The 72,089-nt window shown below is 41.6% G+C and overlaps 2 protein-coding genes and 1 long non-coding RNA gene across 3 annotated transcripts; 1 reads left to right on the forward strand and 2 right to left on the reverse strand.

Annotated features, from left to right (window-relative positions):
- Nucleotides 1–21,875: 21,875 nt before the first annotated feature.
- Nucleotides 21,876–29,943, reverse strand: gata5 (GATA binding protein 5). The gene is made up of 7 exons (XM_030056012.1): nucleotides 29,726–29,943; nucleotides 28,384–29,095; nucleotides 25,457–25,626; nucleotides 24,050–24,178; nucleotides 23,645–23,729; nucleotides 22,815–22,945; nucleotides 21,876–22,559 (listed from the first exon to the last, which is right to left on the reverse strand). The coding sequence occupies exons 2-7, from the start codon at nucleotides 28,901–28,903 to the stop codon at nucleotides 22,440–22,442; spliced, it is 1,155 nt and encodes a 384-aa protein (XP_029911872.1). The 5' UTR covers nucleotides 28,904–29,095; nucleotides 29,726–29,943; the 3' UTR covers nucleotides 21,876–22,439.
- A 2,726-nt stretch (nucleotides 29,944–32,669) lies between these two features.
- Nucleotides 32,670–35,790, reverse strand: LOC115361434 (protein SSUH2 homolog; the record flags this gene model as incomplete). Its single annotated transcript, XM_030054803.1, has 8 exons — nucleotides 32,670–32,816; nucleotides 32,931–33,038; nucleotides 33,128–33,233; nucleotides 33,550–33,642; nucleotides 33,764–33,855; nucleotides 33,944–34,003; nucleotides 35,502–35,559; nucleotides 35,759–35,790. Coding segments are annotated over 8 exons (696 nt in total), but the record flags the coding sequence as incomplete, so codon positions are not given.
- Nucleotides 35,791–62,081: 26,291 nt separating this feature from the next.
- Nucleotides 62,082–66,580, forward strand: LOC115362549 (uncharacterized). The gene is made up of 3 exons (XR_003928498.1): nucleotides 62,082–62,206; nucleotides 65,702–65,707; nucleotides 66,570–66,580. It is a non-coding gene; the product is annotated as an uncharacterized LOC115362549 (long non-coding RNA).
- Nucleotides 66,581–72,089: the final 5,509 nt, after the last annotated feature.

Here is a 72,089-nt window from a genome sequence, read left to right on the forward strand (position 1 = left end):
GAACTTAGGGTTAGAATGATGCCCATAATTTTGTGGGACAGGTGGATAACAGGAAAGGAGAAAAAAAATAATTTTCCTCTCACCTCTGCATTCTCTCCACCCTGTCCTCCTGTCTCCCACCACCTCTCCACCCACCTTCCCAGCCCTCCCTGTCCCTGTTTGAGGAGCCAGGCTGGCTGACACGGAGGGAGCCAGCCCTCCATGTAGGGAGGTAGATGGGGGGGTGGATGGGGGTTACAGAAGTGGGAGGAGGAGGTGGAGGAGGGAGATAAGTCGACTTCACAGCCCGTGACATAAATCACATCAAGACATGACAGTAGGACACTGACCAGGACCACTGATAAAACTCCGCAGGGAGGGAGGGGGAGAAAGAGAGAGAGAGAAAGAAAGAGTGTGAGCAAAGCAAAAGAAAGAAGAAAGAGGAGGAGGAGAGGCCCCGTTGGGTTATTATTACCACCACACTCTCCCAATCTCCAGCGATCAGCAGTCACTAATGAGCAGGTCCACAGTGAAACCTCCTTGAGCTGTGAGTGGGTGGCATTGTTTAATACAGCTGTCTGTATTGTAACAAGGAGGCTGACTCTATTATTGTGAAAGGCAAAAAAAAAAAAAAAAACAAAACCTCATGAGCTCATATTTTGGGAAGATATATCATCTGTGAGATGATTATGTGGCTTGGGGAAATGGGTGTTGATTCATACAAATGCTGTGCGTAATTGGGTTAGGATAACCGAGGCTGCTTCTGCAAAAATATTTTGACAATAATTCATGTGACATTAATCATTTGGTCTTTCATTTTAGCACACTCAATTCTATGAAGGGGTTGTTGTCAGATTTCAATAACACTCTGTTCAAATGTCCTCAAGCACATGTGGATTAAATGGTATTTGCATGTAATTCGTAGCAGTAGTTTTAACCTGCTACAAGCACCACATAAGTGGGGGTTAACCACACAGAACAGTGTAATAAGTGTTTAAGTAAGTGTAAGTATAGACAAGCTCAGGAAAATGTTAAGTAAACTTGGTCTATCATTGTGTGACAGACAGCTTATTTAACCAAGTCTTTGCTCTGTCTACCCTGCAAGCAAGTTAAACCTGTTAAACTCCAAAATTAAATTTCCCTTAAGTTCCTTCAAAGTTAGAAAATACTTTTTTTCAATATTGTACAAGAATTTCACATACATATTCTGTATCTGCAGGTTGCAATGCTTCATTGAAGCTACATCATGTTTATATTGAGTGAAACATTCAAACCTAAATGCCATTGTTTTATGGCTGCACTATGACATCAAATAGAAAATATCTAGATGTCTTGTGCATCATTTTATACACATTTCTCTGTGATTCAGCTGGACATATTAGGTGTCATTGGGAACCTTGAGATCGTCACTACAATTTAAAACACAGTTCTGTAGGTTTCAACACAGCTCAGCCATGCAGCAATGACAAACCCGCCGATGGGAGCAGAGTAGAAGAGGTTAAACAATGCTAAGAATTCTTTCCAAATTCAGTTTGTCCCAGGTCTGTTCAGGCACCCGTCAGCCTGGCAAAGCTCTCTCCGTCCTCTTAAGCCTGTGTGGGTTTTCCTGCAGCTCCTGTCCTCTCACTCACGAGCGCAGTGAAAGAATGGCGATTCGTAAACTGTTTGACGGCTCTGCATTTCTGATGCGGGGCTTAAATGAACTGTTTACCCGAAGGGCTAATTCGCTACAAAAACGAAACGTCGCTTTGTATACCAAAATACCCTCCGTCTTCACAGCAGGCCTCTACATCACCGTGACAGCCACTAAAAGCCAAGCAAAGCACGACGATGATAAATTAACAGTAGATCACACTGAGGCTTTCTAACTAATACATGCTGGCCACAATTTCATTGTTTTTTTTTGTTTTTTTCTAATCCATAGGCCTATTCAATGAAAGGCAGCCATGAGAAATCCCTGCTTGCAGATAGCTGCTAGAGTCCAGTCAATGAGTCATCAAGCCTGTATCAAAGAGTCAATAAAACAATGTGAGTTTGCCCTGTGTGCTTTTTATATTCTCATAGTCTTGCCGGAAAAGCAGTCATAAAAGTCGTAATTGTGATGACTAAAATAGCTACCCTGGAAATTCAGCTGAAATTTTATTGTTGTCATGCAGTGGGAGCTGATAGATCATTTGGGTATGGATCTGTTGCATGTGAAAGCACGCAGGCACACACACTCCAGCGCATCAATTTGTTCTGACATTTTTCTTGAATAAAGCTGCATTTTCTTGATTCTAGAGGATCGATCTGTCTTATTTTGCCTTGTTTCCGCATAAATATAAAATAAAAAGCTGCACTGGAAACACATGGGATTATCTCAACCCATTTGCTGATTTTGTTTCACTTGCTTTAAGAAAAAACGAGATTTCAACTCTGATATGAGACTAAGCGGCTTGTTAAGAAGTACCTGTACATTTCTCAAACTTTTGAGGGTGGTGGGGTGGCGGTGGTGTGGGGCCAGTTTATGTAAGCCCACAGTCCCCTTGTAGGCCTTATCAGAGAGCTGTGATGTAAGGCTGAGCTTGGTCCCCGAGTGGTAAAACCCTCACAGTGGGACATGAAAGCAAATAGAAACAAATGCGTTGCCCTGGCCAGACTCACAGTCTTTACTGCTGGAGATAGCGGCCGGCTGGAACAGCAAACCCATGCAAGCCGGTTGTGCTCTCCTGCTGCTTTCAGCAAGCTTGAACCTGGAAGCGCTGGCTGGTACAGTCCTGCACACACAGCGGACACACACCCTGGGTGATGTATGGAGTGAGGAGAGAGTGTTAATTCAAGGAGCAGTTATAGGTGTGTGTGTGTGTGTGTGTGTGTGTGTGTGAGAGAGAGAGAGAGAGAGAGAGAGAGAGAGACAGAGAGGGAGAAGGAATCAGAGAATGCGTGTGTGGTTGTCTTTGTCTATCTGTGTGAATGTGTATGTGTGTGTGGGTGCAAGCTTGATGGCATGCTTGTGAGTGTGTGTCTGTGTGTGTGTGTGTGATTGTGTGATGTATTCGGGTCTGGGTCCCTCTGAGCAGTGGGGCCTGCTGCCTGTCAGGGTGAGTGGCCTTATCTTCCCCAAACATTTACTTAACCCTTTGTCTTACAGGGCCCAGGACAATGAGACAGGCATGAGGAATCCCAGCGTGCACACACACACACACACACACACTTACACACACGCGTGGATGGACAGGCTGCTTGTTTTTTGATACCCGACCTCTCTGATTACACAGGCTGCCTCCTCCCTGCCCTGCACACGTACTGACCATACTTCACCCCGTATAGAGATTAATACCAATCAATCATCCCTCATGTCTAAATCTGTCTCTCATACACACTCACACATACTGTATCTTACACTATTATGAGCCCTTGATCCATAACCACTCACATACTACACTCTTACTGCCCTACATACGTGCAGAGCCACACACTCAGCCTTGCACATACATTTCTAACGTACATCATTTTCAGATGTATCTTCCCCACTCCTTCTGCATACGCTCATATGGGTCATGAGGATAGCTTCCATGCTTAATTTCCAAATCAAGCTTACATTTAAAAAAAAATTCAATTATTTTTTTGAAGAACTTCTGCTATACTTGACGCAGTGTGCTGCCAAAAATATCTATCCTGACAAGGTATGCGATTTGAGTCTTAAACTGTCATTTATCTTAAAACAAATGAGATATCCTGCCATTTGGGTGAGATAACTTCATTGTTTTCAATTAAAAAAATAACCTGTTTGATTGGTTTCCTTGTATCAGGGGACATTTTTTGGCAGCAAGTAGATTTATCACTCCTGTGGCAAAACTTTTAAGCTGTTAGAACGCAACAAATATTTTGTATAAGCTTTTGTACTGATCTCATATTTTTACAATATCATGTTTTCTCATAGCTGTAGTTGAATGCACGGAATCTCATTCTTCCCTCTTTTGTAAGTCTCATTTTTTTTTTCGATGTTGAACGAAAAAGCTGTTGCTGACACAGTATGTGATTAGAGGACACCATTGCAAATAAGTGGACCGTTCGTTTGCTTGCCCCGTCTCTTGTTCTGCCCGAGCTGGCCAGAAGTATTTATTTCTTCTTTGCATTTGAGCCACCCCTCCAGTCTGCCATAAACACACAGTTATCTACGGTGCATCCAGCTGATGTATGGGGAAGACGACAGCAATCAGCCTTTGTGTGTGTGTCAGATGAGAGGTGCAGGGGGTGTGCGTAAAAGTAGGTGTGTCTGTGTGAGTGTGTGAGTGTGTGTGTGTGTGTGCTGTATCTGTCTGCATGTGTGCATCCTTGGGTGAAACGTCTGTGGTAAAGACTGAAATATATAGAAAATATATGAAAGTGTTTACACATACACATGTATATGCACATGCAGCATGTGTGTGGGTTTCAGCGTGTGTGCATGTGTGTGTGGGTGTGTGTGTATGTAGCTTCTGTCAAGCGTGGCAGCTTGCTGATGAGGAAGGAGATTCTGATCTCAGAGCAAAGTCAAAGTTGTGTTAATTCCTTTCTGTTCATTTTACAGTGCTTCACCCAGCGACCCAATCACTGAGCAGCTCCTCATCCCTGCAGCCCTGATGTGTGTGTGTGCGTGTGTGTGTGTGTGCTCATCCCTCGCTGGCAGGCCTGAGGTATTGCAGCGGAACAGAGTAAAGCACTTCTCTGAACTCTTGATCCCAAATGGAAGATGAGTGCACTGAGAGAAGGAGAGAAAGAAAAACTGGAGGGGAAAAAAAGAGAAAAAACTGACATAAAATACTTCCCGCTCTGCGCTCACTCCTCCATCTAATCAAACAAATCATGATTAAAAATAGTTCACCAAAGAGGAGGATTTGCGGCGTATCTATAAATCTAATTTTTCTCCTACCCCCCTCTTTTTCTTTCTTTCTTTCTGTCTGTCTTTCTGTCTGTCTTTCTTTCTTTCTTTCTTTCTTTCTTTCTTTCTTTCTTTCTTTCTTTCATTATGCATTTCTTTCTCTGTCCTCTTCGGCATCTCAGTTCAGTTCAGTGCTTTTATTTAGTGTTTATAAGTGAAAAAAAGCCATGTACTTTACATATGCACATTTTGAGAAACCAACAAATGACAGCATATAGATTCAAACCATATTAAGACGATAAAACCTCTCTCTCTCTCTTTCTCTCTCTCCCTGGGTAAGCCGACAGCTCCGCCTGGCTAAACCCGCTGCAGCCAGCCTGTCTTTGGTCTTTGCATTCTTCCCCTGTGAAAATCAATGAAACAAATAGGGTGCATTTTGGTGCAGGACACAGAGGGGAGGCTGCACTGCGGGTTATCCAGAGTGCACATTCAGAAGCTCAGACAGGAACAGACGACCAGAGGAGAGATGGATGAAGCTTGAACCAAAGAGAGGAGAGAGGGAGAGAGCGAGAGAGAGAGAGACGGGGAAAGAGAGGGCGAAAGAGAGAGATGAAGGTAAAAAGGGGACCAGAGAGAGTCCAGGCGATGAACTTTGAAAGAGCAAGGAAGAAGCTTACATAGAGTCCAGAGGACAAAGGAATGTGCAGAGGAGTGTTAAGAAAGTGGGGGGAAAAAGAGAAATGAGGAAAAAGATGGGAAAGGAAATAAACTGACCAAACAGAAGAGCCGCAACCGCAGACAGACAGTTAGATCGACCCAGAAACATGCACTGTATAGTCAGCAGAACAGAGGATGAGGCCATTAAAAAGACATATGTACACAATAGAGAATCATATTGTCTGCGATGAGCACAGGCCCACATTGATGGCAGGCGGTAAAGAGACAGAAAGAGCGAGGGAGGGTGGGGATAAATGTAAACAGATAATGGAGGGGAATGAAAGAGAGAGGAGTCCACATGCGGAGCTTTTTACGACGGCCGTGATGAGCATTATTTAGTGCCGCGCTTAGGTGCAGGGGCGGAGGCGGCGCGGATGACTTCACCCACTGGAGCTTCATCAGGAGATCAAACGCAACGCCTGTCAGGGCCACTGGCAGCGCACCGCGTGCAGCTGAGCCCAGACGACGTGTCTTCAAAGACAAAGTGAGGCAGAGGACGCGGGAGGCGATGCCGTCTCAGCTCTGCGAAGGCACGAGCGAGTGTTTACGCAAGAGAGACAAGCCCAGTGCGTCAGTCCTCTCTTCTCCTGTCCAGAATAATTATCACATGGTTTTTCACAGATCCTTGTATCCCCTCTCCAAACTGCCAGGAGCTGTCAGGTGTTTAAAGCCACATTAAGCAACACTGTCCAATTTTTGCACTAAAATAACCTGCTGAGATGTAAGAGCCATTCCGCCATGCAGTTCATAGCCGGCCTGTTGTTGTTTCCCGGTTTCAGCTCTTTAAATTTCTGTATCAACCCGAATAATCTCCTCCTCCCCCTCCTCAACTTCATTCAAAACAATTGAAACGGCATATTCTGCACAAAAAAAAAAAAAAAAAAAAAAAAAAATGTAGACACTGTTTTCATGACATGAACATGTTTCAGATTGACCTTTACATGCTTGCGCGCTGGGATTCCAAGCAAAAAATAATGGCTGACACAGAATTATAATTCTAATTTTATGATTGGTGAAATGGTTGTTGAAATGACAAGCCAAGAGAGGGGAGGATTAAGTGTTAACTTCTGGCATACTGTCAAAGAGACGGTTGCAAGTTGCCAAGACTTCTTAAGGCCAGCAAAACTTTCTTTTTACATCAACATTCTCACACTTCATTCCCATACTAGCAAAAGTTTTTTTTTTTTTTTTTTTTTCCCTGAAATCATTCATGTATTTATTTTGGAGATTTAGCCGGACTCCATTAGCTGGTTCCATTTTGTTTGCAAAGTGCAAACAACTGAGCTGGTGATTCTGCAAGCAAGTCAGTGCAGTCATTAGGTGGTTTTCACAGAATTATCAGGTTCTGTGAATCATTGTGAGAACAATACAACGATGCATTGATATAAAAAAGAAAATACTTAATTCTACATTTTAAAAGGACCAGGAATATCTATACATTGACTCAAATAACTGAGTTGAGTACTGTGTCCACTACTGCTGTAATGCAGGGGGACCATCAGGAACGGCCCTGATCCGTTTAAGAAACACAAGTGTAGTTCCTGTGTGGGGAAAAAAAAAGTTGGCCTGTCTGAGATCAGGCAGTAGTCCATCTCTGATGAGTCACTGACCTCCAGGCCAAACAGGAGGTGATAGTGTGTGTGTGTGTGTGTGTGTGTGTGTGTGTGTGTGTGTGTTTGTTAAAAATACCAGCAGACCCTTGGAGCCTCCGTGCCGGCCGTCTCTGACGCCACCCTGACATCGACTCCGAGGTGGCGCTCTGGGAACTGTGGCAACGCCCACTCTGGAGGGCTGTACCTGGCACACATCACTCTGCACCTCACACATACACACACACAGACACACACACACACACACACACACACACACACTTTTTCGTACTCCCTCCCTCTCCCTCACACATTCTCTCCCACACCCTCTCTCCCTTCCTCTCACATCTTCTGCTCCTACCTCCTCGCCTCCTCACTCGTCTATCCCTGATTTTTTATCCAACCGTCTTTCTCTCCTTCATCCTGTTTTCTCCATGCACTCCATCCCTGCCATTCCTTCATCCAAGTGGTGGGAGTCCAGCATCTATTAGTGACACAGGATTTTCCAAACAGCTCCTCTTGGACGGTCAGCAACAAGAAAGTGCAGGAAGTGTGAACAAAGTGGGGCTACATCTCGACTTTTCCATGAGATTTACATCACATTTTAGTTATTTAGCAGAATACCTAACGGCATGCCATAAAGAGTACAACTGTGGAGTAACCTCTCTATCTGTATCAGTTCACCACTCCTCCTCTCCCTCCATCTCATTCCCATAATCTGTCCATACAACCTATAATGAATTCTAGCATTACAGTGTTATTAATTCTGACCCTTTCTCCACTGGTTTGAATGCAGTTTGGATGTGGATCTATGAGTTACCCAGCAAAAAAAAACAAAAAACAAAAAAGAAGGGTAACAATCACTTGACCAAATACTGACCAAAGTGTCACCCTCTGGATGGTGCTACCTTGAGAGACTTCATGTAATTAAAGTAATTTTACAGTAATTTTTACTAGTAACCATAGATACCAAGAAATGTTACAGCGAGAAGGTGTAAATAATTGGATTTGATCCCTATATTTTCAAGGCAAAAGATTTTCATAAATTATAAAAATTCTCCAAACTTAAAGATTACCTCTAAACAGCCTGGTCACAGGACAAAATTTGGGCATTTTACGTTTCTGCAAATCAATATATTAAAATGTCATGTTTGAAGGTTTTGTAAAGTAATAGAAAACAAGCTAAAAAAAAAAAAACACATTAGGAGGTAGCTGTGGAGGTGGTTTCCCTCTGCAGACTGAGGTTCGAGTCTCGCATCACGGCCATGTTCATTATTAGCCATTATTAGCAGATGTTAGCTCACATTTTGTAATGTTAACCATGAGCTTTTCCTAATATTAACCATAACAATGAACATTTTCCTAACATTAACCATGACCTTTTCCAAACCTTAACAAACTAGTCACGTGACATTGACACAGACTTCACCACATTAAGTCTAAATGTTGATCTATAGTTCAACATAGTTTTGGTTCAGAAACATTGACATTTCAACAAATTTATTGCTTTGTAGAAATGTAAAATAGCAACATTTCACTCTGCTGACTGAGTTGCTCTAAGACAAATGAATTCAAATGGGTACAGGAGCTGCAGAAAAATGGAATATGGTTTTGATTTTTTCATGGGTAATACTGCAAACTTGGGTTTTTATCCTCCACCATGGTTAGATTAATGTGTCAAAGGGCAGCATAGGTCTTTTGTGGTTTTAGCTTGTATTTTAGCAGCTGGGAAGCTATAACATGTGGTAACACCCCTGTTGTAATTTTACAAATGTCCCACTGGATCTGTTAATGGTGCGTCCAGTGCCCAGTTATAACCAGACCTCTCCCATAAGTATTACTATCAAGTGCAGAGTCATATGTTTGCCCTGTAAACTGTATTGTCACAGTATAGTGTCCCTCAGCTGGTCATACGAAATGTTTCCGTATTTTTACATTTTGGAGTCCCAAAGTTTGATATGCTTTTGTCGTGATCACTATTAGTTTTACAACCAAGGATTGCAGATATAATCACAGCAAAAAAAGCTTGCAGCCCTGTTGCAAAACAAGATGAAGGTGGTGACAAGCTTGGAGGTATGAGTGATGTAATGTAAAAGTCACCTATAGTGGCAAAATAAAACATTAGGCAAGATGCATAGCCATCTGTAGCTGCCAACGACATTTAATATGAATTGTTACCAAGTCATAAGATCAAGTTGTGAAAAAGTTCTACTTTTTTGTGTTGAATGTTATGTGGCCAGGTCTCTCAAATGTTTGGTGGGTTCATAGAAGTGGCACTTTCTTAATTACTGTTCCCTCAACTTGTTCTCTCTGTGACCTTTCGTAGCAGAGAGCATTGTTACCCTGTGTGAGGAGGGAGTCAGCAAACATGTTCTACTCTGACCCTACAACAGAAGGTAAACGAACCACACACACACACACACACACAGACAAAGAATGCATTACCTGAGTTATTTTGCCACTGCAGTCTGAGTGACAAAGAAGTTTTTTCCGATAAAGATATTGATTACAGATATGTTCTCATGTGAACTCTACATCACTGCTGCTGTGCCTGCGTCTGCAGCGTCTGAAACCCAGTCGCTGTGAGGAGTTACCACATAATTACACTGAACAAACATAAATGGTGTGCAAGGGTCATTTGATTTTACATCACATTTTAGGCATTGAAGTGATGGCCCTATTCAGAGTGACTTTGAGTGATTAATGACTTTCTTACGAATATTTGGAAATCGAACCAATTAGCTACCTGCATTAAAGTTTTCTAGCAGCCATGCCTGTCTGTTTGGCTGACTGAAAAAATAATTTCCTTGGTTTCAAGTTAGATGTGGTTTGGTTTGACCTCATTCCTATTAAATAAACTAGAATAGAATAGAATTGAATAGAATATGTCCCGTCTCTTCATGTTCCTCATCAGCTCTGCCTCATATTCTCCTGTGTATCTATTGTATCTTATTTATCTCTATTTCCAATCTCTATATCTATCTCGGTCCAGCTCTCCTTTTCTTCTGTCTCTCTACATCTTCTAATTTCACCAGGTATAATCCTCAATCCTTCCATTTTCTCAATCCTCCTCCCCCCTTCAATGCTCTCTGTTCATAGATCTCCCCTCCTCTCATCAACTCTGCTCTTCACTCATTCCATTCCATCCCTCCTCCTCCCCTCTGCAATTCTCCCCGCCCCCCTCCAGCCTTCGTCCCTCATTTGAGGGTGATGGAGAGAAGAGAGAGAACGGGGGGAGGGAGATGAGGAAGGGAGGTGGGTGTTGGAAGGGAGGGAGGGGAGGGCCTGTGGGGGTTGAGTAAGCCTGGACTTGACCCCTGCTTTCTGGGCTCCGAGTAGTCTCCTCTCCACCCTGGGCCAATGACGGATGGAGAGACAGCTAGGCACACACACACACACACACACACACACACACACACACACCGTTACACATTCACAGGCACACACAAGCGGGGAGAGAGTGACCTCCTTTTACTCCGCTACACTCCCACATGTAAAATACAGATAGCACCCATCAGTGTATTAACTCTGAAATACACACACACACACACACACACACACACACACACACACACACACACACACACACACACACACACAGAGTTTAGGTCTTGGAAATGGGAGACATGAAATCATGTGATGGATGTCCATTTGGGCGCCTGCTAACAAATCCATCTGTCTTAACATCACTGTGCATCCACGTGTGTGCATGCACAGTGCGTTGCCTGCCTGTGACTAACTCCTGATGCAACAACAGGGCTGGGAAGTAAAACACAATACAAGTCACATAACTGCGTACAAAAATAAAGTATGCACATTCAACCCTCATTACATTTTGAGGAACAGTAAATCTGGGGATAACAATACTTCCTTATTCTAATTTAACAACCATTTTTAACAAGACAGACTATTTTTAAATCCTTTCATGATTTTCTCCTTGTGCAGAGTCCAACAGATGGTCCACACAAACCCTTCAGCGCATGGAAGTGCTGTTAATATTTTGAATTCAAAGCAGACAATTGAAGGAACATGGCTTACTTACAAAAAAAGAAACATCTTAAGGTAAGTGTCACTGACTGTTGCTAGCTGGCATTAGGTTGGGTTCATAAAACTCACTTAGAATATTCACACTCTATAAGTGAACTAGCTACTTCAAAGTCTTAACACAAATAATGTCTGTAGCTTATTCAACAGGGGGAGACTGTTTCTTCACACTATTGTTGTGTATTGGTCTAATGACATTTTTCTGTGCCACCTCCTTGCATCGTGTATATAAAAAAGCTACAAAAGGCTTTAAACAAATGTTTTAAAGACAGACAATACCTCATGTAAAAATGATCAAAGCAAATGATCAGATAATCATCGGAAGTTATTTATACTAAAGGGGCAGTTCACAGAACTTGAGTGTTTTTTCCACACATCTTCCTTTTTAACTCTGGCCATGTATGCACAGAGTAATTAAATTAACTACTCACATGCAAACCAGTAACATCAAGGAAGAAGCTATACTGTTAATGCAAAACTTTAAAGATGACTGATGGACAGACTAATTTTCTGGACTATCAGACACTGAAAATCCAAGGGATGACAAGTTAAAGTGAAAACACATTTCCAACATGGTCCTAACATGTTAAAAGACAAGGAAATATAAAGAAGCACAATGGATTCACGTAATACATAAAATAATAATAATAATAATCAACAATAGAATCCTGAAATCCGTAAACACAACACCACAGTTTAAGAAATAAAAAACAACTCTCATATCAAAAAGAGACAGCTAAAATCATAAATGCCATTGCAGATTTCATCATAAATTACATTATTCAATAAAAAAGTCATAACCTGACCTCTGTAAGCCTGTCTCATATTTAAAACCTGGATGACTGGATGGAAGATGTTTTCTAAATAATGAATATAAAGTTTATTTTTTCAGCATTATAATAGATTAGGTTATTAATTAAGTATGAAGTCCAACTTTGTTCAGCAGTTTTGTGTCCTTGTTCTCGTATGCATGTATCTGTGATTCTGTGTGTGTGTGTGTAGATTCATCTTTAGATATATATAGGTTTTTTTTTTCATGGCTGTGACTAATGCGCAATACATCACACCTATCGCACTTTCCCCAGCCAAGCTACACGTCGGCTCGCCGTTTCAACAGCCATCAGCCCTGCGTAGGAGGCCACCTCAAACAGACAGAAAGGACAGCGAGGGCACAATAAAGAGAACACCAGTCATTCTTCTGCAGTTCACTTTCACCTTAGAAATCTGGACGAGAACCCAAAGTGTCAAACATGAATCTAGCTCACAGGCGCCCTCGCTGCGAATCCCACACAGCTGCCCGTGCCAGCGGACAATAAATATTACTCCAGTGTATATAGTGTACACACACACAGTGAGACTCACAGCGATCCTGAGCGGGCGATGGCTGGTGGTTTGTGTTATTTCTGTGCCTAGGGGCTGCTTTGTGCTATGAAGTGCTGCAGAGCTGCGGAGCTATAGGTGTGAGCCAGATGCCTCTGAAGGATGATAAATCAACTGCGTGGGATTGAGTGCGCTGCGGCATGCTTATGATGGGAATGAGTGTGTGTGTATGCATGTGTTTGTATGCATAGGAGAGTTTGCTTTGAGAATAATAACGTGAGAGACCGTGCATGTGTGTATGATTGTTTTTGGGAAAGGCACTGTGTGAATGTATGTATGTCATTGTAAAAATGGAGGAAGGTTTCCCGATTGATTTTCCCTCAAGGCAGAACCTCCGCTCCCCCACCCCCATACTTCTCCCTTCCTGTAACCTTTTTCTCTCAAGGAAACAATCAAACTCACGGTCACGGAAGTCATCGTTCTCGGGTGTCTCCGTGCAATCCATCACGCCGTTGTTTTCTGTCTTATTTTAGGCCCGGCTCAGCCTGTCCTGTTGTTGTGTTTGGTGTTTTTCAAACCTAAAAATGGAAGAAAAAGCCTGCGAATAGCCCCAGTCTGGGGTAACGGCTAATAATATCAGCAGATTGTGTGATTCATATTCTTTGCACAGGGAAAACAAATATAGGGTGAGCTGTGTAAGTCCGCCCGTGCAGTTATGTTTAAGAATTTCTTTCATTCTCTTTCCCTCGCCATACAAATATTCTAAGGGCAAGGCCATCAGACAACATAACACATTTACCAGCATGTATGCTTTCTGCTGCTGGATCCATGCACTATTGCTGTGCAGGGTGAGTACTGTTGACTCTAGATAAGACTTTGAATGAGGCACGTATAGTTGGAGTGGATGACAACAGCATTGGTTCACTGCCCCTCGAACAACCTGTCGCCCCCGTATTAACTTGTCTAGGCTGGGCTTTTGAGTTTGGGCTGGACTAGGTGGGTACTCTCAGGTTAGTGTTTTTTGCCTGTTTTCATATTGGACTTTACCATTTTATACATGATGATCCATTTAACTTAAGCTGCAGAGTAAGATCTCTGACCAGACATGCGGTGACCACTGACAACAAAATAAAGCCATGTATAGCCATGTTTTTATATTTTAGTGCATACCTATCCTTGCACAGCTCTAAACCTTTTTCAAATGGGATTTCCAAACAGCATTCGAGTTTTGGACATGGGACGTCTGTAATTTCATGCACCCATTTGGATGGTGATCTTCCATCTCAGATCGTGATGGAAGTGGCCACCTGAAGCGGCCAAAAATTGTTTAAATATCTCTATAGCAGCAGAGCGTTAGAGAAGTATACAGCAATATGTACAGATGTTTCAGTGAAAGGTGTGTTAAATGCAATGAAAATAAATAAAACAAATAGGGCTGATGACATTCGATAGCGGTCAAAACTTTTGTGTAAACATCAGTCTGTTAAATTGCATTTGATGGGTTTTATTGTTAATCACTAAGGTTGTCTGTTAAAATCTGGGCACTGTTGGGTTTAAATCATTTGGGAAAAGGGGAAGTAGCTGTGGATACTTACAAAAAATACATAGCTGATTGGATCAACCATCTGTTTATCATTAGTGTACTGGACCAACCAGACAAATGATGGGGAAAGTGAGCAAACTCATCAGTAAGCATATCCTTGGATGGTAAGCCAGTTGTGTTTGTCCTTCAGAGTCAAAGATGGTAATTAGGTTGTTGCTCTTTTACACTAAGACACTAAGACACTAACTTTTATAAAAGTAACTATGGTTTCAATTTTTAAATTCAGTGCACCATTGCTATAATCATTGCATGAACCATGCATATTCTCAAAGGACACTGGTTAGCCTGGCTGTTAGGAGGCCAGATATTTCTGCAAGTCAATTTAAAACAATCTCATGAGAACAGCTGGCCAATGCGAAGTTAGTGATTACCTGAAAACCAAAAAAAAAAAAAAAAAAAAAAAAAAAAAAAAAAAAAAAGGTGGTTCAACACTACAAAGACAGTGGATCTGGGAGTAAAAGAGAAAGCCAAGAGGTCACCAACTGAGAGAAGTAAATATAATTATAGCTACTATTTCTTTGTGTGTTTGAAAATTTTACTTCACTGGCTTGTATGGAGATTTGGTCTGGGCACGACAGTCTAATGACATTTGAATACTGAGATACTGCAGCTTTAAAATCCAAACCACAGTTAGTTCACCTTGTCTTGGCCATTCAAGTGTCTTTTTATTATTATTATATCCTTGAAGAGAAATTCTCTTTAATCTTGCAGGTGAATTCAATGAGATTTGAACACCGGTCCTTTGGTTGAAGAATGATTGCAGCCATATTACAGTCAAAAGGATTCAAAAGAGAAGTGAATATTCTCATCATATTATTCTTTGTCAGAAATGACCGGCCAGGTGAGTGAGGTTACTGAACTGAGAATAAGGTTAATGAGAAGGAGGGAAAGATTAGGAGGTGAGAAATGAGGAGCGTGGCACGGGGGAGGGGGCTCCTTAGAGAGGAGCAGAACAATGGTGAGAGATCAGACACCTCCGTGACCCCAGAGCAGGGGCCAGATATGACCACATGACGGCAGACAACTCCAAAAACATCTCTGTTATCTATGTTCAAATGAAACTGTTGGCTGTATGAATCCATCTTGGAGTGAATAAAATCCAATATGTGACAATCAATTAATGTTCAACAGATTAGTTTAGCACCTGCTGCAAGGCCACAGTGACGCCTGTGTGTGTGTGTGTGTGTGTGTGTGTGTGTGTGCTCCCTATGCAGTGATACCACCCTCAGGCCAGATGTACTTTGGTTTATGGAGCCCTTGTTGTATTGTGACCTTTGCCCTGCTCGTTCCTTGACCTTTAGACTGGTGAGGTCGTGTTCTTGAAGGTGCGGTGTGTTTTTCTGCAGCTCTGTACGACACACATGCACATGTACGTCGACACACACACACACACACATATACACACTTTGATCTGTGCTGTTAAAGATTTTACTTTAGTTAAGAAATCAATGAAAGGTTAAAGTGAAAAACGGAATAAACCCTTTCCCACAATGTCCTGTTCAAGGTCATAAATATTTGGCTTGATCATACTGATGATGCAACATTAGTAGCTCATTTGTGGAGTTGCAAGCTTAATACCTTCTCACCACACAGACAGATGCATGTGGTGCGACTGCAGGCGTCTATTCTGTTCTTTAAGGTAAATCACAATAGAATGGGCGTCCTGGGGTGAAATAACCACATACCTACAAACACTCTGCTCCCCTTTTGCCCCCCTCTGCTCCGACCCCCCACCTCATTATCAGCAGAAACTATAGCTGCTTTCACAAAACTGTGTTTGCAGATGGCTCTAAAGTGGTAACAATTTTCCTATAACAGCAATGCCGAATGGAAGAACAAATCACTATTGGACCCTGATGAAAAATCTGTGGAATATTCCTCTGGGGACCTAGAGGGTATCTACTCAATAATGACTTTTTTGCACTGCATAGTGTTTTCTCTCACAGTTGCAAAACCATTTTTTGTGTTTCCACGGCACAATCTGTCTTTGAGGGGACGCTCCCCTTCTCACACACAGCAGCACACACACCTTTGTAGAAGATGATGTTTTTTACACAGACCCACTGATTAATCTACATGACTACAGGAAATACTATATTAAGGGTCAGTATAATGTATGGAACCTTATGACACCCATTACTGTTTGCCTTTCTGAGTACAAAATCTGATTAGTGTTAAGACAAAATAGACATTGTTGTCAGACTTTTGGGAAGTTGCTAGTCCTGTCAGCAGCTTAGCTAGGCTGCATAATGCTCCATAAACAAATCTGTGACATTTGTAGCTAAGCAGCAACAGTGGGTGGCTGTGCATGCCAGGACCCTTACTGGAATAGTAATCCTTAATTGGAAAGCTATACCAAGTTAAAAATAGTCACCAGAGATGATCTGATTAAATCCAGAAGTATTCTGTTTTTTTTTTTTTTTTTTTTTTTTTTGGTTGGTGCCAGTGTTTAAAAGTTTATATAATAATTTTTGCTCTGCCATATTTCTGGCCTTATTCAAGTAAACCAGTAACAGCCTACTGGACTATATGTGATGTAATGGCATGGCTGCTATAGGAATGATTCTCCAAAACTATTTTCAAAGCAAATGGTGAAGGACAATACCAAACAGCACCCTTGTTTATGACGTTTATAATCAGTGATTGCAAATGCTGTGGATTGAGATGAATTACTAAATAAAAATATTGTTGCAGCCTGGATCACTGTATTTAAAGAGGCTACATGAATCAGATATAGCTATCATATCAATATGAAATGTAGGATGTTGATGATTATTTGACCTACATTTAGCCAGTTAGCGACAAATTCACTGTTCTCATCATAAACAAGATTGTCCAACATATTGTAAATTTCCCTAAAATGACAGTCATTAATAGGTAACTGTGCAGTACAAAACATTCCTGTTATGCAAACAATGGACTTAACACTCTCAAAAAACATGGTATGTAGGCCTAAACATGGGGAAGTGTGATGCACTGGAAGCACATTTATCATAAGAATATTTAAAAAATGAGCTCCTCTACATATAAAACACAAAGCAATTTTTGTGCATATGTGTTCATTTATATCTACCTAGACATGCATAATTCATATGTAATTCAGTCTTTCTTGCTTTGGGTAAGTACATGTTTCCTTTATTAATCTCCTTTCCGAATTTTCTTGACATATGGACTCTGCATATTTTAAAGTTTTGCTGTGTGTAGCTTCTTTCTAAATGTATTATAGGATTACCATGGTTTCTTTTCGTAAGTGAAATTATTTTTAGAGCTGTATGAAATTGGCTGACAGGGCTCCTGTGATCGTTTGCGGTTCAAGTTGAGGCTGAAATTTATTCTTTGTTTTGCTACAGGCATTATCTCTGTTGTCCTGAGGAAACAGTGGACCGGAGCCCGGGATCCCTCTTAGGGCCCAGAGACGCCACAACACACAGCCGGTGGGTGATTAGAGCCGTGCAGAGCAACACATCCCATGAGGAGAACGTCAGGCCTTGGCGAGGCGAAGGGAAAAATCTCTTTTCACATATACAGTGTACACAAGTGCGCATAAATACACACACACAAACACACACACTCATACAAGCACACTTTTTGTTCCTGTCACACAGAGAAATGAATAGGGCCTTAGGGGGAATCACTGAGCAGACAACTGGCGGAAGTTTTGATTTAAAAGCTGAATATTACTTGAATAAATGTCTGTGCTACCCTCCCTGCCACCACCGTCCCACACACTCTCTCACTCTCTGTCTGACACACACACATGCACGCGCACACACACACACACACACACACACACACACACACACACACACACAGACAAAAGGCTCTAACCCTAGAAGAACCACGGTGCATTTAAAGACAATATCCTGTTTTGAAGTGTGGATGGAGGGAATAATTGAATGGGGCAGTCAAGGAGCAGGACCCTGGGAAAGACTGTCTGCAGCCGTAGACAAAGGAGAAAAAGCCATTCCTCACTTTTGGTCAAGCTCAGTCCCTCTGTATTATCGCTGGACTGTAGCCCTTTCCTCCTTGTACCAGCTAACACACACACATACACACACACATTGAGCTGTCTTGGTGCCGTCCAGGAAGACAGAGCGCTGTAGAGAACATGAGGGAAGGGGAAAATGCCGGACCCTTAGTTGAATCACACGTGTACACACACACACACACACACACACACACACACACACACACACACACACAACAAGACAGAGACCCCTCTTTTGAAGGATGGGTTATAAGGTATGCAGAGCCCTGACACACCAAACTTAAAAATTACTAAAGAAACACAACAATCATCATGGCCTTGACACTGCTGTGACCCCAGCCTTGATGCTCTTGGGTCTAAATCAAGTGCAAGGTTTCTGTCGTCAGCGATGTCTGTCATACGAAATAAATGCTTTAGCCTACTTAACCTAACAATAGTAAATTACATGTCCGTGGCAGGAATAGCAAGACGGGCTTCTGCAAGACAAAATGCAGCCACAAGAAGGAAAATACACTGAAAAAGGGAAGAGGTTTAAACGCTTGGCCGTGCACTTCCTCCTCGTTATATAGTTCCCCGTGTTTTATTATGCTATTTGCAACAAGTTTTCTTTGGCAAAGTTGTACATTGGAGTCATTGTTTTTTTCCCTCCTCTTGCTAAAAAAAGGTGAAAGCAACACAAGGCCTAAAAGAGGGGAGGGAAGCCTGTGGCAGCTGCTCAAAGTCTGAGTTGGGATCTAAAGTCGGGCCACAGACAGATTAGAATCAGTCCCCGAATTACTCTGGAAAAAGTTGTGTTTTTTTTTTTTTTTTTTTTTTTTTTTTTTTTTTTGACTGGACAGCTGATGGAGCTTTCATTGCACCTCTGTTTATGTTATGCTGCTACAGCCTTTCCAAATCCCCATGTATATATACATATATACAGAATATTCTCACCATATACAGTATATTTATACTAAATTAATGTGCACAGTAGCTTGCAATTTTTTTTATTAGTTACAGTAAAAAAACAAACAAAAAAAACAGAAATTTGTTCGTTTGTGAGAGAAAAGTTAAGGAAGAAACAAGCTGGTGTGTGAGATAACATCAGGAGTCCTCAAGGTCCGCCCTCCTCCCCACCCCCCGCTCCACCACCCGTCACACTCCAGAGGTTTTACTGTGACGCGGTCATTATGAAGACACTCAATTCACAGGCAATTGAATGTAAACGCGGCCGTAAGGGCTCCTCATTGAGCCCGTGTCTCTGTGTGGATGAGCTGTCTATTTAGCACTTAGAGCGACCGGCCCTCACTTTGAAGGAGGGAGGCTGTCTGTTAGAGCACTGTGTGTGTGTGTGTGTGTGTTTGTGTGTGTGTGTGTCTTGGGGGGTGACTTTGAGGCTACAAATATTGGCTTCATTTGTTTTCCATGGGTTCCTCAGTCAAGTGCTGTTTCAATATCCAGGTATTACTGCCAGCACCATCCGTCTTAAGAACACCTCCCCAGTTAAGCATTTACAACTGGTGTATAAACAGGTAACAAATGCCTTATAACACACGTTAATATAGCAGTGAGGATAATGTTAATAGTCATAGCGTAAATTCACAATTCTGTAGAGCATTATTTTGCATGCTCACCAAAATTTTGAACTGCACTGTTTAAAACATGTTAATAAATGCAAACTACAATATGTACTTACCATGATGTTATAGTGTGTTCAAAGGCATTTGTTAACTGTTTATACACTATTTACAAATGCTTCATTGGAAGAATTAATATAAAATGTGACCAAATTATTTTATTAATCTCTCAGTCTCAGGTTTTATGAAAAGAAGAATTTTTTTTTTCTTTTTTTTTTTTTTTTTTCCCGGTCGGTAAGATAATTGCACTTATTTCCATTGGATGTTCAGAGTTATGTGTTAAATACTAGAATAATACTAGAATAAAGCAGATCACTCCACCAGTTTTAAATATTGAAGAAACAGGTTCAAATTTTTTTCCACCAGCTTTTTATATTAGACTGAACGATGTGCTGAAATGGCCTTTTTATTCTTTTTCTTTTTCTTTTTTTTTTTTTTTTTTTTTTACAGTACATTCTCATTACAAAATACAGCCCATAGTTACAACTAGTGATCCCATCCTGGCCTCATCCTCCCATTCATTAAGACGACTCACTTTTCTTTGCTCACTGCCTGACCAAATAAAAGTACGCATCCCCGAATCTCGCTGCAACAGCCCTCTCCCAGCAACAGATAAGACAGCACCAACGTGGCCAGCGGTCATAAAGCGAGGCAGTGTTGGTGCTGCGGTGCCTGGATGTCGCCATGCAGGCAGTAAAGCAGCAGCCTTGTTGCTGACAGGCCTGTATTTTCTTCCATGGTGCAGTCCACCCTGAACCGGCTGCCATAAAGCAGAGTTGGAACACAACCTTTAGTCGACACCATCAGCAACCAGCAGGAGCACACACCCTCTCTCTGCACGCACGTGCATGCGCGCGCACACACACACACACATACACACACACACACACACATATACACACACACATATACACACACACACACACACACACATACTCCAACATGCATGCATTCATATGTGCATGTGGAAGATAAACATATATGCAAATGACATGTCTGCAAACACCCTGATGTGTTAAAGAAAATATCTAGGGAGTGTACTGTTGAAAAAATATGTTGACATAACACACCCGAGAGAAAATCTAACGCATCAGTGAGGGGAACTAAATCTAAAAACACAAATATGATAGCGCATGTTACATGATATGGTTATCACCTAATTGTTTTTACTGTAAACAGCACACAAGAACATGCAAAGTGGTGGAAATAACCTAATACTCCACCTTTCAGAACCCGGTGGTCCACACTTATGGTAAAGAAATACAATATTAAATACATGGAATCACCATGTTTATACTGACATTACCTTGGCAGAAGCCAAATGTATTTATATATTATTTTATTTTATTTTATTTAAATGAATGCTCCAAAATCAAAGAAATAAGTTATGAATCAGTTTATTAGCCTGAACAGATTCCAAAGAGCATTAAAAAAAGAAGTAAATTCAGAGACTGGGTTTATTGACTCAGTTCTCTAAAGCATTATAACAATAAATCCCCTTACATATTGACAAAATATAGGCAATAAAATTAGATTAATATATTTAACATAAACCCATGCTCTTTTTTGTTTGTTTTGTAAGTCATTGCACTTTGATTTGTATCAAAAGTTAAAACAGTAAAATTACAATAAACTTTTGATATGTAGCCATGACCTCTAAATCAAAAAGGCTGGTCCTAATTGAATAAACAGCCAGAGATGCAGTTTGAATCCACTGTGTCTCATAAATCTTAAACATGTTTGGTAATTTATAGGAAACAAATCAGTCATTTAGTCGATGCATCATAGCTTAGAGGCCACACTGCACACCGGCCACTCTAAAAGGGGAACCATGAGCAGCGGGTTATAACTGGCTGGCTTTAGTGTTCACGATGACTTCTAACTGTCCTTATCTCAACATAAATAATGTATCTATAAAAGTTAATCATCTACACGATGGTAATGAGACATGTTCAGCAGTCATAAAACAGGTATTTTCTGTCCATCCTCTCGTTTTCTCTGTGATAACAACAACATGTTGAAACTGTGCCTCATTCATGTTTTTGAAAACACCACAGAAAACGACGAGGGCGTTATCACCAGTCACAACAATAAAAACTTAAGGAAGTTAACAAGAATCTCAATTATCAAAAGCAGTTATTATCATTTCTATATATTCCACTTGATTGCCTTCACATCGGTATCTTGGCTAGTGTTTCTTCAAAATGAAGAGACTTAAAGTAATAGGTAGTTCTAGTCACAAGTCTATAATTTGTCATCCAGCCGAGCTGAGTTCGTGGCGTGTTGGATCTGAGCTCGGCGGAGCCAGGCGTCAGTGTTAAGTCCTGGTTCAGGTTTCGCTCATGTAGGTGTGCTGCAGTTAACAGGACGATTTAGAGCCATACATTTGTAAAACTGCAGTTCAGGTACCCTGTGTCCTTGTTTGGTCCAGGTGAGCTGTGTTCCAACTAAGCCTGTAAATAAGCCCAACCTGATGAGAGGATTATATCAACCAGATGAGATGGTCCCCGAGTCAGATGAAACCAGGAAGAAATCTAGACATCATTTAAGTCGCCCTTTTTTCACACTTGCTTCACTGCTGTCGCCCCACAACTGGAGGAAACCCCGCAGTAGTCATGTGACCCACTTAAAAGGACGGAGAGACTTCGATAATGGCTTCCACGACAAAGCCAAATCAAGACATGTGTTCCCGGCATGGTGATTGTACTGTGCTGTATTGGTAGAAGCGTTCAGAGTCTCCTCATGCTTGAGACAGAGCACACCAGGAGTTGTGTGGGGCGATGGAGCTCGGGGTAAAGGGATAATCCTCAAATTTAATGTCCACATGTCCTGATCCTGTGCTGTCCAACTGAGAGGACGTCTGCAGAGAGGAAAGGGATAATATTAGAAACGTACATAAAACTGAATATTTATGACATCATGCAGCCACACATAAATACTATGAAACTAATGAACTTTTTCCATGCTGATATTTTGGAGACACATTGAGTGGTGAAGTTCAGGCCAGCATTTTTTTTTTTTTTTTATCTCAATGGATATTCAGTATTTTGGAATAAAACTATTGAAATGAATGATTGCTGCTGGTAGGAGTGCTGAAAACAGGAGGGGGTTTTACCTGAGAGACAGATGTGACAGTCTGTCCAGCGTAGGGTGAAGGGGCCATGTTGGGTTCACTCTTTATGGTGGAGGCATGTTCTGATACTGAGAGGGAGGACGGGGAGCTGGTGTCAGAGGCCGTGGATCCTCCTGAAGGATGGATAGATAGAGGGATTTCCAGTGAATTAGTGACGGGAACAAAAAGCGGTGATGAATGCTGGGAGCAAAAATAGCATAGCACTAGGATATTAGTTTGTTGCACACATTTTTGTGTCTCCTAGCCTGTTGACCTGCGAAGAATTCAGATTTAGCTTTTCAGAACCAGAAATGGTGCGCTGTGTGAAACTGCCAAAGATCAACTCAGGTGAGGACTCCAAACAACAGAAATATGCCAATAAATAAGCATGTGATGTGATAGCTGAACATACATGGTTCTCATCACAGACACATTTACTCATAGATTAGTCTGCTTTTTTTTTCAGTGGAGTCCAAAGCATCCTGACTTCGATCAAACTGCTGCAAATTTGCATTGTGCATCTTTTAAAGAACGTGTTGTTTAAATTTTGAGGTGACACAGTCTAAGGAAAATAGTGTATGGTGGATATGGTGGATTAAAGAAACCCCACTTTTACACCTTTATCACTGAAATAAGGCCTGTGCGGATCATGTGAACTTATTATTATAGGGGCCATAATTGGCTATAAATTTGTTCTAGCCCATGTAGCTCCAATTATGTTAATGCCGCCATGATAAGGAATATGACTTATCTAACCACGTGTCTATTTCCTTCATTTACCACATGCATCACTTTGTCCTCTCTAGTCTCCATCTCTCCTCATCCTTTCCTACCTGTGGAGGTTTTATTCTTGGGCATCTTGGGCTTGCGTTTCCTGGTCTGAATACTCTCTTTCTTCATGGCCAGAGGTCTGGGCACCTGAAGGGAGGAGAGAAACACATATTAGCTCAGCACACCTCCCGCTCCTTGGTACAACAGTGGCCAAGAGTGTCATGACAACCCACACAACCTCCCCTCCCACATCACCACTCCGATAACAATGACCACAATGCCCTTGCAGAGGTTTTACACTGTGCAAATAATGAGCTGCTCCTATGCTGGCAGAGATTGGCAAGAGGAGCGGCTTTACATGCAGGCAACAGAGGGAAAGACGAGGCAAGATGTGGCTGGAGAGAGATTAAGACTGAAATGTTGTGGTGATTTTAAAACGGCCCTATGGTAAGGCGGCTATAACTTACCCCGTGCAGCTTCATGTAAAGGCCACAGGCGTTACAGACAGGTTCTCCTTCAGCGTTGCGCCTCCACAGCGTGGTGGTGCTGGTGTGGCAGTTAGTGCAGCACAGACCGGCCCGGCGGGATGTGGTCTGCTGCAGGTAGAGAAGGAAGGAGAGAAGACGTTTACATGTGAAAATCACACCACTCAGTTTCTTTTTTAGGCTGGAACCCTACATGAGAAATTAAGTAATACCCATAAATTTTCAGGCTGGCTAAGGAAAAGACAAAAAGACACTTCATTTTGGATGCTTGGATCACAGTTTAACAAACCAGAAGTTGAACTGTGACCAGGATGCCCGTGTGTGGTACTGTATTATGCATAAATTGCAATGACTCACAGTTGAGCAATTTATAAAGAAACACATGATAGAATTACTTTCTCCCACACTATGTTGAAATGTAAGCAGTGCTGATGGCCTGCTGGTGCGACTATCAGCTTGGTGTTGGACAGCAAGTGAGACTTCAGAGCAAAAGCAGCACACAGTAGTTAGTCACGTTGCTCTAGAGAGCCTTGTCTAAAAACAGCCCGTCCAAGGGCAAGGTCGCCGAAGGACAAATAACAACAGAGAAAAGAGAGAACGGCCCAGTTGTGGAGAGAGACTGTTGGGCAACTCACAGCCACAGCTGCTTTGGAGAGGCAAGTTCCTGGGAAATATACAGCCATGAAGCCTTGAACACCCCCCCCCCTCCAGTTTCCATTCTCTAAACTCTCCCTGACCACTAATAGGGCATGCTTTATCTACTGTGACCTCAGTGGTAGTGTAATTGACTATAGGCATCCTTAGAGCAACTTGTAAACAAATCAAACAAGATCATTTTCTGATTGGCTCACATATGCATGATAAATAATATTGCATAGTTTTTGATATTACTTTATTACTTATAAACTGACTTTACATTCATACCCCTACAGCCAGCTCACCCCACTGTAAGAGTGTATGGTGAGGTACATGGAAATTTGGCTACATGTATTAAGTGATGTGGTGGTAAATAAAAAAGATGGGTAAACTACTAAAACTGATTTCCCATGGGTCATATTAGCAATAACAATTTCATTTTTTAAATATAATTTTATTATTATTATTTTTTAACCTCACATAACTAACATCTATTCGATGCCTCTTGCTGTGATGTGCAGGCCCACTGTAAAGTTTCATCAGTCACATGGTTTTGTGTCGGCCCTAAAAAGGGAGGCTGAACTCTATTCTGCAAATAAAAACGGTGGGTAAACTGAGGTCAGGCTCCACTAGATCCCAGATCCTATTTCAGAAAAGTGACTAATTTACTGGAAATTTCATATCAAAATCACTGAGACAGTCAGGCTACTACTCCCCGATTCCCCATAATCCACACGGCTATTTCTGTCTTACCAGGCGTTTCTGAGGCTTAATGAGCGGCCTGTTGATGCCGTTCATCTTGTGGTAGAGGCCGCAGGCGTTACACAGATAGTGGCCGGTCCCGTCCCTCCGCCACAGCGGCGTGGAGATGGAGCCGCAGTTGACGCACTCCCGGCCCTCGGTGGACATCTCCTCCATCAGGTCTGAGTACCGGAGAGGACACACAAACGTGACATTTAATCCATGTTGCATATCACTGAGCGTTTTAATTACCACCTCCCCTCACGATCTTATAGTGAAAACAGTTGCATATAATATATTTTTTCAGTCTCTATTACTTCATCACTATTCTGTAGTTTCTTAATAAGATTTTAAAATGTTTATTAGTGTGTGGTGCTCAAAATTAAGTTTCTGGTATTGTTATTGTAGGCTGTGGTGTCACTATAAATCGGTTAATTAAAAAAATATATATTGGGAGTTGGAGCTTTAGTGAATTAAACAAACTTTGTGTATTACAGTTTTATATGATCTCTTTGTTTTTTTATTGTTAAGATATTTTTGTAATCTTCCAACAACTGTTATATTTTTTGCATTGTTAGTAGGCTATTTTAAAATATGTGAGATAACTAGTTTTCTTAAGGGGGATTGGGGATAGAGTTTGCTCATGTAAAAATTAGGAATAACAAAACAGTGCAACATTTTCTTTTAAAGTTTGTCTACAAGGGGAGTTTTTTTTTTTTTTTTTTTTTTTTTTTTGCCCTGGTTACGGTCTGCTGCATGATGAATAGCCATGAAGAGGAATTTAAAACCCTCTTCCCTCTGATGAAGCGAGATCAAAACCCCGAATGAATCAGTCGGAGACAGAGTGATGGAGGAATCTGTTGCAGGGGGAGGGAGGGGGGTATCGGGGCGCTTATCAGCCTGAAGGATCCAGGGGTCCCCTCCATCCATCACAGCTCTGACACACGACGGACTCCTGGCATTAATTGCTCAAATTCCTAATCCCTCAATTGAGGCACGAAGAGAGACCTGCAAAAGACCCGGCCGTTCTCCAGAAAGCAGCCTCATAGTCCACTGCAGAATAATTACACTGCGAAGAAGTTGTCTCGCTCTATTTTAAATTTATTAATTTATGATGCTTATTTGCAGACGAGTATAATGGATTAAACGAGTGGAATCTGGTAGGTTTTGTTTTGGAATAAACTATTAACTCAAACAGAACCTGACAGTGTGTTTATAATCTCCTGCTCATGTTTAAATTAACCCTTGCGGAGAACACCTGCAGTTATCCTTCAGTACATTTTTAGAAGGGCAGCCTACTATGCAAGTCAGCAACATTATAAGTTTTATAGCATGTTATACAGCATTTTTTTTTTTTATTGGAATATTGCAGTGACATAGCAGACAAATGTTGGCTGCTCTTAGGCAAGACTGCAATAAATGTACTTGAATAGGCTACCACTGACAAACTGCTGATCTATTATAGGAATATATATCCTAATAATGATAACGTAAAAGATTTAATTAAGTACCATAAGGTAGCCTACAATAAGGCTACTATAATTGTATTAAGCACATTATACATGCTGTTAAGTCTCTATATTATAATAGTGATTTCTTGTTAGGAAAGAGGTTGGTTCATCAGCAAGACGAACAATAGACTAGAGGACAAAATTGGATTTTACATAATTAATTTGTCAGGGTTTCTGTGAAGTGTGAAGCAGCTCGACCATCGGCCAAATAAACAAACACAACTGGCTGAACAAGAGCCACGACAAAATACTTGAACAATCCAATCTGCGTCTGACTGAAATATTTAACACGCTTTTTTTTTTTTTTTTTTTTAAGTCGACTTCAAAAGGTGTGATTCTTAGGTAATTAATGAATAAACCCACAGGTAGAGACGTTTCAAGTAGTTATAGACCCTGTCTTTGTGCCTGATGAGGGTGATAACTGTTGTGACAATGGCCCATCTCAGAGTGTTTTTTTTTTTTTTTTCTTTTTTATCCCAGTGTGTATTGAACTCTATCATCAAAACACTGGACTGTTGCTGGGGATTAAATTAGCATTTTAATTGATTGTTTTTAGCGACCCTCTCCTCTGAAGAATGTGTATTGTCTAAATCCGATGTGGGATTGTTTAGAGACTTGATTGAATCTGGCACAATGCAGGTTACAGGTTGCGGACCATTGTTGGGCCTCTCAATCACCAGCTGCAATAAATAACTGGAGAAAATAACAACGCAATAAAATGTAAAGTCAAAGCCCCATATAATCCGGCCCAATGCTTGCCAAACGAAAGGTTAAAGTACCTATTGTTTAAATATTAAAGGAGCCTGGAAAGAGCAAAAAATGCTGAATGAACAAACTATCTTAGGACACTTCATTTGTTTGTCGTTTTTTCTTAGGCAATAATGATAACAATATGTCATATTTTTAGGCCTGATATTCGGAGTTGTGCAGCCTTTTGCATATCAGTATTTATGCATATTTGTTCATCTTTTGATTGTGGAAAATTTAATAACGAGGCGGTCACAATTATTAAATTAATGGCAAAAAACGATTTTTTAGGGGTTGCTATTCAGGGAAGACCAGAAATAATAGTCACTTATAACGCAAAAGAGTCCAGACATCATAACATCAAAGAGTAAAAATTAAGCAACAATCACCATAATTCTTCTTTCAAGTGGTGTCTTCAAATCACACCAGGGAGGGTTAGATTATTCAGAGCTTGTATTCTCGCTTAGATTATAGTTTGGCGATCTGCGGTTAATAATTTACCATCCTTGACAAATAATAATTATAAGAACATAATTATCATGTCAGTCATCAGGAATTGCTACACTTCTTCCCCCTGATTGCTGATATAAGTTTGGTGGTCTGGTGATAATGGATACCGGGACTTTGCCATATTCATATTCAGGGTCTTTTGACTTTACTTGCCTTGAGGCACAAACATACCCAGACTGGATCTTCTTCCAGACAGGCCTCCTTGCCGTCCCTGCAGACTGATCACCCCGCTCTCGAAGTGTCCGGGGGTCCAGGAGGAGGTGGCCATCTCGGGGCTCATGTAAGCGTAGGGGCTGGAATAGGACCCTCCGACAGAGCGCACCAGTGCACCTCCATACTGGTCGGCCCGGGCGCCGTTACCGAGAACCAGCGGGCTCTGGTAGGTCGTATCCCGGCCAGTATTGGTGCTGACAGGCGGGCTGTGCGAGTAGGAGAATCCGGGAGGAGGGTGCGGACTGCTGGGCGTGAATGAGGAGCCATCCGTGCCGGTCTGGGGCCAGCCGTGGTGCCCGCCGAGGCCGTGGGACTGGTGGGGGGTGTCACATGTCTGCAGGTAGGGCAGGGTGGGCAGCATGGCCGGGACTCTGGTGGTGGGGACGTAGACCGGAGAGCTGGCCGAGGGGTGGATGTAATTCCCGGTGTCATGCGCATAAGGTGACTGGTTGGAGGACAACGCCAGGCTTTGATACATTTTGCGGATTCTGATTTAGGCTTATGTGCTGCTCAGAAAATAGTAAATAAAGGTTGGATGTTTTCTGAAGGTGATCCCAGTCCTGTGGCGCGATGCTGTCCACGCGTAAAGGCACTTCCACGCTCTCCCGAGGAAATTCTGTGAACCTTTTTCAAAAGGTGATTGTATAAAAACCTTCTGGAGTCTCCTGGCCTGTGAAACAAATAACACCATTGAAAAATTAGGGACGTAATTATGCATATGTGGAAGTAGAGAAAAGGATCTGCTCATAACGCAATTGTCACCTTCCAAATCTGGCATTCACATTAGCAGCCTCAGTGACAATTATGTTACCATGTTATTGCCATATTTTTGAGTATTGCAAATCGTTACAAACAGTTACAGCTTTAAATCGTTTATGTACATTTCTGTAAGTTAAATAGCCTGCACGTTGGCTTGTGGTCAAGCAAAATGGAAGAGCCACACAGCTAAGACAAAGCTCAACAATCAATCAGCATCATAAATCATATTTCACCTGTTTCATTCTGACTGACATTAAATGGATTAAAATGACACTAATGATCGGTGATATCTGTCCAGATAGAGCCAACTATCAGCGACCCCAGATATCCTGCAGCGACAAACAGCCCGCAGCACGTCTCATTAAATCATAACTAAAACAGGAACCAAATCAAACAACAGAATAGATAGCAAGCTCCGTTCCATATCTGCCATGCATATATTTTCTATCAATAGCAGCTCAAATCACATAAAACGTTGATAATAGCCCTCGCAGCGCATAGGAGGAATACAATTCCAAGGGCCCTCAGTGTATTATCTCACCAGATAAGGACAGTCGGGTGATAAAATGTCCGGTCCTTAGCCGTACAAACTCAATAGAAGAGCGCAGTGGGCAAACTTGGTCACTCTAGACGCATACAGTCCGACGAAGGAACACAGCGGAGCCTCTCCAAATATCTGTTTAATGCGTAAAAGTTGTGCGCAATGGTCGGGATAAAATGAAACCAAGCGTCGTTTTTTGGTCCGGGACAATTGCAGCCGCTCTCTTCCTGCCGGTATATCTGGAGATAGTTACTGTCGCTGATAATTGCTGATATGACTGTGCTCCTATTCGCTCCCCTACTGGAAAATTTGTACGGGAGAAAAACACGTGACACAGCCCGCTGCTCCGAGGTAGGTATGGAGGGAGGGAAGGAGGGCCCCTGGGTGCTGGAGAGGGGAGGAGAGGGGCCCAAGGGTGGGGGTAGGGGTGAGGGGGGGTTGGAGGCACATGAGATCCAGCTTGAATGGCACCTGTAACGCACCTTTTGCTGTTTTGTCGGGCAGAGCGCATACTCCACAGTGGTGTGAACGGATTTAAAACCAGGAATGTAGTGGAGGGTAAAACCACTAAACTTAAGTTTACCCAGGGAGTTTATGCATGGAATATAGCTGTTCAGGGCCGACAAAAATATTTCCCCCCTTTATTCTTTTTTTCTATACATAAAAGTGTAGCAATTTTCTAGTACCAGTGATAAATTATAGGAAGATACAGGGATTTTTTTTAGGAGGTGGCATAAAGCTTTTTGAAAATATGTTTTTTTCCCCTAATATAGGCCCAGTGGTTATTTCTCTAAGAATAATCATCTTTTAATCTAGCCTACCCCAACACTGGATTTAAAAAAAAATCCACCAAAATTGGAAATTAATAATTACAGGTCACACGTCTGTCTGCTTTCCTCCTTTTCACTTGTCAAAAAACTCAAATCCAAATTCTCGAATCGGGCCTGAATAACATATCATGCATAAAACAAACAGACTCAACTCCTCTGTTTGATATTGGTTCAGTCAACAGTGCTTGAAAGCCGAGTTTCAGTCGTTAACTCACATTCAAAAAAGCATGCGTCGCCGTAAAGTGATCTATCCTCGAAAGAGAAAGTTATGCAGCGTTTTTTATGGTAAGATAAATCCCAGTGGGTTCTCTGTAAAAGCAGCACAGCGATAAGAAATACGACCAATGACTTTGGTGATACAACAATAATTACAGCGGGATTGTTGTCGTATTCCGCGAGCTGGTGGAAATGATTTGGTGTCCAGGAGAGATATGAAGATATGATTATAATGCTGCATAGCGGCAACAGCGCTCCGGATACACACTGACTCAGAAATAAAATAAAATAAAATAAAATAAAATAAAATAAAGCTATTTCTTTGTACAGCAGGCCATGGGAAAAATAAAAAGTCGGCTTAAGGCCTAGGCCTATAATTCTAAACTGATGATAAAAATGAAAAGCTTTGGACATATTTGTGAAATCACTTTTTTATTTATTTTTAAAATTTGTAAGAGGGTTAACAGGCTAACAAGAGTGCGATTAACAGATGTAGATAGAAAAAAAAGTCACAATGAGGCTTAGGCCATAGAAATACTGTCTTTTATCATTTCTACAATTTGCAACATAATGCCATACATGTCAGACTGTGATGGTAATTTTCGATAAGGGAACCAGAGTAAACGAGATACAATGCAAACTAATTTGCTTAATTATTTTACGATGACAAAGATGATAAACGCCTGGTTAAAAAACACAGAACACGCTCCTACACGATTTGCCGCTTGGAAATTTGTATTCGATTAAACTGCATTTAGCTTCCAACATGAGACATTTCATTCTGGAGTTAAATATTTCCTTTTCTCTCCCTTTCCCCTCGCCGATCGTCTCTCAATGCTGTTTCCAGACTAATAACATTAAAAAGCGACACTGTAAAACGCCCTTTGTCTCATCACAGAGTGGAGGCTGCGGTGATTAATTCCTCTGTTGGGTTTTCTACATCCGTCCATGTTGATCAAGGATGAGCGGAGCCGCCCGTCTGTCTGCTTCCCTTTGCCCTTTAATGGACAACCACTTAATGCCTGTTTGTGAAAAGACTCCCCAAATGTATAACGATTAAAGACATACGATACGAAATTTCAAGAGGAATGTATTCGTTTTAGTGAAAGCGCCGAGCTATCATATAAAGTCGGTATGATTTTAATGGAATTAAACAATTGTGTAAATAATTGCAGGCTGGGGCCCATATTTTTTTGAACAGTCCCGCAGTCAACACTATCATCGCCTATCATCATTAGAAAAAGGTCAATTATTTACCACTTAAATATTTGCAAATATTGAATGTGCAGAAAAAAATGTATGCTGGAGGAAATTACAGGCTTTACTGAGATATTTTACTTAAAAGGCTTTCAGAGTTATAAGAGGATGCGTTTTTGTTTTGTTTTTTTTCAAATACACACAGGTAGGTCTACATATTTGTCACTACACCGCAACCCCTAATATGAACAATTGCTTGACCGCTGCAGTTGAGATAAATCAGTCTCCTTATCTGTGAACAATTCTAATCATAATTGCAGCATCACCTGCAGATTTATAGCCTCTTATACATCCCAAAACAGATTAGACCTGCAACTAGATCTTATTTCAGTGATAGAGTGTATAATATCATTAACCTTTTTATTTTATCTGACAGGTTTTACATATCATCTGGAAAATAAAACAATGTTATATTGTCTTGGAAAGCTTTTCAAATTGTTTTGCAGGTAGTAAGATTGGTAGATCAATTGATCTTAATTGTTTCACTGAGAAAAGCATTCCCACACCATAGGGTATGACGTCACATATGTCACAGCTGCCAATCACATACCAAAACTGATTTTAATCTAAGAAAACTAAGTGCAAGCTCTTTTATAATGGTGTAATGGTACAAATCCTGTGCAGCAGGATGAGACTTGCAGTTACATCACAGAGCAGCAGCTGCAGCAGGCAGCAGGATAATCAACAGCATCGACTTTGAAGTCTCTCCCATACACAAAGAACACACGACTTTCACCTCCATTAGTATAGGTCACCTTGGTTATAGGAAGTAACTCTATGGTTTGACGCTGCAGAGAGAGACAGAGGGAGAGGGAGAGAGTCACCAAGGGCAATAAATTCCATTATGTGTCCTGAACACTGGGCTTCATGAGAAATAGAGTTTTTGCAAAATCTTCCTCTACCTGTTGTAAAATACGTGACATTTTAGCATATTTGGCTTGGTGCTTCCTCACCAGCCGCTCTGAAGTACACACCACTGTAGGGTCTGGAAAACTCGTAACTGGGTGAACCTGCATCACACATCAAAGAGGTTAACATCAGATCAGTTGATTAAGAAAAAAGCCGTTCTCAGAGAAGCTTGTTTTCTGTTTGCTTTTACCATGTTGCCAGACTCTGTGAACAGCACCTTCCAAGGCACTTTGTCCAGTTTGGCCCTCTTTAAACCCCTGGACTGTTCAATGGTGTGTTCTTCTTTGTTATTAGTCCTGCACAGGTATGCATAAGAAATATATTATGGACAGATGTTTAAAGTGATGTACACTGTGCACTATGTCACGGTCTCTGTAGGATTTGTGGCTATATTTTAATTCATTGCTTGTGGATATGTTTCTACACCATTGTCACATTTATGAAAACTGCCAAATAATGTGACTCCAATTCTGATTCTGCTACAAGATGAAGAAATTATATTTGATTATCAGACCACATAATAAAGGGGCGTGACCAAAAAAAAAAAAAAAAAAAAAAAACGGAAAAGCTATTATAGCTCTGACACTTTTGACAAAACAAAACACTACTCACCATTGGACGGTGAGGCTGATAGAGACCACAACCTTTCCCTGGCCCAAGCAGACATCACACTTGGTCCAGCCTAAGCCAGAGCATTTCCAACAGCTGTTATACCACAAAAAAGAGGGCACATTATAATGAATACGCCAGAAAGACATATAAACTGCCCAAATGTTACAGATTACAGAAATGCCCCCACCGCCCACCTCCCAAAATACAAACTTACATTGGTGAGCCAACTCTGTGACACTTAGCGCAGAAATAAGTTCCTTCATAGCTGGCAAGAGCACCAACCTGACCACAGTTGAGACATTTTTTCTGAAAGAGATATGGTAATAGGAAAAAAAATGAGGCAGGCCAAGTTGGCTGTGGGTCTCCTGTGTCAAAACCCTTGACGGTCACTTACTCCACCAGAGCTGGCGCAGTGATGGCAGTGAAGTCTCCCCTTGTCACAGCGAATGCAGTCCTGTTGATGAGATGAAAGTCCATCATGAGCAGTGAGATGCTGAGTTTCAGCTTTGAGAGCCCCATTCCCCAGCATCAGAATAACACACTTTGATATCAGTTGTTTGGAGTGAAGGGGTGCTGCTCCAGACTTTGTTCCCATGATGAACATTTTTTTAATGCCGCACTCAGAGAGGGCCGCACAGCCGAGCTACATGCGACTGTTGAGCACCAAACTGAACATCATACATTTAACAAACATTCAGCACAAATTCCCTGCTTAAAAATCATATTAGAGACAAAACTTTCAGGAATCCAGAGCAATATAGGTTTACATCTTAAGGTGATATATTGGCCTCCCTGTGGCTGCCTACCAGAAACTAGCCTTGGTAAATATGGAGCGCATGCATATTCCACATGTATGTTTTACAGACTATGAGTTTATATTAATATATCATGGATATTAGTCTTGAGGAGCCTTGGCAGCCTTGAGGAGATATTGTGTTTGGCCCTGTGTGTCTGTCTGTGGCTAATCTTGAAAACCACTGGGCCAGTCAGCGTAACATTTTGTGTACACAGTTATGATTGTATGATGAAGAACCTCTCGTAGTTGCGGCGATTAAAAAAACCTCTGCAAAATGTTTGTTGTTTGTTTGCCTCATCGACTATCTCTCTTCATTCACTGTTTAGCTCGCTCGACCACTGCTGCTGTTTATTTCTCTCTCTCTTTGCATAGCCTACACAGTTGCTCGACAGCGGCCCCTCTCTTCATTTACTGTCCAGCTGAATCATTTTTTTAAAAATCCTATCATGGCCGTGTTTGTGCAGACCGCAAGTGAAAATATGGGGACATGTGTTGCATTTTTTGAGCGGGTTTACACACTGACGATAATGAAAGTCACCAGGACACAGAGCAGACACACGGGAAAACAACACTTTAAAATGTGTCAGAGCGAGAGATTAAAATAGGTTAAACAGCTGGATGACTCATGATTGTAAAAAATGATGCGTTAAACCGCCCTTGCTGTTTGGTACATCAGCGGACTACACTATGTACATCCCTCCTCTAGTTGCAGATGTTGTTCCTATGTGTTGATATAATATTAGGCTGACTTTATATAGGCCTGTTCTATGGCAATATTCTGGACAGAGTTAAAAATGGCTATGGTGGAAATAAAGCCAATGTAATACCTTCGCTGATGGTTTGTTTCCCATCATGAAAAAACGGTGGGGACATTAACTGCAATATCCCAGGGTGCAGGTGGTGCTTGGCCACTGGTGTCACATTTCTCACCTGACATAAACTCATAATATGGTCATACTGAACATGTAAATAGATGCACTGACTGATTGCAAGCAAGGGTGTTTAAGTACTATTAAAAGAGCATAAGTATTTCAAGACAGTAAAAACATCCTGACAGTAATGGAGCACCTGACCTGACCATCACCTTCTCTCCAGCAGTTTGGAGCCAGCAGCTTATCTGCTTTACTCAGAAACAAGCGTGCAAAAGGATTTTTACCGTGGTATGGTCTTTGATTCCATTTGGAAGATCTTGTCTCTGTGAAGGTTTCCAGGCACTGGAGAGGGAAAAACATGAACTGAGCAAAGACTCAGAGTTCTGTTAGAAAATTAGAAATCTGTAACTCTTAATAAAACGGTGCCTTTTAAAGTACGTATGACTTTGGTTGACAAATATCAATTGTATTCCAGATGGAATTTTCAATAGTTTTGAGATCCTGAATGCTGATGTTTTTATTGCTTCAGTTTCTGTCTTACCCTGTATGTATCGAAGGCCTCCATGCTGGTGATCACGCCTTCTTTTGCAGGCTTTGAACTAAAGCAGCATTTACCTTCTGCATACTTGATGAAGGCCTGTCGAGCCTCGTCTCTGTTGAGAGGTGGTAAACTGCAAAATAACAACACAAGTTGCACGTGCTTTAACAACTGAAATTACATGCTCAGAATAGAAGATGTGCCATTTTAAATGTGTATTTGTCACTCTTGTATTACTTTTCTACAATAGTAACGGTAATGACAAGACATACTGTGGATGCTGTAAACTAGAATCATGTCCCAGAAAATTCTGGCATCGTGTTTCTCTTATTGAATGGTATTTTGGTATTTTTAGCTAAATAACTGAAGATGTACTGTGCTTTTTTGCACAGTAATGAAAAGTAACGCCTCAGAAGTCATGTCACAATTTTTCTCTAATTTGTTGGTGTTTTCAAGTCTCTGAGATTACAAAAATAATAATAAAGAGGATTATCTATTGGAGAAATTTTCCTAATTCCTTGAAATATTGAATTTGGTTAAAATATGACATTTGAATGTTTATAGCATATGAAAAAAAAATCACCAAAGCCAAATGCCATCACTGTAGTTTTAAAAAATAAATTGATGTTGATGGCTAAGTGATTAGCCACCCACGATGGCCTGTCACAGAATTACTTGTTGAAATGAATCTCTCTCCGTTTAGACCTTTTGTTGTCGTCCTTGAACAAAGACAACAGATCAGCCAAATAAATTAACGTGTTAGATAGCTAACCAGGTTTGGGGGTTTGAGGGTTACATTTAACATTGCATTAGTAGGAATGTGGCAGTAGAATTCAGCAGATCTAGTCTGATTTGAGAGAGATACATTAAAAACATCTGTATTTCTGACTCCAGCTTAAATCACAGACTGTGACAGGAATGAGTGTGTCAAAACCCCATGCATTTTCCCTATTGAAAAAAAAAAAAAAAAAAAAAAAAAGTGACTCATTTGGGAATCCATATTTGGCCAAAGGTTCATAATCAACATTACATTAGCCTTCTGAGGATTTCAGGATGAGGAAGCAGGTTAGACTGCCTGGGAAGGCGGTGGAGTACACCTACAGCAGGTTTAGTGATGGTTTAGTTAAACTAACAAAAGATCAGGTCATTTAATTATCAATCAGTCATTCATCACTAGATCAGTAGATAAATCATTATGCACATTTGTTATTTTATTTAGCACTGGGCATCCTCTGCTGTCAGTATTCAGGCTGTGAACCGTACCTTCACAGTGTGTTGCCGTTCCTTCGTAGCCGGGTATGATGTCATAACCTGGACGGGTGCTGAAAAAGACACAGCAATGACACATCTTGGTTTGACTACTTTAGCTGCAAACCTAATTCATGTTAGGTGACATTTTTGAGAGGTTAACGAAATAATTCTGAAAGTAGCTACATGGAGCTCATTTGTTCATAGATGTTTCCCTGTTCACACAATGCTATTAATCATGTTGCACTACTGCCATTGTGCTGGTATAAATGGAGTTTTGCTTGTGGCAAAGAAGAACTCCGGGCTGTTTTCTGTATGATGCACTTACTCAATTTGCAGTTACAAAATGAGACAAGAAGAAGATGGACTGCTCTGAAAGCCACTCAGATCTGGGCAAATATGCAAATATGGTAAATATGAATTAAATATGCAAATATGGTAAACATTTGAAGATTTAATGATACAAGGACATTCAACACCATTTTTAATTGTGAAAAAGGTAACAGAGTTCAATATGAGCATAAGTGCAGATGCCATACATCCAATTATGGAGCCACACATGTGAGCCACTGTAGTTCAGGCAATAAACTACAGCTGCACCGCTACAAACACATGTGACATACCTCACTCGCCACTCATCATCCACCAAACTTACACTGCCAATGTGATGGTGTATTTAAGCTGCAAAATTTCCCATGTCTCCCTCTGACTTGTCAGTGCCACTGCTGCCCCTCCACTGTCCAAGCACCCATGTGTAGCCCCTAGCTAAGGGGGGTAACATACCTACTCATATTTACTCCCCACTCCTGTTATATCTATATGTAAACACATCTGTGGGGAGTGATGAGCTCAGAGCCAAGATGCCACACTATATTCTGGTGCTGTAAGAAAACATTTCGAACGTGAGTTGCCTTTGACTCAAAGCTGAAATGGATACTAAAAGTAAATTGTCAGGATTTAGTGTATGCTCAATGTACAGCTCATGATCAATTCAGTTAAAGTCTTGCAAGTGCAATAATAATTGTAGTTTTCAATTTCATTTAACAAAAGACTGGTAATGTAAAGTTATCCAAATTATTTTATCTGCTAGTACAGTGGAAATTTGACTGATGCCTTTTGAAAAAACTCTCACTCTCTGGCTATGAACACAATTGAACAGATTGAGAAGTCCAGTCCAATTCCTGGTGTAAATGATGTCACTTGTAACCAGGTTTAAATGAATGCTCTGATTGGTCAACAGAGTGCCGAGTATGCAATATCAGACTTGACCGAGTTGAAACTGAGCAGGATGTTTAACGTAACAACAGCCTGCTGTCTTACATGTTCCTGGTCAATAGCCTGCTCTTCTCTGCTCTGCTTATTCTACTGGCATTGTTCAATTCTGTCACCATCACCATAATGACCATTAATGACCACCATAACCTGGCACTATCACCTGAGAGAGCACCAGTATCTCCATCAGCTTAAAGACCCCATTTCAATTTTGACAAAAAAAAAAACAAAAAAAAACAAACAAAAACATGCGATTATCAGAAAAGGACAAGAGATGACAATACTATTTCCAAAAAACAAAAAACCCATAAACAAAACAAAACAAAACAAAAAAAAACCCTGTTGCAACCAATGATTAATATATACATTCTAGTATACATCTGTAAATGTCATTACATACAAAGGTATTTCAAATATGGAAAAGTTTATGCTTAATTAAATACACCACTCACTTGTAATGAGTTAAAACAATGTACAATTTCAGGTGACATACTTACCTTTTTTGTGATGGCCGGGCCATTGTCACCAAGAAAAACCAAGTAAAGGAGGATGGTCGAGAACAGTAAAACTGTGAGAAGTGTAAAATGAAAGTGTATTTCCTCGCTGATGTTGATGGGAACCAACATGTAGGAAACCACTCCTCTCCAACTAGATCAACTACATTCCTTTTCCTATATCTTAATGTCCTAAATACCAACATGGTTAAAAACAAATAAACATTACCACTTGTTAGTGCACTGTTGTTAAAAAGAATATAATTCAGTGAGATAGTATAGAATACGTCTAGATTGGATTTCCCACATTACACGAAACCAATAAGGAGAGCAATGATCAAAGGAGTGTCCATATAATGTAGGGATGCACAATCCTGTTATATTAATGATTGCATCAATCATATAGGGTACATCTATAGGGTAAGTATCCATTAGACATATTATTGTACATTGTACATATTTAGAGTAAGAATTCATTACATTTATTATAATTTCTGCCAATTCATCTGCTGAAATACTCTGCTTCGCCTGAGTTCATATGGAATACTTTGAATGAAATCATTTGGTTGTGTCTATTTTTTTTTTTTTTTTTTTTTTTTTACATATATATATGAATAATGTTTACCTTGCATTGCACTGTCTGCCGTAACCCCAATCTTTCACCCTTGAGAAAAAGGTGGTTTAGCACATGAAGTAATTCTCGTCTCTCAGTACGGGAGTCAGATAGCAACCTTATGAATGAGGTGATCGGTGAAGGCCCGCTCCACCACAGCCTCATTTAAACAGTACATCACTGCGCTCCACACGGCTCTGTGTCGGGGGGCCCGTGGCACAATCACAGCTTCCCCCGGTCAGTCTGTGGTTATGTCAATAAAAACTGGGATCCTCAAATGCGGCGCATTCCCGTTGCAGGCCACATATCTGCTGTTTATGTCAGTTTTTGGTCATGTTTCTCTGGGCTAACTGATAGGCCAATCCACCAGGGAAGCATTGTCTCTGGACAGAAATGCCTTTTGACTTTGATCACCCCCTAATGCGACGCCACTGTCCTTTACGACTGCATTCTTTCGACTTGCATGGAATTTCGGACTCTATCTTCATTTTGCATACACATGCCTGCAAGATAAGTTAGGAATTTCCCGAAGGTATTTATTGTCTATGACAGGACAGATGAAAGTTTGCGTGTGTGTACGTGTGTGTGTGTGTTTTTGTGTATGTGTGTGTGTGCGTGTGTGTGTTTGTGTGTTTGTACATGAGCACATGGTCTTGTTGCAGAAGGTTTTCTCTAATTTCTTGTCAGCAGTGCAAATTGTGTTATGATCACTTCAGATAAGATCTTCCCAGTCTTCATTCATCACAGAGAAAACACGGCGTTATCAACTCAAACCAAGCCAACCCCGAAACCATAATGACCAGTTAGCGAAGACGTGTTCAGATAGATCTGACAGGGCCGATACTGGTGGAGAAGACAGCTAACAGAGTAGCTGACACACAGACATGAGTAAAGCCCAGATACCACGTATCACAGGGCTGATTTCCCCTGCTTAACTCAGTACTAGTTATCAGGGACAATCTGAGCTCCATTTCTTAGCTGCATGGCAGACAACTGTGCTCCCATATGTGGGAAATGGTTTCAAATCCTGTTTGTCTTTTGTGGCTGGATGTGTGTGATGTTTGGAGCTTCCTGGCTTCTCTGGTCTTGACGGCGGCAGAATGCGATGTATGGTAGCAGTCGGCCTGCTGAGGGGGGTGTGGTGGTGGTGGTGGTGGGGATCGGGTTGGGAGGGATCTGGAGACAAGATGGGAAGTCAGGCCACAGGGAGCAGAGCCTGAACTGCTTCCGCACTGAAAATAATGAGACAGTATGACTGTAGCGTCTTCAAAGTGGGACACATCACATCGAGCAGCGTTCCTCTGAATGCGCCTGATGTCATCACATGAGCAGTGTCGACAGTGTTGATTATGAAAGGAAAAACAAATCAAAATGTAACACCAGCAATGGAGGGAATATGAGAAGAAAAAAAAAATGACTGTCTTATTTTGGTGTTTCAATTTGTTTACTAAAATTCCTCATTAATTGAATTTTTTAAAGGAGGGCCAACTGAAATGAGAACTCAACTGAAAAAAATGTGGAATAAGCCCATCATTTATCAGGGAATTTATTGTTATTTCACATTACTCATCAGCTGAATCTATAGGGCCCTCACTTAAATTTAGCCTTTTTATGTATAGTTCATCTTTAAAGGTGCATCATGCAAATTTGAGGTTGATTGAAGTGAGGATCATTTAGATCTGAGGGACAATAGATGTGGAATAAGCACGTGACCAGTGCATTGAGCCAAAGACTCAACCATCAGATTTTGTGCTTGTTCCACCTTTTTTGTCGGTGGAATTGAAACTTTCCTCACTGCAGTCAACCCATAACGTTTTCACATAGTGCACCATTAAAAACACTGGTGACTAAATCCTCAAAAACATTACAGTTTTCTCATAAACTATTTTTTTATATATGTTTTTTTTTTTTTTTTTTTTAAGTAGTTTGAGAATGTGCGTGTTGTCACATGCTAATTTCAAATAGTTTCTATCTCTTCATATTGGAGCAAAATTGTTCTGTGATACTGTTATTTGGACACCCAAAGGCCTTCCCAGACCTCCCTGCAGACACCCAACCCGTCCTGCATGTCTCTCTTGACTTTTACCTCTAAGGATCTCAGGCCATCCTTCAAAAATATGAACTTTCTCTTACAACTCTTCCTCAACAGACAAATAGACCCATGCCAGTGCACACAGAAGGAACAGATACTAGGGCAAGACAGGATTTAGAGGGCTCGCACACGCCCCCCGGGGCTCTGGTTGCTGGGGAATGTGAAGTAGGAGTCAGCCTAATCTCCAGCACCCATGAGAGACTGGCTCCTGTCTGCCTGGCTGCCACTTCCCTATCTGTGTGTTTCATTTCATGCTGTCACCCTCTATCTGTGCTGCTGGTCCTTTTTGCTACTGCTGGGTTGAGGCTGAGGGACCGCTGGGGTCCCACAGAGCGGGGCGTCACCACAATACTCATACATCTGTATACACTTGTGGACATGGATACTGATGTGCATCTTGGCAAACACACACACCAGCAGTGTAAGTGAATGTAATGGAGCAAATTCCTGGCAAAAACAATAAAGGTCATTCAGAGAAGTATCTGTGTGAGTCCTGCTTTTGGCTCCATACTGAGATGGACGTACCTCATGGTGTGGGGATGAAATTCACTTGACTGTGTGTGTGTGTGTGTGTGTGTGTGTGTGTGTATTTTACATTAAAAAAAAAATTGTGCTTTCATAAAGTAAAAACTGTGCAGTACTTCTGGGCTTGTGTAAAGGTCTTTAATCGCAATAACCTGCCATTTTCACCTCTCTGGCCTGAAAGAAACATAGCAAACTTATTCTGTTCCTAAATATGCACACAGAGAAGCAGAAAAAAACAAAATCTACAAGAGCTATACTTTTGTAGATTTCCAGCCAAATCACATGTTTTTATAGCTGGCTAAGCAATACTAAATATCAGTTGCGTAATTTCTTAATTCCACGATGTTAACCACGTTGTCTTTTATATAATTATCTGCTGCCACTATCAAGAAACTGTATAGTGTCAAAATTAATAATGTTCTTATGCAACTGAGCATCCAGGAAAGTCAGTGTCAAAACCTGGATGGATCTATTCATACTGGTAACAGAAATATTACATTGAACATTAACTTTCAAAAGTTTTTGCAAGTGTGCAATTGTGCCACATCATTTCATTGACTTGAGGACTAAATGAGAGGTCATTAATTTCTCCTGAAGTGCAGATTTCCATATCTTAGATGTGTTGTTTCCAATAATGGATTACTATACGGAGCTATGGGATATGGGTAAAGCTGACCAACGCTATTGTGGCCCTGCCAGCCAATATGAAGACAGACAGGAAAAGGAAGTAAAGATAAACTCTCCACCTTTCAGAGCTCTGCCCTCCACAGTTATGTATCTACTCAGCAGCAGGAGAAACTGGACCATAGCCTTTTATGCTGACCAGAAGGGCAAGCCACCTACATGCTGCATGCTTGATGAGATGCTGTATGATTTTCATTAGGCCCTTTTGATGTGCAATGCCCGGAACGCTTGTAGTCGTAACTTTTATAGGCCAATGATGTGGTGAACGCGGTCTGCCCCTGCTGCTGCTGCTTGCTTTCTCCATTTCATATTTCTCTCCAGTTCACATTGCTTGTGGAGGTGTTTCGCTACATACGAGAGTCATTTCAATCTCCTTGTTTTCCTCGTGAAGAGGAAGCTTCGCCAAGTGAGGAAAAGATTGTTTTAGGTTGTGTTTGTTGGACATCCAGGTTTTACTTGGGTTTAACCATTTGTCAAGGATATAATGATTTACTAGCCCTTGCTTTGTTATGCTATGTTGTATGTTTTCAGTATCATTAGTGATGAGCGACTATTTGCAGGGGTGTAGCAGACAGATGAGGGGTAGGGGGCATACCCCCCCTCACTTCAGGACACCGTCCTCTCTGTCCCCCACACTTTATTCCACCCACAAATCATTAGACTTTGTCCAGTTACTGAAGTGTTCACCCACTGTCCTGCCTCACCCCTTTTGGATTTATGTATTTATTTTTTTTGTTTATTTGTTTGTTTGTTTGTTTTCATGCTTGTGAGAGGCATCTGAACAAAGTCATACAAATGGCTTTATACATCGTTTTCTGGTCATTTGTTTTGCTAATTTTATGATTTTGTTTTGTTTTTTTCTTTTTTTGCATTTTATTATATTTTAAAATTTCAGTGGTAGTTTTCTTGCTATTTGTTTTCATTTTTTGGTTAATTTTGTGTGAATTTGATGGTGATTTTTTGTAACTAAATGTTAAATATGTCATGATTTGAGACAAATAAAGTGAGTGTATACACACACACACACACACACACACACACACACGCACATACAATAAAAGTGACAGAAACCTATGAGTCATTTTCATGTAAAAAACAAACAAACAAACAACAACAACAACAACAACAACAACAACAACAACCTGAGTATCAAACATTTGATTGTATCAGATTTTTTTTTTTTTTTTTTTTTGGCCAAAAATGACCACAGCTTGTAAATATAGTTTGGACCTGTATGTGGGCAAACTCTAGTGAGTTGGAAAAGAAAACAAGAAAATGTTCACATGCTTTTCAACGTTTACTGTACATCACCGATGTGATATTACTTAATTCCAGAGCTGCCTGTCTGTTCATGTCCATCGTCCTCTGCTCACACCCTGTGCTGTGAATACCTTGTAATATTGAATCACTGTTCCTTATCATTTTCCCACTTAATCTCCTGCAGATTGGGCTCTTTTTTTCCCCCCAAACAAAGATGAGGAGTTAAATAGGGTGTGAAACATCCTCCCCCACAGTCCCATAAAAGGCCAATTTACACAGATCATTTACCCACAGCTCCATCGCGCAACACGGAGCCTCGCAACCAGCTGTCACACTAGCTGGTGGCAAACATACAACACTGGCAGCGGGAGGGGATCATGCATGTGTGTGGCTGTGTGTGTGCGTGTGTGTGTGTGTGTGTGTGTGTGTGTGTGTGTGTGTATGAGGGTGAGAGAGAGAGATAGAGAGAGAGAGCCAAGGGTAAGTCTCAGTGTTTTATTGCATATGTGTTTGTTTTGGGGGTTATGCTGCTATTTGTATTCATGCTGATGTTTATGTTCATGGCTCACTGTGAGGAAGGACAGCGAGCATGCGACTGCAGGGTGACTGGTGCATCTCCAGTGTTGCTCATCGATGGAGGGATTGATCCAAGCAGGTTGCCTTCGGTCTTGCTGGTCACTGAGGTGGAAAGCCCAGGTCAAACAGCACAAAAACAAACCCACAGGCACTGAGGTAAAGACACAGGGGATGGTGATAATGTGTGTGTGTGTGTGTGTGTGTGTGTGTGTGTGTGTGTGTGTGTTTAGGAGCAGGACTATTGACTAACGTTTATGTACCAACAAGCATGTGATCGCTCATATGACTATGCTGTCATAACACCTGTTTGGTTGCAAATGACACTGAACCAAATTTCTCGGTTTGAAAATATTTACAAAAAAGACTTGTGCACTGCAGATGCTCTCAGACTAACACAAGAGCAGATGAATCAAAAGTTATTTTCAAAAATACTTTGAATAAACAGGTAATAATAAAGTTAGATTTTAAAACAGGCATGGGGGAGACACCGTAAGATATTTGTGAAATAGAAATAAAATTCAGCTATTCTCCTCTTCTATTTGCTACTATTTTGAATTTCAAAACACATAAAATGTCAAATAACCTTTAATTCAACCAATTAAAATCTTGAAAAGATGCACTAAATACACAATATACAACAAATAACTTGATTATTGAGTATTGATTTTAATCTCCAACAAACAGAGGTCTTTTAAAACACATTTGAGAGGTGATTTAGTTAAGAGTATGATATTGGTTTTTAATCACTGAGGGTGTAAACAGACTGTGATGATGGGATGTGACCTGCAGGAAGAACAGATGAACTGCTGCATCTGGAGCAGCCCTGTTGGATGGACTTTGCATCAAAGTCCACCAGGCCACCATTCACAATGGTTTAGGCAGCAAAACAAGCATTACCTCATTTCTACTCATGCAGACTATCAGTATGTATAATACACACAGACACTTTGCCAGAGGAGAATAATGTAATTAGAGATTTATCCTTGAAAAAACTCAGTCGTCATAAGTTCATCTGTATGAACATCAGTGCACAGTATCACTGTCAAATTAATTGTGATACCTTGGTATAGTTAGCAAATGTGCAATGTGCATTGTAGGAGAAAAAAAAAAACTAATGAGCCTGGGAATGAGGGGTAATATTGCAAGAAAAAAAACTCAGAATTTCTGAAATTGAATTTGTAAATTTACAAGAAAAAACTTGGATATTCTCTGAGATTAATGTGATAAATTTATAGGAAAAAAATCACAAATTTCTGAGAAAAAAACTGAAAATTCCAATATTATAAACTCACAAATTTCTGAGAAAAAACTCTAACATTCTCAGATTAAATTTGTAAATTTATGAGAAAAAAAATCATAACAATTCTGGCTTCTGGTCTAAAATTATGAGTATTTCCTTGTTACTAAATCCCATTGCGAAGTTTAATCTGATGAGGTCATCAGCTGCAGACTCTGCAGTGCAAAAAAAAATATGAAAAACTATTTGCCTGAGTCCTTACATTGAGTATTTTCTCATAAATTTACGACTTTAATTTAAAACTTTTTTTCTCAGAGTATTACCCCACTCCCCCGGTGCCATATTTTTTTCCCCCCCTGCAGTGACCTTAATATGACGTCGTACAAATGACACCATAGCTGCAGGTTGGTAGACTGTAAGTCATGCTCGCGGCATCTCAAAATAAGACTACGTTTCCCATAAACCCCTCTGTATCTTGTTGCAAAGAGGTCTGCGTTGAAAGAACAGCAATCTCTTCCTGCTTTGTGCTGTAAAGCAACACAACAAATGCAAAGTCTGACCAAGTGGCACACAGTGTAAATAAAATACAGATTAGAGGCTGCCAAACTCCTTGGCAATGGTCTTATTTGTTTATGCTAATTATAGAAATGTCTCTAAATTAATGTGGTAATAATGTATTGATGCTAAAATGCTACATTCAGGACCTGTAAAAAAAAACAAACAAAAAAAAAAACAGTTGCAACTATTTGGCAGAGTCAAAATTTTGCTGTCACAAAGCAGCATTTTTTAATAGCATCACAAATATGTCCAGCCGCCTCAGTGGAAGCAAAGCAGCTGCTTTGTTGAGGCACCATGGAACAACAGCCCACCTGGCCTGGAGTAGCATGCAGACAAACAGAGAGGCAGGCCCGGCGGTATCAGACCAGCTCTTATCTTGAGTAAATGCCGCTCAACACATTTGTCTGTCTCCCTGCCTGCTGGAGAGCTGTTGGAATGCCCAGGTAAGCACTTTACCTCGCTCACCTCGCTATACATCCTCCATACATACATCCTCATTTCGTCTGCTCCACTCCCACCTTCCTCTTATATTGCACTCCCTCCTCTTTCCATTCTCCCTTATCCAGTGTCTTTTTGACGGGTGCTGCTGAATAATGAGTTTAAAACATACAAGTCATGTCACTCAGTTAACTAGTGGCTCTATGATTCCACTAACTTTTCTAATGGCTAAATAAGAACAAATGTTTCAGATACACCAGGATGTCTGTGACGGCTATGTCTGTATTCCCACCATATCTCTCTGCATAATATACTCCTTTTCTTTCTCTCCTACTTCCCTCTTTTGCTTATACTTCAGTGGCTCTCTCTCTCTCTGCCTCCATCCACACCTGCATTGTTCCTTGTCTACTCCCTCCTTTCTCTTGCACAACACCCCACCTCTTGTCCACTGCAGACAAGGGTAAATTTGTGGTAAGCAAGTCCACCCGGTGCATGGAGACACAGAAAAAAAAAAAAAAAAAAGGCTGGGTATGTGCACATGCAGAAATACATATGCATATGCATTCATGCACAGATGCTCAGACATGCACGGACACAAAAACACAAAAATGCACCCCCGAAGCTGATAGTAGACTGGGAAACACTTGCAAAAGCCCGACTGACCTTGACAACCTCATACCAAACGAGCACACTCAGCCAAAGTATCACATACACGCATACACACACACACACACACACACACACACACCATTTGGCTCCCTGCAAAAATTTCCCTTGACTGTTTGAACATGGTCTAGCCAAGCAAAGACCAGCCCTACAAACACCAGCTCTCCGATAAAAGCAAAGTGCATTTGGGGAAAGGAAATTTGATACAAGAAACAGCTGAGTTGAACCATGTAATGCTGCAAAATGAGCCCTAAATCAAATGTGCTTATGAGGTTCTTACAATATTGCTGTGCTAGTGCCCCACATATCAGGATCACAGGGCCTCTCTCAGTGGTTTTATAAAGTAACAACAAAAAGCCTACATGCAGATGTTCCAAAGGAGCAAACTGCAAAATAAGTAAAACTTAAAACTGTATGCAAATGTTGCAAAGACCAAAGTGTATTTCCACTACACAACTGCACATGAGTCGATTGGAAGAGAAAGTATATAGTTATAACGATGTGTTTGCCAAGCATTTAATGAAATGGTTGAGCACTGGGTGTTGGGAATTTTGTCCTGTCTGTAAAGCCAGCCTCTAATCATTAGCTGAGGTTATGCAAGAGCTATCACCTGCATCAGCTTTACCTGGGTAATTATGCTGACCGTTGGCTTCTCTTATCGCAGGCACACACTAACACAGGCACACACACACACAAAAACACACATGCAGACAAAAAGCAACAATGCAGTCCAAACACAAATTCTTCAAACCTGTGTAGTGCTTTCATGCCCTGGACACACACATTACCTAGGGCAATATATAAAATCAGCTGCCTGGAGTCAGTGTAAAACTACAATAACATTAGTTCTTGTTCTTAGATTAAAATGAGTTCTTTAATGATTTTTTTTTCAACTAGTCCTTATTGGTTACAAACTTAAAGACAATGGTTTTCTTGCACACTGTGTGGGTGGTGCCTTATGGAAAATCATCAGAAGGGGGCAGTATAGACATTCTCATCAGTGGCTGGGACAGAGCGGTCGCTGCACTGCGTCTGAGGCAGACAGACTGCAGTCCAGTCACAGCAGTTTCTCTGGACTCAGTGTTCACATCCAGCACTATCGTATATTTACTAATACTACAGGCCAGTGGTCAATTTGCTCACATTTACAGGCTGTTTGGGAGATTAGGTGTTGTTGCCTCTCAAATTCCCCTGCAGAATATATTGTTTCGAGAGACAGTAGCATACCAAAAGAAGATATTGATGATTTTAAAAATAAAGCACTCACAGAGTGCAGAGGCTGGCCTGAAAGTTCAATTCTCTCCCAGTTTCTATTAAAGTCAAATTTTATATGATTTGATCTGTAATGTGGAAATGAACAAACAAGAGGTTACAATGGTTCATCAGAAATGGACAGAGTTTTGGAAGGAAATACTTAAACTATGTAACTGCAGGATGACATTTTTTCTTTTTTTTAATTTACAGTAGTTTCCATTTCTGAGATTCTTCCAAAATATATGAGAAAAACATCTTTGTCTGCTGCAATGTTTTGGGCCATTGTACTTACCTCTTTGCATCAGGATTACACATCGTTCTCATCTAAGTAGCTCTGATTGAAAGTAATTGCCGTCTTTGCTGAGGAAATCTTGCTGGCTGATATCACTCAGAATTAATCATCTGTTTACTCTCAGTGACATACGTAGCACTACTTAACCTTGGTAAATTACGACTATCCAATTTCAGAGCGGATGCTGTGCTGGTAATCCATATTATACAAGTCCTGAGAGTGCTTTGATAAGCCTTACACTTGTAAAACCATCCTGGGTGATTTGTTTGTCGCTATGTAATATGAACAATAGTGTCTATGATGATATACCGTAGAAGTGAGCTTTGTAGCCAGCGTTTAATGCATAATGCTGTCTCCCCATTGGACGTGGACATCAAGGCTGCTGACTGCCAATATCCTATTAAATTTGACCTCTGTGGGACAATGACAGATGATCAGTTATGCCTGAATGCAGACTTGCTTATTTGTCATGCCCAAGGAGATCAAGTGTGTCCACGGCCTCTCAAAGATATGTTCAACATTCTTTCAAAGTGTCCACAAATAACGTGTTTTCTGCTTGTAGTATTTCAGCTCCTTATTTCATATATGGAGTCTCTCTCTTGCTTTTTCTCTCCCTGTTTCTCTCTCCAGGAAGGGGTCGGTCATTGGGGACTTCAGTAATCGCTCCCAGTGTGTTCTCCTATGTGAGAGAGAACAGGACGCGTGCTGACCATAATCATATTAGGCAGCACTTCACTAAATAAAGCAAAAGGCCCTTCTCATCAAATCCACACAGCCACTAAGTGGGCCTCCGAGGCACTACCGCACCCCACTCAGGTGTATGTGTGTGTGTGTATGTGTGTGAGTGTGTGCACGTGTGTGGGATGGAGAGACTGAGAAAGTGATTTCAAGAGAGAGAAAGTGTGTGTGTGTGTGTGTGTGTGTGAGAGAGAGAGGGAGAGAGAAATGCATTTTTTATTGCTGGGCAATTTACTAGACATAGCAAAATGTAATTTATTATTTCATGTGATCATATCGTTGCCTTATATCTACAACTCTCCAAGAATTGTAAGCAATTTGTGTACAGGCACAGTATATAGTGCATACATAGACAAACTCACTGTCTATTAATAAATGCTTCATCCAATTTTGAGCAGTGTGTCCTTGCAGCCCTGGGCCGTTCAGGTTTGCTGTCCAAAGCTGTTTTTGACTACAGGGAGTTTCTGCATGAGGGAAATTTGAGCTTGTTATAGAGAAGAGGGGGAGAGAGAGAGAGAGCGAGAGAGAGAGTGAGAGAGAGAGAGAGAGAGAGAGAGAGAGAGAGAGAGAGAGAGAGAGAGAGAGAGAGAGAGAGAGAGAGAGAGAGAGAGAGAGAGAGAGAGAGGCAAACAGACAGGAGGTTTGCATGCACCTTGAGATCCCCATGCTGTTTATTAGAATGTGGCTCTAGGGGCCCTGCACTGGTATCTATTCTTGGACAGCACTGAGGTCAGCACATCAACAACAACAAGACCATTGTGGGCTTGGGACCAAACCAAGAGATGTATACCAAGATGAGAATACACTGTATGCAGGCAGGGACACCCTCACTGGCTCACACATTAATATTCCAGTATCACTGAAGATATTAAAGTTCACATTTACACATCAGTGCAAACATGATATCCAAAAGCCAGGACAAGGTGATTGTTTGTTGATTCCTTGTGAGAAGTAATCTTTTCTCTTGCCTCCCTCCACCTGGAGGTCAAAGGTCAGCTACTACTGATGCAGGATTTTAAATACCTGCATCCACTCACCTCTACTGATGCATGCACACAGGTATATGCTCACACGTGTATGTAAATTCAAAGAATCCCTGGAAAAATGTTCATTTTAAAAAGGCATTTAGTACCATATTTGGTCTATTTTTTCATGAGACAAGTGAAAAACTGTGGATGAGATAATTCCATTTGTTTCTCAAAACAAGTGACCGTAGTATCTCAATATGCTTTGGAAACAAGTGCAATTATTTGTTTTACTTGTCATAAAAACCACGTATAATAGATATTTTTTGCAGTGTGGGCACAAATACTGTTTTGGTACGTTGCACGCATGAAGAGTTACAGCTCATCATTCAGCTTCTGGTAATTACAGACAGCCTGACGTGTCACAGGATGCCGACACAACCCCCTATGCACCCCTTACACCCTTCTGCCCCAACCCAAGCTTGTCTTGCCCCAGTGATGGGTCAACAGCCCATGACTGTGGAGGAGAGGGCCCGTGTTAGTGATAGCCTGAGTCTGTGACATTGATGAACAGACTGCTGCTCTGTGGTTTACAAAGTGTCCCTGGTGAGCTGGCAGCAGCGGAGAGCATCGCCTCTATCTCCTGTCCTAAGAGAGAGAGGCGCAGCAGTAAAGAAAAACACTCTCGTATTCATTAAACAGAAAAACATAGCTAGGTATTCTCATATAGACACATGCATGCACACATACTCACGGCTGTACACTCAAACAAGGAAGCGTGGATGCAAACACACAAACATGCAACCGCTCACACATTTCTTTGAGCTGTTCTGATTGTTTATTCTGTTTTCCCATCATACTGAGGCCTCTGGGTCTCTCATACTGCAGGAGAAGGCAGTGGTCAGTCAGTCAGTCAGTCAGTCAGTCAGTTAGTCAGTCAGTCTGCTGGGAGACATGTGCTTCTGGTAAAAGGGCCTCGGCTCATTGATCTCTGCTGAGAGTTATACTGGCCTTTTATCCGGCGAGACGACGGCTCCACTACTGTGGACTGCTACTGTCGGATGAAATCACCTCTCATCCGAAAAGAAGAGCTACAGCCTTGTATTGACATGGTTTCACAATGACTCAGTGGATGTTGAAGTTTCATTGAACTTACTGAGCACTCAAATACCATGCTGATTTTTAATGTGAAAAATCTTTATAAAATAGGTTTAACAGCATTTTTTGTATGTTAATGGTAAATACATTGACAAATGAATATGAAATGAAACTTAATGGCAATAGCTGAGAGGTTAGAGAAGTCAGTAGAGCGGCTCAGTGAAGATTGTCGGTGTGCTGAGCAGAAAGCGATGCTGAAAAAGAGTGTGCATGCTCAGACGTTTTTGCCTGAAAGGTCCAAAAAGTAATAATAAAATGCTTAACAATTAGAAAAGAAGCACGGGGAGTCCACTAAAAACATTTTTGATTAGCACCACACACTGTGCAGAAGAGATGGACATTAGACATGTGTGGCAATTTGTGAGATAAGGTGAGGGCCTTCACCCTCTCTCCATACAGATGCTCTCTAACGAGATAAAAAGTGTTTGATTCCACTGATGGGGAGAGAAAAAGGGCTTTCATGCAACAGCAGCAACAGCGCCTTCCTGCTGAGCCTCATCCACACTGTTGTTCAAAGTAGCCGCCCATGTGTATGACTGTCACACGGTGTTTGAGTGGATGCCGTCTCAAGAAGGCATTAATAATAACAATAATACCTTATATGGCACTTTAAAAAAAAGCAAAGTTACAAAATGCTGTACATACACAAAATAATAAGTATTACAGGTGAAATTACAAATATAAATATAAAAATAAGAATAAAACAAATAAAAATCAGCAGGTAAGGTTGTGCGTCCTCAGCACAGAAATGGAACTGAATGTTATGGTTTCATGTGAGGTCACCCAGCGGGAGAATGTAAACGGAAAAAAGGACGGGACCTAAAATTGAGCCCTGGGGGATGCCATTGTAGGTAGGAGTCAGGGATGACACAGAATCACCTATGCTAACGGAGAAGTGGCCACCAGTTAAATAGGAGGTGAAGGCAAGACCCAAGATGCCTACCTGGTCCTCCAGATGGTTTAAGAGGACAGCATGATAAATGGTTTTGAAGGCAGAGTGAAGTCCAGGAGGACCAGGACTGAGAAGTTCCCTGAATCAGGAGCCAAGAGGAGGTCACTGTTCCCCTTCAGGAGGACAGTTTCTGTGCTGTGAAGGGCACAGGAAACCTGACTGAAATTTTTCAAAAAGATTTGAAACATATACTGAGATGTTACTACTGAAATATGCAATCAGCTGGTGGAACACAGCTTTTTCAACAACTTTGGAGAGGGGGGATTGGAGATGGGTCTGTGGTTGTTGAGAGCTGTGTGGTGTAGTTTTGGTTTTTAAAGGAGGGGAGAGACCAAAGCAGTTTTAAAATACATGAGAAAAGACTCACAGTTCAGGGAGCCAATGTTGTGGAGAATCTACTTCAAAAATGAAGCTGGTAAAGTGTCCAAGGAGCAGGTAGAGGACTTCATGTTATTGATTATTGTGAGTTTCACAGGAAATTTGGTTGAAGGAGCAAAGGGAGCCAAGGGATGGGCTTGGGGTGGGTTCTACTAATCTCCTAGATTCAGCAGCTCCTATAAGAGGTTGACTGCTGATGAACATTGATCTGATGGAATTGATTTTGTCTTTAAAATGGGTTAAAAATAGTCACAAAGTTTGGGAGACGCATACCTATCAGCTTTGAGGGGCCCCAGCAAGACAGGTAGTGTCATGAAGCACAAAGTTAAAATATTATGAAAGCTTTAAAAATACTGACACTGATGAAACATGAGGATGTGCGTGGACATACATGTTGGACATACAGTCTGGGCTATATCACGGTGACTGTGTGGACGTCCTCTCATCTGCCATCCATTCTGCATGAGAACAGAAGGTTATTATGCAGCATTCCTCTTGGGAGTGCAGTACGTCTGTAGATGATGATGGGTAGAGGGCATGGAGAAACTGGGGGCCTCATTAGTAAAGATTTTTACACAAAAATTTTGCATTAATGGAACAATCCAAGTCAAATGTGTCATTTATAATAGAAAAGAAAAGTAACAACTCTGTTGAAGTAACGACTCTGTTTGAAAGTTGCTTATGTATTACACATTTTCAGTATGCATTTAGAGTCTAACTGTGTGCTTGCAAGACGTATAACTTAGCACATGGTTTGACACTCAATAATAAAGCTATTGTGAAGCTACATGTTTGCAAAGTATATTTTGAGGTACTATCAGTGGCAAATTATTATTTTTTTCCTCATCAACATTATTCAATGAATGCTGGTATAGAATTTTATTCAAAGGTTCATTATGCAAAATTGCAGAGGATTGATTTAAGCAAGTACATTTTATCTCAGCTGACAAAAAATGCACACATAATTTGATGGCTGCATCCACATGGTTCTCATCATCTGCCCGACTCACTGATACATTTTTGTCAGTTGAGTCGCTCGCTTAAATTTTGCATTGTGCACCTTTGTTTGCCATGTTTCTGAAAGGAATTTAGCTTGCACCAAACTTAAGGAATCGACAAGATTTTTTTAATATATATATATAAATGAGGCCACAAGTGACTGATAGTCCAGGTTTTATATGAGGAAGAAATTTGGTGCTGGCCTGTGGTCTGGAGAAGCTGGGGGTGAGAATAAGCATTTGATGCCATGAATAAAGGGACACTATGAATAAAGGGTTTTTAAGCTTTTCTCAACTAGGAGGACACACACCCTGGTCACCCTGGTAAGAAACAGAGTTAGATGAGGCTGGTGACAATGAAGACAAAAAAGAGAAAGCAGAGAGATTCTGAGGCTTTGGATGAAGATGAGTGTGTGGGTGGCAGGAGTAAATAAGTTCACACCGCCTGACTCGCTAATGAAACTATTAATTGAATGAACGGAGAATGTTGTCTTGATCCCCATCTCAGCGGTCCGTGAAATGAGTGACTGTATGGCTGTGTGTGTGTGTGTGTGTGTGTGTGTGTGTGCATATTTGTGTGCCTGTCCTTGTGCACATTTGCATGAGTGTGACCTTCTGTGTGTGTGTATGAGTGTGTGTGAGTGAGACAATGTGTGTGTGTGTGTGTGTGTGTGTGTGTGTGTGTGTGTGTGTGTCTGTGTGTGTTCAGCAATGTGTGCCACGACAGAGTGACAGTGCGCCCCGTAAGCACATTTCCAACAGGCTAATTAAAGCTCCTTCGGAATAAGGCAAGGCTTATTAACATCTCAACACAGCCACTAAAGCCTGCTCATAACCCAACAAGGATCAATGCTCTTCATTAGGGCCGGGTCCAATACTGCTGCCCTGCCACCCCCACCTACCCGCCCCCCACAACGGAAGACTAGGGGAAATGCAGAACTGGTGAAAAAGCAAGTTTTGGTGAGTGGCAGTGTGTCTATGTGTATTTTTTTTTTTTTTTTTTTTTTTTTTTTTTTTTTTGGCAGGGAAGGGCTTGTGCTTACATATTAAAGTGTGTGAGGAGGTGCTGCGACGGTGGGGCTGCAGATCTTTAAACAGTCAAGCACAGCCTTCAGACCATATACAGTCCATGCATTGTAAGATGGCTTTGCTCACACTGTTCATCATTACAAATGCATTATGCGTTATACAAAGCCGCAGAACTTGAATTGAAATTCCAGTGGGGATCCAAACATACCAAATATGTGCTGCTGAATTACAGGGACATGCGTATAAAATGGTGCACAAGACATCTAGATATTTTGTATTTAATGTAATGTGCAGCCATACAGCAATGGCATCTTGGGTTTAAATATTTTATTCAATATATGTTGCTTCAGTGAAGAGTTGCAAGCAGCAGACTATATGTGTCATTGATGAGCAAAATTATAAAAAAAAAACAAAAAAACAAAATTAAAAAAAAACTTTGATCTAACTTTGAACCTACTCACAGTGGAACTTCAGGGTAACTTGGTATTTAAGTGGTTAAATAATCACTTGGGCTTTCATGCAGAGTCACTACCATCTTTTAATTGGCTTCTTAACAGCTACTTTTATAGACTTGCTTTTTATGTGAGGGCCTTTACCCTGTTAATTTTTTTTTTTTCTATTATTTTGTTTTTACCCCTCTGTTCTTAACTTTAATGTTGTGGTGCAAACTTTAATTCTAATTTATTTAATGATATTTGCTTTTTATTTGATTGCTACAACACTTTATGAATTTTGGATGCGTGCAAGGCTGTGAGCTAAAGTCCTCAGCGCTGTGACTCGAATATATCACTTGTTCTCTTTTCATATCTTTCTTTTCTTGCTGGCCTCCTGAGTCCATTTTTCCTCCTTTCTATTATCACCCTTTGGTCTTCAATTCTCTGTCCCCTTCCTCCCCCCTGTTAGTTAATCTAAATCAGTCTCCACCTTCCTCCCTCTTCTTTTTCCCTGTTTCTACATCATCCTATCCCCAACTGGTCAAGTATCCTTCGACTTCCCATCCTCCCTCTCGCTCCCTCCCCCGCCCTCTCCTTCCCTCTCCCTCTCTCTCTGTCCTCTCCTCCCCTTCTCCCGGCCTCCTCAGGTCAATCTTTGAGGCTGGTTCAAAGCGGCGGCTGCTGCAGTGTTTTCCTTTTGCATCCCGACCTGCTGACACTCCCAAAGATCAGAGGTAACACTGGGTCTGCACTACTCCTTCCTTCTCCCTCAGCAAAAAAAAAAAAAAAAAAAAAAAAAAAAAATCACTCTGCTCCATCAATTAATAATACTCTCCCGTGGGAGTTATAGCTTGTGTACATAAGCAGCGCTCACACACAAGTGGGGTGGGTATTCCTGTTTTCTTTTTTTTTTCTTTTTTTTTTTTTTCATTCCCACTCCCGTACATAAAATTAGTAATTCATTTGTAGGGAGAGCAGATTTACGGACGTGCAGACAGGAACATATTTCCTGGGTTCCCCTGAGGGCGTTGTTGCTGACTCGTGTCATATTTACTGTGTAATTGATTTTTAAACACACTCGTCTCTCTCCCCATTCCTGCTCTACTATTTTTTTCCCCCTTTCCCCACTTGCCCAGAGCGATTGATCCCACCACTCAGACTTTGTCCCACCATATTCATCTCTTCATTATAAGATTAACGCCATCATCTTGACGATTCTGTCTTTCATTATATATTCCCACTCTTCTGTCCTCCCTCCTCTTCTGACAGGAACACCTTATTGCTCATAAGGAGGGGGCAAGAGGGAGGAGGACAGAGATGGAGATGAAGAGAAAAGAGGATTGGGACTTTTGGAAGGAGCATGAAGGGTGAAGGAGGAAGAGACAGCGAGAGAACGGATGAGGCGTAGAGACGGTGCGACTTTACACAGAGAGAGAGAAAGGGAGGTAAAGGTGGTAAAAAAGGCATAAAAGTCAAGTGGGAGGGAATGATTTCAGCAGTTTCACTTTGGGAGTAATCATGCAATCAGAAAGTATCCAAGAAACAAAGGAGCAAGCAGTGACATGGACAGCAACGGAAAGGAAAGGAAAGGAAAGGAAAGGAAAGGAAAGGAAAGAATTGGAATGAAAAGTTGAGGAAAGAAAAATTGATTAAAAGGGAAGGGGAAGAGAGGAAAGGAGAATAAGGGAAAGAAAAACGGAACAGACAGGAAAGAAAAGGGAAGTAAAATCATTACCAAAGGGATGGGAATGGAAAAGTATGGGAAGGAAAAGGGAATAAAAGAAGGGAAAGATGGAATGAAGAGTGGAAAGGAAAGGAAAGGAAAGGAAAGGAAAGGAAAGGAAAGGAAAGGAAAGGAAAGGAGCCAGGTGCAATTAAAGCCTCTCTTACGAAAAAGCGGAGAGGAGAGGAGGAGAGGAGAGCTGAGCAGAAAGGAGGAGAGCAGAGAGCAAAGCCCTCCTTCCTTAGGGGAGGTGCAGGGCTCTTCTAATCAATCCATGGATGCATTGTAAAATCAATGCTCTGTATAATTAGGGCAATCCAAGGGTAAAAAAACACCCTGCTCTGCATTTTGCCTCTGTCTGCACTTAGTCCTGGCTTTCTCCTGTAATAACGGCTTCATCGTAAACTGCTTCGGGTCACAGTTACATTATTCCAAATGGGTTGAAATAATTGAAAAACCTCCAGGTCCTGTGCATATGACTTGTCACAATCTGCAGTAGCCTCAAAGGTAACGACATGCCATGATAAACTTTAGCCAACGCAGTTCCTTTAAACAGCCTGATGGTATTTTCTAATAGTTTTCCAGCCCGGCTCTGCCTCAGTCTAGCCTCAATCGATAAGCTCTCTCGAACCTACTCATCTTGTTTTTCCTCCTCCCTCCCCTGAATAGTAAGGACCTCCACCCCCAAGTTCCCCACATGCATTTCCTTGGCGTCCCTCTCCCTCTGTGGAATCATCCCCCTTGTTCTCTTCTCTGCTCCCTGTCCTCGTTGGGCAAAGTGATAAAAGGTATTTGTCTTTTCACACACTCTCTCTCTCTATTTCTCCTTCTTCCTGTATCCCTACTGAAATATTCATACCCTGAACTCCATACGGGGAGAAATTACAACACTGTGGTGTTTGGGCCTGTGTGTTTGGGTGCATGTGGTGTGCGGTTTATGCCGCCTTCATGTCATATGATATTTACTGTAAGTGCCATCTTTCAACTTGTAAATAGCATAATTACATAATTCAACTCATAATTACAACTGGGGGCCTTGTATTTTTTCTGAAAGACTGGAAAGGAGGTAAATAACGTGGAAGTGCCTGGAAAATAGCATCCTCATATCAGTCTCACTGCACTGTTAAACGTAAATAAATCCCAATTTAATGCTGCTTTCATCATGCATCCTCTTTTAAACTACAAACCAAATATGCCTATCATAAAACTAAGCATATTTAATGTCACTTTCGTTTAACATAAACATCTGGGAATCTTTCCTGGCTGTACCTTCCATCTCATATGATGTAAGCACAGCATTAGTTTTATTTATTTATTCATTCATTCATGCATTTATTTATTTATGTTTAGCAAGGAAGTCCCTTGAGACTGAAACCTCTTTTCTAAGGGAGACCTGGCCAAGACAGCACACCAGCTACAGTTTGAACTGAATAAAACTCCACAGGAAGGGAATACAGACATCAAACAGGTACAAGAAAAGAGGGAGACCAAATCCAGCTCAAATAAGGGAGATGTATTCCGCAGTTACAGACTTTTAGCATCGCTTTAATCTCTTCCAAGGGGACTAGATTATTAAAAGGTAGTGTGCCCTGCACTTTTCCAAATCAAAGGAGCAAAGCGGTAGAAGACTCCTTTTTTCCTCCAATGCAGTTCGAAGTCTTGGAACGTGGTAAAGAAGCCCTCTGGTGGAGCAAAGTTGGAGACTGCTGGGAGTCTGTGTCTGGAAATAAGTAGGGATAAACATGCACAAATAATGTGATACAAAACCCAATAAGTGGAAAATTAATACAATGAGAAGGATGTTAAACTAAGCTATGAACACATTTTTTATTTAGCGTTATCTTTGAGTACTATCTTCATCCTCCACCAAAATGTGAGAGTTTTCTAAAAGTCAACAAAAAGACTTTTAGAGGCTCTGTTTTCTACAGTAATACATTCTAGCAGGGCTGGGTGGGCTTTAGTTTCCCTTGTAGACTAACAATATTATCTTTGTAAGGCCAATCAACTTCTCCATGAAATTGAAAATATCCTGCTTGTTGAACTGAATTAGGCTAGTCACAGGCCTTACTGCAACAATGTGTTGGCAACTATTTTCCAAGATAACACAGATGGAGAGCTCACTTACCAAAAAATTCAGAGGCTTCTAGTAGTAGAGCTGATTTGGGAAGAGTCAAGTTGAAGAATCAATCAAACAGGGGCGGGAGGAATAAAAACTGAGGTTGTGTTCTGATTGGATGGCTCCCACTCTTACATGTGAAAGCAACTTTTAACACCCAGCAAAACTGAGAAATTAACCCATATGCATATCTCTGCACAGTAAGGATTCTTGCGGTTTCATGATGTTTTTTAATCCATACATATTTTAGTTTCCTGTCCTTTCCACACTGACATCATGTATGTGTCAGTTACCGTGATTTCTTCACTTCATCATCCTTCCCTCAGTCTCTCTCTTTTGGGTTAAACTTGGTCGAATCATGTGCATGTGTGACAGGGAGAGACAGTAGGTGGATCCCTGCTTGCTTGTTAAACACCCCTTACATGGGAGGTAACCTGTGATGTCCCAGGACCAATCTCCAGTTAATGGCCAGCATCCCCACTCTTACCACAGGGGAGTACATATAGTTCTTGAGAGCAGTGCGGGACAGGCGAGGTTGCTGGCTGTGCTTGGATGCTGCATTACTGGTAGTCCACGTGTTTCATGCCTGTAGCCTTTTGCCTATTAATCGATGACTAAGGGGAAGCAATGAGTTGCTGTCCAGTAAAGACAGTCCCGAGGCAGTCACAGCACAGTGCAAAGGGACAGAGGGACTACGGAGGCCCTTGGTGCAAGGTGGTGTTTGACGTGCTCAGAGGTTGGTACCCCTGCTGTTTAGCCTTTGTTAGAATATGGTTTAGTTTGCCCCCTTTGCTCTGAGGTGAGACTCAAGTGGTCCATCAATTTCTCCTTTGTATGGAGGCAGTTTGGTGCCAGTATTTCAGCAATTCCTATACTCTAATCATGTGATTCCTGAGTAACAGTGGGTTTTTCTCTTGCTTTGGTATGTATATCATGTCATTGATTTTGGCAGAGCAACTGTAGCAAGCATTTGGCCTTCTCGTGTGGAACTTGAGGATGTGTAGCCGCTCTGCCGGGTGGGGAATAGCACTCAGGGCGCACCACTATTTTTAATCACTTGCATGTTTTTGCACTTAACCCCTTCTACTAACTTTGTTTTGCAGTGTGTGTGCATGTGTGTGTGGCTGTTAATAACATTCTCTCCTTCATAGCAGCTTTTGATATCTTTTTAATAATATAATTTAATAAAGTTTTTTTTTTTTTTTCTTTTTTTGGACTTCTTCTTTAAACTTATCTTTCTGCATATCTTGAACAGAGGTGGTACTGGGACTGTATTTCCTGGGGTGTAATTCCCTAGGTGGAGTTGACTGCTGTTAAAAGTGTCCTACTCCCGGTAGGCCACACACACACACACACTCACACACACACACACTGATAATTCCACCCACCTCGGTAAGATCGGTGTGCGCTTCTGCCAGTGTCACAACGTGATGAATGGAATAACCCAGGCCCAGTATCACTCTTTGTCCCAATAATAGTAGTTTAACACCGTTTCCGGGTTCCACAACACTGAGCGCCACTGAGGCAAACACTGTTAGTGCTGACAGTGGAGTGATGTCTTTCTCATTGAATACCTATGAAGTCCTCTAGATGTCCATTAATGATAGATTCCACACGTAATAAAAACAGGGCCGACCCACCACTAATCTATAATGGATTGCCAGGCAGGACCTGAAACCGATCCAAAACCCTGCCCTGGCCTCCACTTCAGGCACATGGACACACACAAATACTGATACACACACACAAACATAAAAACAGAGTCCTCACTCATCCATCTGTGTTTAATCTCTCTAAGTGTTTTTCCACTCCTCCTTCCTTCCCATTCTCCGTCTTTCCCCTCGTTCCCTCCCTTGCCTCACCTCACCCCTCCAGACGTTACCACTCATACTACGATCAGCTCCTCCCTCACTCTGACTCTCACTCTCACTTCACCGTAATGCCTCTGTCTTCTCTCCGTCATAAATCCCTCGCTTTATTGCTGATGCCCGTGTCTGGGTTAAAAGATATGGCACCATAGCACACCAAATCACTTATTAGATTAGATTGGTGCTTCGTTATAAAACAAATAAAACCAAACTATCACACGCTGCATTTATACGTACAGCCCACGGTGCACCTTTGCTTGCTAAGCTCTCTCCTCTCGCTGCGTTCCGCACATTAAACAGCATCCTGTCACACTGATTTCCTGACGTGAACTATCAAATTGACCTGAGTTGGTCGGAAAACAGAATGCATGGAGTGCCGCTCGGGTGTAAAAAGATGTCCCTCTGGTGCTCTTCAGTTTGGGAATCCTGCTAGTTTAAACTTGGAGAAGAAATCTGAGCCACTCAAGAGGGAAATTAATTTAAAAGCCTTTAATATCTCATGGCTATTTAGTTGAAAACGCCTCCGCTTTTCAGCCACTCAGGCATTCATCAGGGCAAGTGCACCCTGATGGAGGGTGAAGTATCCCCACAGTGAAACACAGTGGTGGTGGCATCATGCTGTGGGGATGCTTTTCATCAGCAGGAACTAGGAAACTGGTCAGGACTGTGTGCAAGATGGATGGAGCAAAATACAGGGCAATTCTTGAGGAAAACCTGTTTTGGTCTGCAAGAGACTTGAGACTGAGGTGGAGCTTGACCTTCCGGCAGGACTGACCCTAAGCATACAGCCAAGAGCTGCACTGGAATGGCTTAAGGCAAAGAAAGTTAATGTCTTAGAATGGCCCAGTCAAAGCCCAGACCTTAAACCAATTGAGAATCTGTGGTGAGACTTGAAAATTGCATCCAATCTGACTGAGCTTGAGCTTTTTTGCCAAGAACAATGGACAAAAATTGCAGACTCTAGATGTGCAAAGCTGGTAGAGACACAGCCCACAAAACTCGCTGCTGTAACTGCAGTAAAAGGTTTTTACCAAGTTTTGACTCAGGGGTAGTGAATACTTGTGTACTTTTTTGTCTTAATTATCGTTTTGCATGTTCAAATCACTATGGATGCTGTGTTTCTTATTTGTTACTTGTTACTTATACAATGCACTGTATAAGGAGACTGGTCATTTTGTTTTGAGGGACTGGAGACAGTCCAATGCCCAATAATGTTTGGTTAAAGCCATATCCACACTAAGCTGTGTAAATTTGAAAATATGATTTTTCCAAAAGCCCACTGTCCACACTGAAAAGCCTGAAAAGTCCTCTATTGTGCATGTGCAGGCCTATGCAACTTCATCCCTACATAATTTCTGCTCAATACAACTCGGAAGGGGAACGAGGGACGATCTTATGTCTTAATTTTCAGAGAGCTCCCTTTACTGCGGAGACCATTTTTGAAAATGTCCATTTTCATCAATGAAAAACGCCACCCTCGTATGGATTGACAGCTAAGACTGAGGAATGAAAGGATACGTTTTCAAATTTATGCTTTGTGTGGACAATCACGATCACAAACAAGTTCTTTTTTGCAATGCCTGTACTATAGCTCACTGAAAATTTTAAGAAATGTAATGTCAAGAATGTTAAAGATGATTATTACCTAACAACCTGTGTCCACAAAAACAGGGGTGCTAAAGCATCTCTTCCATTGACTTCAAACAGAATAGTGTTTTTTTCCTTATCAGGAAGGAAAGAGGAAGGAGGTGTGGCTTCAGGGATTATGTGTTTTGAAGGCTTACAGAATCGCTGGACTGATAAACTGAGCTGAGGAGCCCAACCTTGATTGGTGAGATCCTACATTTATATTATTCATTTATAGGTTTCAAATTTAGCATTTTAACATCAGTCCATCATTTACGCATTCATTTTGAAACATTAGTGTAATTACACTGAACAAATCAGTCAGACTGTTGATAAGGTTGTTAGTCTATAATAGCTTCTACACTGCATTTTTACAATGCTACGGTGATTGCTTTATGGCACAAAGCAGGAAGATGGCCCTGCTCCTTCAATGTAAGGTTTGAAAAAAACATTATTTTTTGCAACAAGAAGCAACAGTGTTCATGAGAAATGTGGTCTTCATTTTTTGAATCTCAAGCACTGTCCAGTACAGTTTCACTGGCATGGAACAGACACTGCCAAATGTCTTGACCATGGTCTTATTTGTTTACACTAGTCATATCAATGTATCACAGTTACTTTGATCTATGTAATACCTTTTTGAAGACACAAATCTCATAGAACACACGGCCAAATCTCCACCTCAGGCCAGCAGAGGTCCCAGTCTTGGCTGCTTTCGCCCTCGCGGTGCTGGCACACCCTTCCTCCTCCCTCTCTCTCCTTGGAGAGGCCTGGGCTGGTACCTGCCACATTAGGGCGGGTAATGTGGATGGATGGAGCGTTCCATAGAATGGTATAGGTGAACCGATGGCTGCACGGGGGAAAATGGATATGTAGACAAAAAAAAAAAAAGGACTTGTGAATGCCAGACAGAGGAATTCCACTGAGCCCCAGCTACATGCTTAGAGCCTGAGGGAGACAAGGCATCTATCACGAACATGGAAACCTGACATGACAGGATTCAGTGAGTTATGTTCTGCACAGCTTAAAAATACAAATACTTTGGGGTGTCCTGATAGCACAGGGTGGCCAGGACGCATATCATATCCTTCTGACATAACAGGTTTAAATCTGGCGTATGTCCGACTGCACATTTTATCCCCAGTTTCTTCCACTTTCTTCATCACTTGTTTACTGCTTTTCTCTTCAGCTCTGATTCTTGCATCCGTTTTCTTCTTATCCACCTTTCCCTACCACAGTTTTATTTTTTAATCTACCTTTCAAACTTCTCTTTTTTATTTTAACCCCTTTAAATCCCGCCTCTATCTTCATGTCACTCTCTGTGTCATCTTTCTTGTCTCCCCACTGTGTGCTTAATATGTAAAGCACATATTAACTACAAAGGGCTAATACAATACCATCTGGCAAAACACGGTGTCATTTCATACCACCACCTGCTGCCTGCAGTAGTGGTTTGAGCCCAGTAGAGGGAGACTGTATCTAATCACCCAGACTGCAGACAGTCCAAGTGAATGGGAGCATGTAGCACAGACCTGGTTTGTCCTCTGATCGCTGCAGCACGTTGAGAGGAGGTCTGATTTTATGATCTGTTATGTGTGATATATTGTGTGAGAGAGGGAGCAAGAGGAAACAGAGAGAGTGACAGAGGCTGAGAGAGAGAGAGAGAGAGAGAGAGAGAGCGAGAGAGAGAGAGAGAGAGAGAGAGAGAGAGAGAGAGAGAGAGAGAGAGAGAGAGAGAGAGAGAGAGAGAGAGAGAGAGAGAGAGAGAGAGAGAGAATGCTGACTCTGGCTAAGGCGGCCTCTTTTCCCCGGCTCTCGGCTTGAGCCATTGATTCTTACAGATCAAGGCCTGTCAGTAAGACGGGGCACTGTCACCACGCAAAGCCACATTTTAGTGTGTGTTTGTGTGTGTGTGTGTATGTGTGTGTGTGTGTGTGTGTGTGTGTGTGTGAGTGTGTGTGAGAGAGAGAGGGAGTAAGAGAGAGAGAGACAGAGAGAAAAGTGAGACAGAGAAAGGAGGGAGTCACTGACCCCGACGGGTCAGTTGTGGCTGTGGAGCTCAGTAGCATCACTTATCTCTCCCCAGCACCACCTGCACTTTCAGCTAAGCACCTTTTCTCTCCACAAAGCAACATCAACCCCATCACATACAACAGAACCCCAGTTCATTTGGACTCAGAGGGCTGTAATATCAATTAAAAATGTGCCAGTAAATGCGCACAACTGTTAGAAGTTCTTCTGCTGAGGAAGGCAAGCAGCAGAACTGCAAATCAGACTTCTGAACGAAGCATTTCAGGATGCAACTGCATGCATTTTCTTCCCATTTTCAATAAATTACGGTTTGGCATTCGCTAGAGTTCAATACATGGTGCGTTTCATACTGTTGAACAAGCTCATTTTCTGAAAGGTGTGGCTAAACAATGTGTAATTCAAATTAATTTGATCGCTGCTTTAAATTTTTTTCACCATTTGTTTCGCCAACACCAAGACAGGCAGAGTTGTATGTTTCATTCAACAGCACAGGCCGACAGAAGGTAAAGACAAGGCGTTTTTATACTTTCAGAAGGTAAATATAAAACAGGTAGGCTAGCAAACACTCAAAAGCCTCCCAGGCTAGTTGCTGTACAGTTACATTCTGTACCGAGCTCAATCATCACTCGTGCATGGCCTGATATGTAGATGGAAACAAACACTCAACATCAGACTGCAGCACCCTGCGGTTCACCAAACCGAAAATCAATTACTTCTGCAGGGGTGCGTTTATGTCAAGGTGTACTTTAGCATAAAATTGTTCCCCTCCTGACATTTGGGTTTCCCCTCTGTTGCTCTGTTTAACCTCCAACCGGAGAAAAAGATGCAAGAGAGAGGCACAGATAAAGAGAGACAGAGAAGTGGGCATAAATTTGAGGTGCCCTTTAATCAACCCTGTGCTTTGGGTCTGCTCTGCCCTGTGCTGCAGGCAGTCATCCACTCACTCACAGTCACCGAGGACTGCAAATAAGGCATTCTGTACCATTTCCCCCTCCTCATTTTAATGATGTACAATGACATTTTGACCACTAGTTTCAAAAATTGATGCCAGTGAGCACAGCAGGGAAAAACAGATCACCAAAATTGAAAGTTAAGTGTTTTTCCAGCGTGTGTGAAGGTATACAAGCACACTACAGGCAAGAGGCTGTGCTGGAGATGTATGAGTGTGTCTCTGCTGATTTGTCCATAGGGGCTTGACAAACCAGCTGCATTTTTCTTTGGAATCTAACAAGCAAAACACTGACTTCTAAGCCATGAAAATGAAACTAAACTGGGAATAGCTGTAAAGCAGGCAAAGGCAAGAGCATGGTTTCCCACTGTAAGAAATCCCTTTAGTTTGTAGATCAGGTGACATCAGTAGAAAAGGCAACTATCTGGGCAAATTTTCAAAGTTATTCAAATTTAAATGAAATTCATACAACACTTCAGCTTATAATATCTATAATAGACCCACAAGAGACAAAAAGAACCCAGAGTACAAAGCTGGAAAATAGCACATAATATTATCATAGACACACTAAATTATTTTCCTAATCAGCATCACATAATGACATAGCACAAAAAAGGAATTGCTTTAATCATGTGTAAAGTGTAAAGAGGGGGAATTTTTTAATTAAAACCACCTCACTATTCCTCAAATAGTAGATTCAGTCTGACTGAATGTGTTAAAAATAAAATAAAATAAAATTAGAGGAGGCATTGGATGCAAGCAAACTTAATCAAATTTTGTGAACAGAGTGAGAAACATGCATCTTCAGCGAGGGTGACATGAACTGAGGTACAAAGGCATATTTGAAATGTTGCAACATGAATGGAAATTTTGACTAATGCAACAAAGCAAAGGCAGAGAATTTACAGCAGGAAAACGTCCATTGGATATGTGTGGCCAGTGAAACTGAAAAGTGATATTTGCACAAAAAGGTTAAAAAGTTAAGGAAGTCTAAATTTCCCATATGATATTGGATATGCTGGCTAACAAGCCAGATGTGAAAAGCAGCACATCTGTTAAAGCGGCACTAGGCAAGATTTTTAATGTTAAAAAATACATCCCTTTTAATGAACCTAAATCCCAAATTGCACCAGAGGCCGTGTTTGTCCAAATGAAATTGTGGTGTTCATTGGCAAGAAATCTTCTTAGGAGAAATGATTCAATTGAAATTTCAGAGCAAAATACAAAACTTTCTCCTAACCAGCAGCAGGCATGTGATCCATGACAATGATGATCCATTTTTTCAGTTACTATGAAGTACAAATTGTGTTCCAAGGAAAGTGCATTTTCATGCTGTCACATTACATACTGTATCTCCCATGACCATTTGTGGCTACCAAAGTGCAAAACTGCATATAGTGCAGCATTAAAATACAAGCATGACAGAAAATAAAATATGTGGCTGAAAGGTGATAGCACCCAGAGTCACTAATCACACTGACCGTGACTGTTGCCTTGGCTGCTTTCTGTTGTGTCAACTGGTGTCATCAAACGTGCTTTTATGTTTTCACTGTAATTCCACTTGCATAATTTTTCAGGTCAAGCAGTCGCAGTCAGGGATTTTCAGTGAAGTTTTGTCATAGCCTGAATGAATGGCGAGGAGGAGGAGAGAGAAAAAAGACTGAGAGAGAAAGAGCAAATGGGAAGCCAGAGGTTGATTTGTGGGTGAGGGAGTGAAAGTGACCTGGAAAGCTCAGGAAAGACTTTGTGGCAGGCAGATGTGCACCTTACACACACATTTCAAACAGGGGAGGAGGGAGGGAAGGGGAAACAGCTCATGCTCCAGAGGAAATAAGAAAAAAAAGGTGGAAGAGGGCGATGGGGGCGGGTGAACGAGATTGGAGGAGAGGAAGAAGGGGAGAGCAATGGGAGACAGAGCGGGGTAACGAGATCAGAGGACTGGGGGAGATGGGAAGAGAAGAAGAAAGAGAGTACGGATTGAGGAGGCAGATGGAAGATGGAGAACAGAGGGATATGGGAGGTAGGAAGGAAGGGAGAGCGGAGAGGGGAAAAAGGAAAAAGGCGGGGGGCTTAAAGGGTACAGGGAGATGGGAATAAGAAGGAAGAGGATGGAGAGAGACAGAGGAGAGAAAGAAGAAAGAGGATGTGATCTGAGTGGTTTGGCTCACAAGAAGACAACAGAGCAAAGAGGTCAGAGATGGCTCACACACGTTTCCTGCTGTGCTGCTCTACACACACACACACACGCACCAATATCCTACATCTTCAAGAAAGAGGCACACACTGTCATCATCATGATGTGTTATGCTGATTTGAAGGGACACTTTTGGCTGACTGCATTAGTCTTGAGAAACTAACAAGAAACTGGCTCCAGTTGAAATAAAGGGGGCAACTGAGCCACTGGCTAGTATCAGCAAAATCAAAATTGTCCGCACATTGATTTCAAAATCTGGAACCTAGGTAGCCATTGTCTGTCATTTTACCAAGATAAAAACATGAAGGATCCCTGAAATGTATCTGGCTTGTTGCCATTGTGCCTCTTTGAAAGCAAGCCCCCAAGGAAGAGCAGTCAGCACAGAAAACAACCTCCAGTTTCAGCTCTTGATCTCGTTTTTGTCAAATCAGTACTCAAATTTCTCAGCGTTAATGCCAAACTGGTGTATTTACTGACTGACACGACAGCGGGGAAGTCGGAATAACAGCTTAACTTTAAACAAGAAATAAATAAATAAATAAATAAATAAAATACTGAAATTGTCCTTTAAACTGAGCACAGGTAGTCCTTACAGATGTCATGCCTGCGGCTAAAGAGTGGAGTGCCACACACTGAGCATTGTTCTCATGAGCATGCACGGGCGGACACACACTCTCACACACTCTATCAAAGTCCTAATGACACCTCCCTGCACCGATGCAAGCCCGCAATGCACATTTGTATGCATGCCTGGGACGGAGACTCTGCCACACACACACACACACACACACACACACACAGATAATCCCCACCCACCACACACCCCTCTCTTGATGCCCATCACGGATGTTAATGCTCTGACAGGTTCCATTTAGTAGTAGAGCAATCCAGAGTCAACCAGGAAACAGCTACAATTCATTGGAAACAGAATGCCACCGCAGAGCGCGCGCGCACACACACACACACACACACACACACACACACACCGACACATGCTCCAACAGAGACAGCAGAGGTAAACTGCAAGCTAATTAAGCCCAGGGTTCCCCCTCCTCTTCCTCCTCCTCATTTTCCCTCCACCCGCCCATCCAGCACCAACTCCAGCAGTGAAGCAGAGAGATCTATACTGCCGGATAGTGTCCTGCTAATTTCTATTTAGATGTTGGAGATTCCCCCGGGACCCCCCATGATGGATCTTTCTTGCATTGACTAACAGTTCAGGGAGAAAGCACGTGCGCTGCAGCGAGCGCGTGTTTTCTCGTTTGAATGCTCCCTTTTCCGCCTCGATTTAGGCCGACTCCGTCTCCCCCAGCAATTAACCCTGATATGAAAAAGGAGAATCAAGCTGAAATACAGGAAACATCTGAGTGAAGGATTGTGTGGGGGGATAAAATGCATCTTTTTATATATTTGTGTAGCTGAAGGTGATATCTGTCCAGCAAGAGCTACTGTGCCAGTTCAAGGTCTATTTGTGTAAATTCAAAGGGTGACACACCGATGGTAACCTATGACTTTGACTGTGTGGATTAGATTGACTCTTAGGCTGTTAGTATAGTTCATCAGCCTGTGTGTGTGTGTGTGTGTGTGTGTGTGTGTCAGTGAGACCCCAGCCTCAATTTAGCCTCTTCCCAGGCAGAGGGAGCTCCGATGACAGCTACAGCGGGGTCGCTGACAGGTATACAGAAAGGCCCCCCTCCCCAACCCCTTTGCACGCACACAAACACACACACACACACACACACACACACACACGCACACACACACACCACCGTGGACCTAGTTTGGCCCGCGTTAGCAGCGACCTTGAAACACGACAAGGAACAATAAACCATAAATCAACACGGAATGAGTGAAGAGGGGGAGTGGGAGGATGCGTGGTGGGAACTGAGAAAAGAGGAGAAGAAAGAGAAGGAGGAAAAGAGGGAGAAGAAGCAGCAGGAGAAGACGTGGCGGAGGCAGAGGGGCGGCAGCGACACCTGTCATTCTGGGTTTGGTTTATGGACGTCAGTGGGCAGCCGGGTCGCAGCGTAGCGCCGCTCCGCTCGGGCATTTGGTGGACTCAGCAGAACGGGAGATCGCTCGCCAGGCGCTGACCTTCAGGCTCCGGGGGAGGAGAGGAGGGGAGAGGGAGGGAAGGAGGGAGGGGAGAGGGAGGGAGAGGGGAGGCACTCCTGAGGTGGGAGGAGGGATACGTGGAGAGGGAGGGAACAGGGAGCAGCTTGGCAGGAGAGAGAGAGGGAGGGAAGGGAGCAGCCGAGTGATAAATGGAAGAGCGTGTCAAAAAAGAGGACATGTTGCCTTTATTTATTTCCTCTTTTTTTAATTGTTAATCCTCCACGTCCTGTTTTTTTTTTTTTCTCTCTCTCTCCACCTTCAGTGCTGACCATTCTCCACAGTCGTGTTTCTGCACTTGCACTTCCCGAAGATCAAAGTTGAGATGTCTTTTTCTTGGATTTTCTGTTGAGGAAGTTCAAAGCATTTAAAACAGCTATGAATTGGCTGTAAGCTGATTGGCTGATTGATTGATTGATTGGATTTGTCTCTTGCCATTTTCAGTGTTTTTAACTTAAATGGAGAGATACTAACCTTTAAGTGTTGCTCCTATGATTGACTTACATACCAGTGTACTGACATTAACTGACTGATAGGGATATGTGTTAATCAGGTTAAGGTATAATTTGATTAATAAATGCAATTTTGTTTTCCAAATTTTTTGTTTTCTAATTTTGACTAAGTCTGACTGAGGAGACTGTGGTGATGTCATTATGACCATTACCGCACCCATATGTGGTAATTTGATTATCCTTAACACAAAAACTGAGAGTGCTCGTAATATTGCACGTCTTTCTACTGAATCTGAATTAACCATTTTTGGGACTCGGCACTTTTTTTGACTGCTATCACTATTTTGTTATCAACCAGTGAGGGAAGCAAAAGGGACATTTATTCACTTTTTAAAAATGTTGCAAATCAATATTTTAACCTCGTTTGACCATTAAATGGAAAGTCTGCTCCCCTAAGTATTGTTACCTTATTGAGACTGTAGGAGGGATGCAAAGGATGCGGTATATGGGAGATGCACGGTCATCAATTTTGATCATTAGCAGTAAATGTGAGTCCCCTGTCTTAACCACTTCGCCATCTTATTGAATTGCCACTCGTATAGCATTGCATCTTCTGTTTATGTTTGTCTTTCGCTCATCTTCCCTTTGAAGACATTGCAAAATGATGTATTGAAGAGGGGGAAAAAAACGCTACAGCCAGGGAAAGTACAGCGGATAGGGGAGGGGAGTAGAAAGGGGGGCGAAGAGAGAGGCATGAAAGGAAACAGAGAGGGTGATAAATTTGTGCCCAGAATAAGTATCTAAAAAGCTGCCATGTTTTATGAAATGCACCCATAAGCTACACTAAGTGAAATGCATTAAAGTGGTTGTGATTTGCCTCTGAGACCATTAATAAGGTAAAATACACGCATGGCTAATTTATTAACACACGCCTCTTGACATTCATTACCACCGAGGCAGCCCTCAGCTCTCCTGGTGTGGCTCAAATACACACACACACACACACACACACACAAACAGAGGAGGAGGAATGGGATAGGCCTGATTTGAGTGATACACCCTGGGCTCTTTGCTGTTAAAAGTGTCATCGTAATCGATAGGCAGGCAGAAAGACAATCTGGAAACCGTCCAAATCCCAAATTGAACGCGGAATCCTCTTAGTCAAAACTTTCGACGTTTTCCCAAACAGTTAATTTTAATGAGCTGTCCATCCGTGGCATGAAGAAGACCCTCCCTCCCTCTTGCCCCACCCACCTCCCTCTTTTTTTTTTTTATCTCTCTCTATCTTTATTTCTCTATCTCACTTACTCTCTGTCCCGCTGAAAGGGTGGAAACTTGCTGATGGGGGTGGAACAGTAAAACAGATTGGAACGTCTCTATTCTCCCATAACTATCTGGCTGA

Source organism: Myripristis murdjan, chromosome 7, assembly GCF_902150065.1.
Source record: "Myripristis murdjan chromosome 7, fMyrMur1.1, whole genome shotgun sequence".
NCBI lineage: Eukaryota > Metazoa > Chordata > Actinopteri > Holocentriformes > Holocentridae > Myripristis > Myripristis murdjan.

Bases quoted from the DNA above. Each gene is read 5' to 3' on its own strand.
- gata5 (XM_030056012.1), bottom strand. From the start codon at position 28,903: ATGTATCAAAGCCTGGCGTTGTCCTCCAACCAGTCACCTTATGCGCAT. The intron at 24,179-25,456 runs GTAAGACAGAAA...CTCTACCTGCAG, and splicing joins TTAAGCCTCAGAAACGCCTG to CAGACCACATCCCGCCGGGC. The intron at 22,946-23,644 runs GTAGGAAAGGAT...TCCATCCTTCAG, and splicing joins CAAGAATAAAACCTCCACAG to GAGGATCCACGGCCTCTGAC.